The sequence below is a fragment of the Biomphalaria glabrata genome, chromosome 1 (assembly GCF_947242115.1).
Source record: "Biomphalaria glabrata chromosome 1, xgBioGlab47.1, whole genome shotgun sequence".
NCBI classification, from domain to species: domain Eukaryota; kingdom Metazoa; phylum Mollusca; class Gastropoda; family Planorbidae; genus Biomphalaria; species Biomphalaria glabrata.
In genome coordinates, this window is record NC_074711.1 from 85279889 (window position 1) to 85344223 (window position 64335).

Here is a 64335-nt window from a genome sequence, read left to right on the forward strand (position 1 = left end):
ACTGATCGACCTCCACCTGAACTGTCAAACCTCAGCTGCACTGTTTCTTTTCGGGACGAAAAGTGCTAAGACGGGGGCAATGTTAAGACTTTGCCATGCGCACCGCCATCCAAGATAGTGCAGAACGAAGGTGCGCACTATCTGTGACTAAACAAGTCGGATGTTGACATTAGGACTAACGATTTCCGCCCAAGTCTAGAGCCAATATGGAGATGCTGTGCTCAAGGCAGATGTCCTTTGTGTTTGTCATGTCTCCGTGTAAATAAACGTCAATGTCCTCGTTGAGTTGCCGCCCATAAGTTATTACATTATTTTATATTAATCCAGCTGTGTGCGTGTGTAGGGGGGGGGAGGGCTGCTGTTTAATGTGTGTCTCTTGCTTCCTTCTTGCCAGTTCACAACCACTAATGGAGACAGGATTCTTCCTTGAAAGTTTTAGACCAGTTTTACTTTCAGTCTTTAAGTACAGTTTAGGAAATAAATAGAAAGTAGAAAAAAGATTATTAGGACAGTTTAAGATATAAGTAGGATAAAAGGTTATCTGGACAGTTTAGGATTTAAGTAGAATTAAAGGATTATCTGGACAGTTTAGGATTTAAGTAGAATTAAAGGATTATCTGGACAGTTTAGGATTTAAGTAGAATTAAAGGATTATCTGGACAGTTTAGCTGTTTAGGATTTAATTTCAATAAGAAGATTATCTGGACATATAAATAAACAAATAGAAAATGTTATCAGAAGGCAAGCTGGTTAGACGGTCAGATGAAGTGGAAATGCCTGTCTTACATACATTAATACAGAAGAGTTCTAGGAGAATAAAGACTAGATAAACTGGGTGTCATGCATCATTGAAGCAACCCAGCATTACAAGTCTTGATGTATCCATTTTCAGAATCATGAAATTTTTTATTTATGTACTGTCTTGGTATCAGCTCTTCAACTAGCGCAAATTTTATCTTACATGATTCTGAAAAGGTTGTGTTTATCAAGAGGCCTACACAACTAAGCATCTCAAAAATTTTCAATAACCCCAATAATGCATTTATAATAATTCCCATTTTCTAAGTCAGGATGAAAAGGTTGATTTGTTGATTTGAGGCACATCGGCACAATTTAGGCCATGTCGTGAGGATGAAAAGGTGCATCAAAGTTAGTTTTCTTCCAGATTCCACCACATTTATGACACTAGAAAGAGTATTTGATAAGGGTTCTTGATAAGGGTATTTGATAAGGTACTTGATAAGGGTATTTGATAAGGAAATTGTCAGCTAACATTTATTTTTTTATTTGAATGGATATAGGTGGATCCTGATATGAATCAACATTGAGAAAGCAAACAAGACAATATCACCAGCATGGCTGCCTGGCCACGCCATGGGTTTCAATAGTCCTGGGTTTGAGCTCATCCCCTGTCATTCTGCAGGATGTTTAGGCTAGAAATATAATAATCTTCATTTCTGAAAAAAAGTACAAAACTTACAAAACATGACTAAGGCTTCAATGTTAACAAAGTCAAAACTTTAATACATCTTTTTAGACAGGCTATGTTCATCTGCAAATATCAATTGTAAATATTAGATTAAAAATCATCATCATCAAACAATTGATTTATGACTGCATAATAATATACGAGATAAAAATACATACAAGTCAAACAACTAAAAATATATGCATATTAAATAATTTAGTTTAAAAAATATGAAAAAGAAATAAAATGGTTAAATTTTTTTATATTTCACTAATGTTTTAAAGTTTTATAGAAATAGCTTGAATATTTTATGTACACAGTCATAATTTGACCTATACATTTTTTTTCTTCGAAAGACTGATTTGTTTTTCATACATAAATGTACACAACATTCAACAGTTATCCAGTATTTTTTCCCACAGTGCATAAAAGCCTAACAAATTCTTACTGCCAGGGGTAAATTCTAATAAATTTGTAACATAAAATATGGTTTAACTTTCACTAAAGGTATCTCTGACTGTGTATAGTGACAGAGCCAGACCTCTTGACAAAGAGTACAGAACATTAACCAAATATTTCCAAAGTCTCATATTTAATAAAAAAAAGGATATTAAAATATTATCTTTATTTATTGCTAAAATACAAGAATCTCAGTATGTATGTATTTAGTGTAGCTGCCACTTTCTTTACTAATATTTCATAATAAGCAACATATTAAGTGTAAGTAAAACTTTTTGTCTATTTTAAAATGCCTTTATGATAAATGTATTTTAAAAATGAGATTTGAGAAAATGAGATTCCCCTAACCCTGTACAGAAGCACTGGCTATTGAACTTCTAAATTTCTCTACTAGTTAAAAAAAAAGCACTTATAAAAGTACTAAAAGCAATCTACTGTCTCTACTCTTACTTTTATTCATCACTGTGGGCATTATCTCCCCTCTTGAGCTGGTTTAAAAATAAAAAAGATGTTACACAGAGGCAAAGATCTGTACCTATAATTTATTGCAACAAATTTACTTCCAGAAAACAAATGCACACACACACACTGAAACATTTAAAATACCAGTCATCAAAGTAATCACTGACAAGTATGTTGCCACAAGCTATAAAAATATCAAGAAATCCAGCCTACTTTCACATTCTCAAAACTGAACAGAATTATAGAAAAAAAAAATTAAATTTGAAGATATAATACATATTTATAAAACATATCATCAATATTTATCAACATCAGGAAAAAAGAAAGTTCATATTCAGTTTAGACCATTTTGAAAGCCCGTAGAAAAATCTGGGAAAACATTTTGTCAAAGACATGATTATTGCTAACACAAATTAGTTTCCACTAAGTGTGGATGTAAAGCACAATTGTAAAGCAAAATTGTATATTATATGTTGATAGCATTTTGCTTTTAGTTATGTCGTACGAGTAAAAGACATGAAGATTAAAAGACATGAAGATTTGGCCAATCAGAAATTAAGTAGATTCATCTATAAACATTTTTGTAAAAAATAATTAAAAAAAAGCTTTACATTAGTCAATTTGTCCTTTGATTTATTTACACAAGGACCACATTTTGAACTAGGAGCATGAAATCTAGACAACAAATAGCTTTAAGATCAGCAATAGGTATTGTGGAACATTGACATGAGAATCACAAATCATATATTGTAAACTCATGAATGTTTTCACACCTAAAATGTTCTTAAAAATGTGCATAAAGAAATGTTTAAATATTTTTCAAGCATAGGACTCAGTATGGCTGAATGACTACTTGCCTATCTAGCAATGAGGGGGTTAAGTTCAAATTAGGGATCAATTTGAGCTGTATTTGCCGAGTACCGAAAGGCAGCAAGGAAACCTTCTTCAACATACTTTAACATAAGATCAGCCCTGAGCACACTGAGCATGAAATTAAGAAAAGTGCCCTACACAAGAATATTTTTTTTTTAATTTGCAGAGAATTTGCAGAGAAAATGTAGTCCCAAAAACTATGTAGTATGTACTACTTACAATGTATTCCTCAACAGTACTGCACTATTGAAATATTTTGGCATTCTGTAAATTACAAATGCTGATAAACTACAGCCACTGAACTATTTAAGTGTGGTTGAGTCGGACGTTTTAGTCCAGTAAAACATAAATTAAGGCAGTGTTTCTCAAACTGTGGTCTAAGGGTCCACAAGGGGGTCCAAAGAAAGTTTGTATACAGCTTTAATAGCTTCTTTGCTAAAAGCCAGTTTATACAATCGATAATATGAATAATAATCTCTACTGTTTAATATCTATTACATACTATTCTATATAAATAAAGGTACCCTTTCAGATCTTGTGATCTATAGGGCTGATGATGTAAAGGTCATCTGTTTCTGTGGCACACGGTTAATGAGGATGTCGTGGCCAGAACAACAAAACCAACCACCTTTACTTTTCCCCAATTTATGTCAGCTACCCATTAGAGCTGGGTGAACTCAGAGACACCCAAACATCACCAAATTATAAATATGTCTTCACCAGGATTCTAACCCAAGAACACTGGTTCAAAAGCCAAGTGCTTTACCACTCAGCCACAGCACCTCCACATACTATTCTATGACGATCTTAATTAAAGATTTGAACAAATTCTTCAATTGGATATTCCCAACTGGATATTGAACCCTTTTGCCAGCGGACAAACTCAGATCCCATTCACGGATGCAGCTTATTTATTTATTTACAAATGAGGGAATACACCAATGTTTGAACAAGGAGACCACAAATTCTGATTGCAAAAACATATTCCAATTTTACATCCTGCATTATGGGTCATTGTAAAGAAATTGTTAACTGCTTTCCTGTCTTCTCATTTGGTACAACATGGATTCATGGCTGTAATTAATCTCATCACAAATAAAAGAAACCATTATACATGTAAAAGGCATTGTGTATATTTAAGGGTCCGTGGGTAAGTTTTGACTATATGTCAAATAAGTTTGAGAACCTCAGGATTAGAGAACTGCCACTTAAGGTAAAAAAGGAAACTCAAACATAAACGAATGAAGATATTCAGGAGAAATTAAGAAATGTGTTCCTCAAGTCAGTCTTAAGAAAATAATCTGTTTAAAAAGTCTTTGATTTGAATAGCTCTCTCTAAATGTCATCCAAACGAAAACGAGAGAAATGAAAGAGACTGAGAGGTTTAAAAAAACTTTATGGAATTCTAAGTAAAACTTTTTATATTTTTACAATAAATTCAGCTATGCATAGAGTGCAGCCTAATATGAGTGCTTGCTTTTACTGGTCAGATGTCTTGAAAAGAGTAAAGAAGAAAATCGTCATTGTGGTAACATAAAATCCTTTTACACAGAAATATTTAATCATAACAACTTTTGCTCGAAAAGTCTTAAAGGAAACAGAGAAAAATAAAAAATAATATCACAATAAAATCAGATTTAGTACATTGCCTTTTCAGTTGTTGAGCATTATATATGTACAACAAAATATATTCATTATGCAATCATTAACAATGCTAAGAACCTTTCTAGAAACAGTATTATTCATATTCCTGCATTATGGGTCATTGTAAAGAAGTTGTTGACTGCTTTCCCATCTTCTTATTTGGTACAATGTGTATTCTATGCTGTAATGAATCTCATCACAAATAAAAGAAATCGTTACTTATGTAATATGCGTTTGTATATATTTTTGACTTAGGGGTCCGTGGGCAGGTTTCAACTACATAAAGGTATCTCAAGGTAGAAAAAATAAACAAAATACAAGCAATATTCAATCCTTACCAATTCTAAGAACATTTCTAGAAACAGTATTGCTCTGTCAATGGTGGACTATACCTATCCCATCATACATTGCTAACATTGGTGACACTGTAAATATTGTCAGTACCTGAGGAGAAATGTTTAGGACTGGCACTGTTTGAGTAAGACACAAGGTTTTCATAGATGTCGTCCTCTGTTCCAATGATATCTCCCAGACCTCTGGTCATATCCCCAATCGATGGTCTGTATTCATTCTCCAGTGACCAGCAGCGGCACATCAGCTCATACCTGTAACAAGGTCAACTTTTATTAAAAATTAGCCTGATTGTTAGCTGCTAGTAATAATCAAGTTCAATCATCAATCCCAATTGCATTGGACTTAAATATCAGTTTAGTACTACGACATTAAAGTAATGGATTACTGCTTTTGAAGATCTTTTGGTAAAAGTGAAAGTACTAAGTGATGACTGAACACTGAAAATCAGTGGATAGAGTAAATCTTAGAAGACCTTAAGAATAGGACATGGATAATTTTTGTTCGTAGGCCTATAATAATAATAACATGCCAATAATGCCTGAATTAATAAAAAAAAAAAAGTCATTATGGTCTCATTGTGCTCAACATTATGAGTTGATTCATTCTTTACATAAATAAAAAAAATGAGTTGTTGCAACTGTTCCTCTAACAAAGTTTTATGCCAGTACATTGTAAAAACTAAAGCTATATAATAAATTAGTCAAAGTAGGAGAACAGTATTGCAGTAGTTTATCTCCCTGGATGATGTAATTGTCATAGAATATTGTTAGCTTTGAAAACTTAAGAACAAAATCCATTCAAAGATTGCTTTGAGATGTAAATTATTTCCTTCTGAAAAATTAAGTAAAGCAACCTTTCAATCCTAACAATCTAAAGTTCATATGTTTCTATGGTCAATTCTTAACAAGGGTGTCATGTGGCCAACACAGTGACCAATCACCTTTTCTTCCCCTAACTAATGTAAGGTATTCTCAGAATTGGGTGGACTAGGGCATCCTGAAAATCCCCAAAATTCAAAATCCCAGTCTTCAAGAGATTTGAACCCCAGACTACTTTGTCAAAGCAAAATGTTTTACCCCTCAGCCACTTTGTCCCCACCTTAAAATTAATCTCAATTTATGTTTTGTACATAACAGATTTTAATGAAGATACAAATATGTTACCATGGAGACGATATCTTAATCTGGTAAGATAACAAGCTATTAATGTAAAATTTCTATGTTAAGCTTACATCGGATCAGACAATGTGTCAGGCTTGCCCAGAACATATCCAGATGTAATGTACTGCTTGACATTCTCATTGGACACTTCATGAAAAGGTAAACAGCCTCTTGTCATCAGCTCCCAGATCAGAGTAGCAAAGGACCACTGTGGAAAAAAAGTATCCTTTTTAGGTTGCATTTCAAACATTTTTTGGGGAGGTTAATACTGTATAAACCCAATTCTAAATGCAGTTTAATTCTCTTTCAGTGGCTTTACAAGAAATATTTAGGGCCATGAGCAATGTGTTGTTTACACTTGCTCTATAAGATTTGTCAAAAAAGTTATTAAGAATCCCAGTACAATTGTCTAGAATCTGATCAAAAAATGTCAATTGTAATACAGAGATTTAAATAAGTTTAGTTCTCACCACATCAGTCCTCATATCATAATAGCCATCAGACAAACTTTCAGGGGCCATCCACCTGAGTGGCAGGTATCTCTCTCGCTGTTTGTCATACACATACTCGTCAGGGTAAAAGTCCCATGAGAAGGAAGCATCACTCAGTTTCACCAGGCCGTTTTCGTCTACCCTGAAATTTATTTAAAAAAACAACACAGAAAAAAAATACATATGATTTGTGAATTTTGTGAGTAAGTTAACAAAAGGAGTCAGAAAAATGTGGAGCTATGTTTTTCAATAAGTATAACAGAGGAAGAAACACAATACATAAACAGAAGTCTTTAGTTTTGATTCACAAAGCTCACAACCCCCTCTTTTGCACAGGTATAGCCACTGGGTCTTTATCTTATGTATTACAGATACTACTTCAAAAAAGAAGATGCTAAGCACTTCATGTGTCAATCTAGTCATGTATGTTAATTAATGACTTAAATTCTGGTAAGCTATTCGTTTTCCAGGCTGATTTAGGAAACCCATTTCATTCTCTAATGGCACTAGGGTAGAAGAAGCACTTGTATGAATTTGTTCTGAAATACAAAATGTGCCTCGATCGTTGTGTCTTTCTGAGTATTTCTTTAGGTTTTGTTTTTCTATTTGCAAATTATGGTTTAATGTTTAATGTATTATATCTACATTACTTTTTATTCACAGGTATGTTGTCATTCCACAGTAATAGATGCTTGTCAGGTTCTACTACTCTGCTGGAATGAGTGTGAGGACTAAGTATGTATGCAGTACTTTACAACAGAAAACAGACCCAGGTGCAACCTGTTTATTTCACCACAAAGCCGTTGTCCACTGAGGGTCTATTCAAGTTCTCTTTTTTGCTGTCTTCTGCAAGGCCTTTCCTTTGAATCTCTATTGTGTGTTTTACTAAAATTTTGTCTTATTTAACATTCATAGGCCCAATGAACTAAAGAAAATAGCAAGTTAAAGGTTTGTGTATGCAGAAAGAATAGTACACAAAGCTACAATTAATTGTGACTTTTAAAAAAAAATTCTACATTGAGAAACTAATGAATATTTCTCATTAAAATAGAATGATAGGAAAACTATGACAGTGTACTTACATACAATTCCTAGCTGCAACATCTTTATGTGTTATCTCTTTAGAGGTCAGAAAACACAAACCTTCAGCCACTTGTTGGGCAAAACTTAGAAGTTGCCTTGCACTGAATTTCTAGATAATGTATTGAATCAAATAATGAATGTTTATAATGAGTTTTATATATATTTTATTATCATAAAAAATATTTTAGGAGAGAAATTTTGGAATCTTTCATAAAACAATTAGCTTATTGTTTGATCACTTCTCTTAATACTTACAAAACATATATACATTAGAAATCAAGAGACTTAGCAATATTAGCATAAAGAGAGCCAAAGTAGAATGGATAACCCAGAATGACTACTAGCAGACTATATTAGCTGGGAGGATTACATAAGACAGAGATTTGGAGAAAATACCTAACTGGCCTGATGTAATGGCAGCAGATAATGAAAAAACAAATATTCTTTTTTTTTCATATGTTTATGTATTGTGACAGGCCTTGCCCTTGTAGCTGTTGATGGCTGTCGTTTGACTTTGACAGATTAATCTGGAGATGTCTGGGTTTCTTGTATGAATGTATTAGATGCACTTAACTACAACAGAACAATGCCTACACATGTAACAAGTAGAAAGACTAAGTCCAAACCATTATACATGCTTAACTGAAGTTTAATACTATAAAGGCCACAGTCAAGTCTCTGTCCATAATATGAAGGTATCCCTTTGAGGTCCTAGCACCAACTGACTATATTGACATAAATAATCTAGAACCCAACTAAGCCATGACATCACTAAATGTCACGTTCTAAGTTCATCAACTATGGTGTGTCTTTATACTAACTAAATGTCTAACAATACAAGACTTTTTTTTTTTCATAGTCAATAGAAAAAAAACATGTTCCTCACCTTATCTAGGTCAGCCACAATGGCCTTCAGAAAGTTTTGTGACATACAAGGATACAAAATGTGAAATCTCTCTCTGTCCACTCCTATGCCTAGAATACTCAGCACATGCATGTGCTTATGCCTTTTCAAACGGAGACATTCAGTCAGGGCCAAATTAGCCCACATTGGTAGTGTTGATTCAGCTGTCAACATTTTTAATTATTTAGAAGTAAAAAGAATCCTTTGGGTGTACATATTTGTTATTTTAACAATTAAAGAGTAACACTTATTTTTATTGTTATAATTTTGGTATGGGTGTAACTCCATTAAATTAAAGAATGCTCAGTGGATGATGGTCAATTTCTTTAGCTCTTGAAGGTGGTAGCAGAGATTAGGATTCCACGATCAGCTGATATAACTTAACTCTAATTAAAATGTTTAATATTCCTAGTCTCCCTCAGAGATTTTATGTCACATATATTGTTAATTTATCTACAGATATGTCACTACTGGTTAAAGAAATAAATTGCACTAATTTCTCAATAATTTAATACATATTGTGCTCTAGTTTCTCTGTCATCTGTAGGAATTATTATTAGCTAATTAGGTATCAGTAAAAAGCAATGTTACAGAAAATATAATCATAATTTTTCTAATTTGACAATAATTTTAAAAATAATTTTTCAAAAGTTACCTGTTATTGGATTGATTAAAGTTTTAATTGTCAGCTTCTGTCCAGAGCTTTTGTTCTGTAGTGATCCATCAGTCAACATTGCCTGTTGTCCTACAGTACCAAATGAACAAATGAATTGATTACATGTGCAACCCTACAGACATAACATCTTCAACGTTTTGGAATAATACATACATATCTTCATAGGTTTGGGAATGATACACACATAACATCTTCATATGTTTGAGAATAATAGAGAAATATTATCTTCAAATGTTTGGAAATAATACAGGAATATTATTTTCAAATGTTTGGGAATAATGCAGACATAACAACTTTGCTATAAATCAGCTTTTGTAGCTCATGCTTTAATCGCTTTTTTTTTTTTTTTTTAAAAAGGTGATGACTAATTAAAAGCATTATTATTATCCAGGTTGTGGAGACCTACCTTTCACTATAACGTTTCTGCCCACAGCAAAATGACCTCCACCAATGAAACATTGTCTAACCTCTTCCCTCAAACCTGCTTCTAGTTTTGGCAGAAACTCATCCATAAAGAAACTGTCATCTGCTTGACTGTTGACAAATGCAAGCTTAGGCTCTTTAATTACTGTCTCCATCCTGACCAGTTCTCCATTTTGTTTGGGCTGTGTCACCACCATTGTTACAGCTAGAACATTGACAGAACAGAAATTAAACATTTGTTTTAGCAGATTTTTATGTTCTAACTTTGTTTTATAATTGATATATTAACTAAGAAAATAATGGTAATTTAAATTTGGTCTTTTTGTGTATTTATTTCTTTAAGATAATCTTTTGTTTCATGGTGTTGACTTTATGAATTTATTCTTAATAAGGTCAATATATGAATTGACAAAGGTAATTTTTAAAATTTATTATTGCCAAAAGAAAGCATCATTTTTGCAACAAGTGTTAATATAATAATTTTTATTTATTTATAAAGCACTGTATGTTAACAAAAAAAATGCAGGCTCAAGGCGCTGTAATAACATTACAAATGCAAACACGACAGCTAAAATGATAATTAATGTAAAAAAGTTTTTAACAGATAGGTTTTAATGTTCTTCTAAAAAGTGGTGTAGCATGTTGTCTGTCTGAAATCAATTGGGAGTGAGTTCCAAACCTATGGTCCATGCACTGAAAAAGCCTGCAGACCATAGCTTTTGAAGGAGAAATGGGACACCACTAAAAGCTTTGAGTCCATTGAGCGCAGAGCTAAGGTATTGTTTTATATACACTGATGACAAAGTTTATTAATAAGTAGAAAATTTTGAAACACTTCTCCTTAATAGGACAGCATATGATCTAACAATACAAACCAAAAATAATAGATTTCTTCCCCTATTGACAGTTGCTACTGCTTCTAATTACTTACAAATACATTGAACCCAAGTTCCATCTTTTTAAGATGTATAGTTAACTTATTTTAAAGTTAGAATTTAAACATTTGTTTTTTGAACTAATTAACTTTATGAAGACTAAGTAAAACATAGTCATAGTAGCCTACAAAAAGTGTTGATTTAAACATCATTATTTATTACTGTAGGAATATCATCAAAATGGATCATCAAAATGGATTGGAAGTTTCTTTATAAATTAGGATTTTTTAAAATGTATTTCATGATATTCCATAAACAAAGAAAATTATTGAATTTTGGTCCATTTCTGATGCATTGAATGATTTCCAATTCTAAGCTTCATACACCTAAACTCAACATCAGTACTGCAATGTAGGCCTACTTTCTTATTACCTTCTGTATATTCAGGTGGAGAAGCTGTTTCATCAGAAACTTTTTTACTGTCCAGATTTTCAAATGTGCTGCTGGCTTTTTTGTTACATCTGCGTCTTCGGCAGAAAATGATTAATAACACCGCCAAAATTATTAACAAGATTCCACCTGATATACAACATATGATAATGATAAAATTGGTTGTTTCATGCAGTTTCAGGTATTCCAAGGTTCCAACTCTTCTCCTTATATTTCCAATTTGAATCTAAAAAACAAAAAAAATAAGGTAAAATATATTTACTACCAAAAAAAAAATACATAAATTAAAAAATTCAAGTTTATATATATATATATATATATATATATATATATATATATATATATATATATATATATATATATATAAACACTGTAAAGATCAACTCGGGCACCATTTTGCCCTCAATGGCAAAGAGAAAAGTAGCTGATAGCAAATACATATATACTATATAAGGCTCCTTTTGTCTCAAAAGGCAATGGATGTGCCTAGATGGGTCACTGGTTTTGGTTTAGTCTTGAGACGGGGCAGAACCTGGTGTAATCAAGCCACTTCTAGAGTGGCAGACTTTGCCACAATTCGTACATGTGTATGCATCTTTTTCAGGGCTAGCGGATTGGGCAGCTTTCTTTTTTTCCCTCTTGATTAAGGCCTCTTCATTTCTTTTGCTCTCAGCGAGGATCGTCCCAGCATGCACAGTCTGTCTCCATGTACTCCGAATATATATATATATGTGTGTGTGTGTGTTATATGTATATATTACACATTTTTTAAAATTAACTTAAATTAAATTACATTAGAAACTGGCATAAAAAAAAAAGTTCCCCTTTCAGATGATGTAAAAGTCATTTGTTTCTGTGGCCTACAGTTAACAATGGTGTTATGTGGCCAGCGTAACAACCTTTACTTTTCACCAACTAATGTCAGGTAATTATTAGAGCTAGGTGGACTCAAAGGCGCCCAAAGATCCTGAAATTAAAAATGCCAGTCTTCACCAGGATTTAAACCCTGGACCCACGGTTCTGAAACAGGATTTAAACCCTGGACCCACGGTTCTGAAGCCAAGCACTTAAATAATAAATTAAGTATCACCTAAAAAAACAAGAATCCATCTTCACCTCAATAATTTGTTTTGTTTCTCCACTTAGAGGTGTTATGGCCGGCTTACAGACAATGCTTGTGTCAGAAACAGACTGAATAGCACAATGCACAACACTAATTAGCACAGAGTAATCCTTCACATTGCCAGCTGAGTTCAAGCCTTGACCCTGGTTTCCAAAATAAAATATATACATTACTCATATTGACAAAAAGCACAATGTGTACTTCCCTATATGTTGAAGCTCAAGTGGTGTTGACCTTTATAATAATTTAAAATGTTTATGTCAAATCGTGATTGAACTAAGTTATTCTAAAAATAGATGACATGGTCAAATATGCTCATATTGAGTTTCTGAGAAAGTCTAGTAAAATATTATGCTAATTCTAGAAAAAAAAAAAAGACGAGGCTATTAATAAAAAGCTTAACTCTTTATCTCTGTAATTTTTTTCCCACATTCTGACGACATTCTTAATTTTGCTCATTACCATTTCACTACCCTGTTATGATTACGCTTCAATAGCTTTGTTGTTTGTTATCAGAAAATGTTTTATTTTGTATAGAGTTAAAGGAGGATGCATGCTCTTCTTATATAACAAAGTATAGTTTATAAAATTAAACATTATTTTAATTTAATGAGGTCAAATCAACGATGGTATCGTCGATTAGGAGACAAAGAGTTAACAAGGTACCTCTTCATTTAAGCATACAATTCTATAAATACAGTTGTACTACTTTCAATCATTGTATTTGGAGCAACTAACATTTTGTCTTGATTTGTACATTGTGTTCAAAATATGTAAAATTCAGGAATTCAAGTTACTATTTTATTACTTTAGTTATGAGCCTGCTTTCAAAACTGCATCACATTTGGATGTTAAACAATAAGAGTTCTTTGTGTTATTTTCCATGTCCACATTTAAAAACATGTGCAAAAAAAATCTCACAGTAGAAAAAAATTATTTCTAGACATTGAAAAAAATTAGTTTAACTCTTTCAAAGAAGCCTATTGGAAGTTAGTCAATCCTTACTTCTATATGCATTGCATAAAAAAACTATCAAAAGTAATAAACCATCTTTCACCATTTTCTTGAAAAAGTAAGACTTATCTTCTTATCTTATATAATACAGACATTACTAAAAAAAAAAGATGATTACATCCTACATGTCATGCATTTAATCATGCATATAAACCAATGACTTAAATTCTGCCAAGTCACTGGTTTTCCTGGCTGGTTCAGGCAACCCATTCCATGCTCTAATAGCACTAGGGAAGAAGGAGCATTTTTACAAATTTGTCCTAGCATATGGAACGGGGAATGTACCTTTATCTTTGTGAGTATTTTATTAAATTTTGTTTTTGTATTTGAAGATTATGGTTCAGTGTTTTAAGTATAATTGCTACTTTACTTTTTAGTCTTCTATCCTGAAGGCTTTCTAAATTTAGTGATTTTACTTAAGGTAGTTACTCTTGTCAAATATGAATAATAATGACTTACAACTATATATGTAATGTTTAGATTGCGGACAAAGGAATACATGATCTTACAGTGAGTGTTATGGTATCTTCAAATGGATACTGAAACCTAATGGTTCCCATATCATCAAACACTGGGTCAGGCTTGACAGTCATGTTTAAATAGTTCCGCACGACCACACCATCAAAGACTAGGTTCACTTGAAGCATGTCCTGTGGTGATTTGAACAACTCCTTGACATTTGGAATCTCACAGATGACATTAGATGGGTTGTGTTTGCAAGTCTGAGATAAGAGATAGTAAACATTTAATTTTCAAATGAGCATGTACATTTACAATATAAAACACAAATCTATTTAAATTTGACACGAGTTTAACTTTAATAATAAATACACAAAAAAAAGTACTATCAACTAACATTGCCCTATTGTCACAGTTAAAAAAATAGCATTATGTATAATTTGCGAAGTTTTTTTTTTAATTCACTATTTTTTACTTAGAATCATTTTTTTTAAATTTCATTCAGGTTTGTTTATCTACATGTTTTTTTTATGGTACTTCAGAGTTGAAGATTATTATATTCTAGCCCAAACTTCCCATAGGACAGATGTAGATGGTGGTGGTGGTGGTGGTGGTGGGGGGGGGGGGGGGTAAGCAACTGGTACCATCAAGACCACACAGGAAAAGTTTCATAAATTTTTACCTTATCACATTATAAATTATTTTTTAAGGCTTACCCCGACTGCCTCTTTGTTTGGATTTGACACATCCACAACTTTCAATAATGGAAACATAACACTCTGTAAGTTGTCACCATAGACAAAGACAGGAATACCAGCACTGAGAGTAGGTGAATGAAATAGCAATGAAAGCTTAAACAAAAATTGTAATTAAATAGTAATTATCTACTTATCTTATAAATTACAGGCATTCTTTGAAAAGAAAAGATAATAATGTCCTATACTTATTCATGTGTTTAACTAGTCCTCCATTTAAATAAGAGACTAAAACTCTAATAAGTCACTGGTTTTCCTGGCTGATTCAGGCAACCCATTCCATTCTCGAATGAAAGAAATGAAAGAGTACTTTTACAAATTAGTTCTAGAATGTGGAATCAGAAATATGCCTTTATCTTTGTGTATTTTATATATTTTTTTAGGTAGTGTTTCTTTTATGGTTCAGTGCTATCTATACTTGTCACAGTCCAGTTTTAGAACCTCTGTAACATGAAGTGACACTCAGTCAACTATTTTAATATTCCGTGCTGAGAACACGAGAATAAGTTTAAGGGACTCTAAAATAAGGGTCAATGTTAATCAGTTAGTGAAGAACTCCAGCAGAGAGTGGCTGTAATATAATTTTCTCTGCCTGTAATAAGTACGGTGACAAGTTTGAGCAAGTGTTAACTTAAGAGATTTCTTTGGACTTATATTTTCATTGATGTGATTACTTTGTCTACATGGCATAAGCAGCCAGTATTTATTGGTTTACATTTTGTGAAGGCTGAAGTTGCCAATATCTTTTGTGAACTATATTTTATATGTAATAAAATTCTTGTCTGCTACAAGAGCGTTTATTAATAATTCGGAATGTTTGTGCTTGGAGAGTTCAGTACGTTAGTGTTCTCACGCACCTGCAAATCTAGTGCGTATGAGAAAGTATTTAATTAAAGAACATTACAGCAATTCCAGAAGAGGTATCTACAACACCCGGACACATTCGCGTCATCACGCCTACAACCTGAATTAGGCAGTGACAATACTATATCTATTTTACTTTTTAGTCTTCTGTTTTGAAGTGTTTCTAAATTTAGTGATTTTACAACGGTGTTACTCAAGTGACGGGAATATTCTTTTATTATAAATCTCAAAGCCCTGTTTTGCATCTGTTGTAGTTTGTTTATGTTTTATAAATGGATGGTTCCCAAACAGAAAAGGCATATTCTTATATTGGTTTAATAAAAATTAAATAGCAATTAAGTTATATGTTGATGTTTATTTGTAAAAATGTTTTTTACTTAACACTAATGCTATTGTTTTTTTTTATTAAATAAGCAGTATGAATATGTAGCAACTATTGCAGCAACAGAAAATCTTGAAAATTTAATTTACATGCATCAATGTCATATCAACAGACACTCACCTCACAAAAGATTGAATGGCAGATATATTGCTTGGATAAATGACAGGGTTTTGTTTAAACAGGAATTTAATGTCAGAGTTGATCACACCACTGTCTTGCAGCCAACTAACTTTTACCATTGATGTTGTGATTGCTGTTTCATTGTTTTTAGATGTATTGAAAACTAGACGGTTGTCATTACTGGAAAAAAAAAATCATAAAAATGTTTTTAACAAAAAATAAGATGATACATCCCATTGGTATAAAAATCTAAAAACAATAAATGCTTAAAAGGTCTGTGAGTGTAGGTGTGTACCAGCAAGAGACTACACTTTTACTTACAAATAGACTTACAGAGAGTATAGTTTTATTTACACTGAGACTAAAGTTTTACTTAACAAAGACTACTAATTTACTTACACAGAGACTACTGTTTGAGGAATGTCGTCAATGGATACAAAGATGTTGCTGGTTTCATTGCCAAGAAGAAGTCCTTGAACAGTTACCAGAGTTCCACCAATGTCTGGTCCATAGGTGGGATTTAAAGAGAGTATCTTTGGTTTCTGGTGATGAAAAAAAAATTAAAATGAAAAAGTAGACAGGCCATTCTCATAAGCAGCAGATATATCGTCTCAATCTTCAGTAAACCATGGAGTTGCTGAGGGAGATTCTGGTTTTTCAAAATAAACCTTTTAATTTTTAATTAATCATTATGAGGCAACAGTATCAAACTTTAAAAACATATTTATGTTTATGTGTATGCTATTTACAATTTAGACAATAGATGTATCCAGTGCTTTTTTTATAACAAAATAGGTGTCGGTATTCGGTGATGGATTGAATAAGTTTTAACTACTAATAAATTAATAATAAATGTTAAAATACCAGAAAAGTAATAATTTTTTCCCCACATTGAAAAAGGTGCCGGCACGCCGTGCGTACAGTCACAAAAAAAGCTCTGGCTGTATCAATAAGTAAAAGGAACTAAATTTTCTGACAAATCTTTACAGCTACTTACACATTGCAAGTCAGTGATGACTCCACCTCTACAAGGACACTGTCCAGTCAGTCTGTTACAAACAGTGGAGTCACTTCCTACTGGGTTACAATTACACGGAGAACATCCTCTGGGATTAACAGCCTCAAGCCTGTAGTAATTAGCCTTGCAAGTATTACACTGTCGACCTAATTTACAAACAGGAGAAAAATATTTGACCACATTTAATTTGAAACAAAATGTTTTCATTTTATTAGCATAACATTTAATTGTGAAATGTCTCTTATGATTAAATGTTTCAATTAAAGTAAACTGTATAGAAAGATTAAATAAAGGAATCAGAAAAACAAAAATGTATGCTTATGAGTATGTTCCCCTTTCAGACCTTGCAATCTATAGGGCTGATGATGTAAAGCTCATTTACGCCTTTACTTTTCCCCAACCAAGGTCAGATACCCACTAGAGCTGGGTGAACTCAGAGACATCTTAAAGATCCAAAAATTAAGAATCCCAGTCTTCACCAAAATTCAAACCCAAGAACCCTGGTTCAGAAGCCAAGCATTTTACCACTCAGCCACAAGTGAGGACATAAGAGGTTTGGATCCTGACTTTAAAATGCACTGGATCAAAAAAGATCAAACTGCCATTGCATGTTTCCTACAAGTCTAGAGCAAGTGGCTTCCACAAGCTGCTAAATCAGGTCCAGTGCAAGGCTTCGTTGATCTACTAAACCATGTACAGAGCATGAGTTACTTAATCAAATCTTAGTAATTTGCAGATAAGCAGACCATGGGTGTAGATTGTGAGACAAATAAAATTTCAAAATGTGTATAGTTGCTGCCCTCCAGGAATTAATTGAATTCTAATAGAAGCCAGTGAATTATTCAAATATTTTAGTCAACAGCTTATAACATCACAATGTCTTACCCTCTACAAACATTTTACATTGGCACTGTCCTGATGTTTGATTACATGACAAGCTTTGATTAAGAGTTCCCAAGCTGCTACAGTTACAAGCCTTACATCCTGTTGGCTCAGCGATGCCATAATAATTTTCTAGGCACTGGCTACATGTTGCATTATTAGTGTTAGCTTTACAGCTGCATGCTCCAGTGATGTTACTGGGGAAAATATGGGAGAGTCAAGCATTCATTAGAAGAAAGGCATCATTTTTAGAAACAAAAAATCATCTATAGTTTGTAAAAACAATATTTCTATATCATTCTCTATTTTTAATAAGGGCATTTTATAGCATGAGTGTTAAATTATATTCCCTGATAAAAATTAAAAAAATGAGCCATTATCTTAGAGTTCCACTTTCAGACTTTGTTGTCTATGGGGCAGATGGTGTATAGATCATGTTTTTATGGGAGCAGATGGTGTAAAGATCATGTTTCTATTGTTGATGGTGTAAAGATCATGTTTCTATGGCTGATGGTGTAAAGATCATGTTTCTATGGTTTGATGGTGTAAAGATCATGTTTCTATGGCTGATGGTGTAAAGATCATGTTTCTATCTCTGAAGGTGTAAAGATCATGTTTCTATGGTTGATGGTGTAAAGATCATGTTTCTATGGTTGATGGTGTAAAGATCATGTTTCTATGGCTGATGGTGTAAAGATCATGTTTCTATGGTTGATGGTGTAAAGATCATGTTTTTATGGCTGATGAAGAATGAGTAATGTAACTATCACAAAAACAAATGACTTTGATTTAGAATTAGAATTGGATATACTCAGAAACACCCTAGGGATCTTTTAATGCACATTGGACTTTCTTTTGGCTGTCTCACTAGTCACAGGTACATACTCAGCCCACTGCCATTCCCCATCATCCTGCGGCAGGTTTGAACCATGAGGTAGATTATCTTCAGCTATAAGATGACATGATTAGATTTACTTTGCTATCATGTCAGTCACACAAGATGGATACTTAAAACTTACCTACATGAAGTAGAACCAATTTCACTACAAGCACATTTAGTGCAACCCAGAGCATTGGTACTAGTAAAGTTGTAAGTAAATGGTTTGCATGAGTCACACATAGAGCCTTCCACGTTAGCTTTGCAAAAGCATTGACCGTTTGACTGTAAAAGTAAAAAATAAGATATTAATTTGTATAACATTACATATTTGGTATTAATGTCAATATTTTAATATTTTCTAAACATTAGAAATAAAAATAGATAACCATAAAAGTTGGAATTTACTCATGCAGTAACTATATAATCTGCTATAAAGTTATTTGCTATTTTAAGAGCTAACTATCTAAATATTAAATGCTAAAATTTTATTTACAATTATGAAGATGTAATATATTAAATATATATACATGAGATATACATATTAGAAATGCATATTCTCAATTCTCATCATTCACACTGGCTATGCATTTTAAAAGAATAATATTTTCTTTAACCTAAAATATACAGAATAGTCTTAGGCCTCAATGTCATGGCTTAACTGTAATGGGATGGTAAGATGTTTCTCATCAACCCAAGTATTATATTAATCCAGAGCCAACGAGAAGATAAAGAAAAGTAGTCACAGTTGACTATAGACTTTGGCAATGGAAAAAAAAAGTGCTTTAAAATACTAATGGAAAGGCATAGGCATTTTACCATAGTATTAATTTTTTAATTTGGTTTTTATTAGGAGTATAGGTGTGTGTTTTTCTTAAAGATAATCTTGAGTTTTTGTATTTTTGACTTTGCATTCAATTATGATTTTATTCTTAATAAATTCAGACTAAATGATATCAGAATTGTTATCTTATATTATAAGGGGCATTTTTAAAGGAGCTCATTCATCAGTGATCTATCTTGCTTCATAGTCTATGTTTCATACTAGGTACAGGGTTGGCCTTTGATGATTGGAGGCCCAAGGCAAAGTGAATTAAGTGGCCTTAAATGAAATAGAAAATTTAAAAACAAACAGCAAAAATACAATAATGCAATTTATTCAAACTTAATGTACTTCAACAATAACATTGAGGACAAGTTTCTCAATTTTTTCTCTAAAAAATTTTTTTACAAGTCCTGTGAGAGGCCTCCACCAATCCAGAAAGCTGCCTAGTTTGCCTATGCCTACAAGGCCAGCCGTGGTAGATTATTACCAAAACATTAAAAACTATAATTATTAATTAAGAAGATTACTTCTTTGTTACCTGGTCACAAGGATTAGAAGAGTTGACCACACCATCAGAGTTACACTGGCACTTGCCAACACAACTAAACTGACCAGGACTGCGGAAGTATGAAGATACACAGGACTTGCAGTCATTGCCTTGTGTATTGGACTCTGACTTGCAGTTACAGACAAATTTGCCATTAACTTCAGAACATGAATCAGCATTACCATGACAATCACATCTGAAAAATAGCATTACTGATTATTGTATTAAATGAATGTGTTTCAAAATTAGAATGCAGCCTATTAGAATATAATCCTATCAATGTTTTTAATTCTCATACATCTGTTTCTGATCTTATCTTTCTCCCTCAGAAGCTACAGTCCCCAGACTTTTTCTGTGCATGGACAAAAGGTTTGGAACTTATTCCCCATTGATCTCAGACAGACAACATGCTACACTACATTCAAGAAGAACATTAAGACCTATCTGTTTAAAACTTTTTTAGATTAGTTTGTCATTTTAGCTCTCGTGTTTATGTTTGTAATGTTTCTAATATGTTTGTAGCACCTTGAGCCTACATTTTGTTTGTTAACAGTGCTTTATAAATAAAATTATTATTATTATTATTATTATTATATAAAACAGATGGTACTTCAAAAAGAAGATAATTATGTTCTATGCATTTCATGTGTCAATCTAGTCATTGATTTTCCTTGCTGATTTAGGCAACAAATTCCATTCTCTAATACTAATAGTACTAGGGGAAAAGGAGCACTTGTATGAATCTGTCCAAGCATGTGGAATAAGAAATGTGTTCCTGCCTTTGTGTCTTTCTTAGTATTTTATTATGTTTTATTTTTCTATTTGTAAATTATGGTTGAGTGTTTTAAGCACTATTGCAGCTTTACTTTTTATTCTTCTGTCCTGAAGTGTCTCTAAATTTAGTGATTTTACTAATGGTGCTCTTATTAAATGTGTTTGGTGACCGTTTCACAAATGAAAAAATTGGAAACAGGATAACAATAGTGATTGGGCCCCACATTGACATTCTGACCATTGTTAAAAGCACAAGATTACTATGTAGGGGCACTTCATAACAAGGAGAGGCAGATTAAAGAAAGCAATGGGAAGAGAAAATATAGGAGGAATGGATGTGCCTTTTGAAGAAAGACTCTATATTGGGCAAAAGACAGAAAGGAATAGACAGAGAGTTGAAAGATCATGTGTCATGCCTCAATGGTCCAACAGACTAAGGGACTCATGACAGAAAGTTTGTTAAGATTTTTTTAATGTGCCAAGAGTTATGTAATGCAGTGTTTTAAACAAAGTTTTTAAAAATATATACAGTATATCGTTCAACCTTAAATAAATCTAGGTGTAATAGGTCTGCACTATTCTATTAGTTTTGAAAATAAATTCTAAGCATATTTTATTGAAAAAACATATTTTAAACATCTTATTTAAATGTTTTAAATAATAAAACTATAGCATCATTCTTTTGAAAAGAAAAGAATTAACTAAGTAAGAGCAACTAAATTGTGCCATAAATTAAACCTACGTAAGCCAAAAGAAATAAAAAAGTAACAACAGCTGAAAGAAACACTCACCTTCCTGAAATCGTTAAATTAGTCAATATAAAGCTGCTGTTACTAGACAATGATCCACTCCATAGATCTATCTTTATTTCATCAGCTATCCTTAAGTTGTAATCATTGAAGGAAGAGTTACTTGCTAAATTAGATCTAAAAAAAAAATGAATATATAAAAGTATCTGAATTATGTTTAAAAATCTTTTTACACAATTTTTTGTTGATTTTCTACAGGATAAAACCTTAAAAAAAAAATGATTTTATCACAGTAATGGGTTTGGATGCAAAAAGAAAAAGAAGGATAGAGGAGAGGGAGAGAAGTGAGAGAGAAGTGAGAAAGACAAAAGAGAGAAAGAAAAGAGAGAGAAGAGAGGAATAGAAGAGAAGAGAGCAAGAAGAGAGGAGACTTTAAAAAGGGAATAAGATTTAAAAAATTTTATAACAGGTTTTAATACACATCAAAATTATAGTCTGTTTAAGAGACCAAATTAGTCAGTTAAGAGGGCCTGTATTTCTAAAAGCAAAATATCTTTTTGTGATTAATATATATAATAAACTGACAAATGGTCTTAAGTTCTAACTCAGCCCAAAATCATCCCTGTTGTTGACCTACTGGAAGTTTAGGCTGGGGATATAATAATCTTCATTTCTGAAGGAGTGTTTATAATAATAGAAACGAAAAACACATGTTAAAATGAGAATCCATACAACATTAGCAAACCCTTTCTAAAAAAATATAATGTGTTTAAAAATGTTACCACATGCTATGTTAAGTCATAATCATAAAATATAACTTTAAAAAATTTTTTTCATGTTTCGGATGTTCCTTCAGAAATGAAGGTAATCTACTTCCTCGTCCAAACTTCTCATAGGAGTACAGGGTAGGGTGGTAGCTGGCAGAATATGAACCCAGGCAACTATGCTTAATTGTGATGAACAGTAACGATTCAAAATACAAGATGAATGTAGGCAACTGTTTTAAGTCAACAAAGTAAATATTTACATATCTCTTCACACTGTGTAACTTACAGGACAAGATTGCAAACATTACTCAAACAGGTCATGACTTTGGGTTTGCCAGCAGTGGAATTGACACTAAATGTGACTTGTACAGTATGTGGAATGTCTTTAGAAAATGTTAAAGTCACGCCATCTATCTGTAAAACACACACAAATATTTTGAGTTTATTTTGGTCAAACTTATCATTAGTTTAAGACATAGAATACTCTATTATTAAAGTTCAGACAAATTAGTCCAAAAATTGATGCACAGTGCTGATGACAAAATGCCTCTTAGATATTGATGAACAAAACAAGTCTGTAGGTTCCATCTTTGGCTTCCCATTCTCTGACTAGTAGTCTACTGTCTGATGTGTTAACCCTTAAAGTGCTGAGCTGTTTTACAACGAGTGCATAAACAATGGAGGCTAAACTACCACACGCACATTAAGGGTTAATCATACTTCAAGCTCAAAAGGTGTGACAAATTTAATAATCAGACGGCCTAGTATACAAACAATTAGAATGACTTTTTAGGTTCAAGTAGGCCTACTCTACAGAGAAAGTCATTATTAAGTTAATAATACAAGAAAGTATTAAACGTTACAAACAAAATGCTGAAATTTCCTATTTTCAAAAGTTACCAGAAACTTTCCTGTCTTATCTTAGAGTCAATTATATGAATAATAATAATACCTTTTAAACCTTGTTATCTATTGGGCAGATGCTGTAAGGATCATCTGTTTCTGAGGCCCATGGTCAACAATGTGGTCAACACAATGACTGACTGTCTTTACTTTTTCCCAAGTAATGTCAAGTACCCATTAGAGTAGGGTGGACTCATAATTCAGAAATTCAAAATCCCAAACTTCATGTGGATTTGAACCCCAGACCCTTTAGCTTGGAAGCCAAGTATTTTATCACTCAGCCACCATTTCACATTTTTAATTTACATAATTTGCACATTTTTTTAAAAAGAAAAAGTCATTACCTGAAAGGTTGAATTGAATGCCAAGATCAAAGAATTGTTTGAATACCCAGAAGATGCCCATCTTCTGTCAGTGCGTGAATCTAAAATCAATTTGGCTGAATTGAACATAATAGTTCTGTTGAACCTTGGGTACGTACTATTTCCATTCACACACATATTTGGATCTGTGTCAGATTCATCCGTAAAATTTGGTGGGCACTGACATAGAAAGAACTCTACCATCACATCAGTGAGACCAGACCACAAGAAGAGTAGTTCACTAAAATAAAAGTTTAGAGCCCAATTTTCACATTGGAATCACCAAAAAGCTCAATTTAATTTGTAAATGTTTTAGTTTACAAAAATATTACTTTTAGAATTAATTTTTAAATGTTGAGAAAGCTCAGTTTTGAAATGTAGGCTTAGTATATACATTATGAAAATAATTTTTAAAAAGTAATGTAGGCAACTTACTTTTTGGTAAGTACATCTGAATAGTACTGAACATAGAATAGTTCAAAACTATTGTTTGGTTGAAGTACTGAAACAGAATGTGTTAAATATATTTGTTTATTTTTCTTTGGTTTTGGCTTCTTCATCAATAAATAGACCATCTACATTTTTCATCACAATATTGATTATGTGTTTCTAGATTTCTAAGGTTAAGCAAATAGATGCGAACAAGACAAAAAACAATACAACTCTGAGATATTGTAAATCAGGCTGAATCAGGCCCAAACTATTTTTAAGTGTAAAGTAATTTGCTTTTCAAAACCCATTCAAGGATGTCTGCATTGTCATGCAGTGTGCATGCTAGACTATTGCTCGGTTGTCTCAGTCTGAAGTTCATACCGTACCCTCTGATGTCCCACTGTGGTATGTATGGACAAGGAAAAAGATTATCTTATACTCTAAAGGAACATTTAAAACATGTAAAACATTTTATATCTTTGAAGATATAGAAGAGATTAGAAGTTTCAAGTACAATTGACTTTAGAGAAGTCAGGACAACTCAGGTTGCATGCATGTTATGGCATGTGCAAGTCAAGGGTTTATTGTGATGACAAAGATTTAAATATCAGACTGCTGTTGATAGGTTAGAATATTACTTTGTAAAAAAAGTTTAGTGAAATAAATTTATTGCTGATAATGTTAACATACCAAATGATTTTTTAAACTCAAAAACTATTTTATGGTTGAATTAACTAAACATCACAAAAAAATTTAAAAGCATAATAGCAATAGAAAAAACAAAATTTACCATCTTGTACATGCTCAATCTAATTCACTTTGCAATCAAATCTATAAAAACTGTAAACATTTACCATCTCTGCTTCCAACAAAGACATCTTCAAATTGAAAACTTCCATTAGAGTTGACCTTGATTTCTGTACTATTTGTAAAAATCCTAATTTTGTTATAAATCATCTGTTCAGAAAATGTTAATAAAAATAATTAGGCCATGTCTTCAAATCCTTAGATTAAGGAAGATTGCAGTATTTAATATCACTACAAGGACCTAGATGTGCATGAGATAAGATATTCTGTAGATCAAGGAAGATTGCAGTATTTCATGTCATTACGAAGACCTAGATGTGCATAAGATAAGATATTCTGTAGATCAAGGAAGATTGCAGTATTTCATGTCATTATGAAGACCTAGATGTGCATGAGATAAGATATTCTGTAGATCAAGGAAGATTGCAGTATTTCATGTCATTACAAAGACCTAGATGTGCATAAGATAAGATATTCTGTAGATCTAGGAAGATTGCAGTATTTCATGTCACTAAGAAGACCTAGACAAGCATTGCCTATTTTATCACATCTTATGCAGATAAAGTCATTGTGTGCCAAGGGGGGGATTTCAGTTCTAACACTTTTTGACAGACTTTGTCTTATCATATTGCAATAAGGATTTTTGAAATAGTGATTACACTTGCATATTTCAGAGGTTTCTTCAGAAATGAAGATTATTACATTACAGCCTAAACCTCCTGCAGGATGTCAGGGTTAGAAACTGGGACCATTACGATGACAATCAAATCACAATAACGGGGTGCCATATATTTAAATATTATTTTTTGTTTTTAAAAACATACAAATTTCAATATCATTTCTTTTAAAAAAAATATATTATATTTCTATTTATTAACATGTTAATTGTAGAAAAAATGTTTAAATATTAATTTTTCATCATTGTATACCAAACCCAAATGAAAATATGTAACCTACATAGATCTATGTTTAGCACAAGTCAACACCTCTGCAGTTTTTGTTTGTTCTGTGTTACAACACAGGACTGTGCCCTGCAATTCAGGTAATGCAAACCATAGCCTGAAGTGAGATAAGTCTAGTATGGAGTGACAACAGAATAAATTACCTGAAGTGACACCATGACCAAACTTCCTCCATAAGCTGTAAAACTTTGACATGTCTGGCCCAAGCAGAGTAAAGTTGTATTGACCACTCGCACATGAATAGGCTGACCATTAGTAGAAGTCATTTCAATTATGGAACTGAAATGAAATGTGAATAATAGGCCTACAGGACAACTTATTAGTCTAAGTTTTAAAAAAATGGGTTAATCTCAAGTAGATCTATATGAGAAAGCGTTACGACCACAGCTAATGCCCAGGCACTCATCTCATTTCCAAGAGATGATCCATAGTCGCTTCCTCGCGACTGAAGGAGGCCATCATTTGGGGATCTGGGGGGGGGGGAGGGCTTGACCTCTTTAAGGAGGCCCTGCATTTTGACATTCGACATCACGGCATATAAAAATGGCGTAGTATTTAATATATAATGTAAAAGAAAAATTTCGAACACTCATTTAGGAGACTCCCCCCCCCCCAACCATAGCTACGCCACTGCTGCAGGCTAATAAAGATTGGGACAATATGAAAAACAGGGCAAAAGTTTGTTTACTGCTGATTAAAAAGTATCATAGCCAAAACTTAATTGATGTCGCTCGGTCGTCTCGTTGGTCCTGAGAAGTTTGGACTAGGAAATAAATCTTCAACGCTGGAGGTACATCCGAAACATGAAAAACATTTTACAACGAACAAAATACACAATTATATCAGGCTAAAAGGTGGTCGGCGTAACAGAGGTGCTCCACTGAAACGCTTTAAAGACCAGCTTAGACGCCAAATAACTGACATAGATGAGAGCACCTAGTTGCAGGCGGCCTTGGAACGGGATAGCTGAAGATCACTTAAGAAGGTCGCGAAATACACATTTGAGACCAAAAAAAAAAAAATCCACTACTGAGGTCAGACGTAGACGGTGAATTCAGAATCCATAATTTGCATAGTTTCTTCCCCGAAGACAGGTTATTTCTCCCACACCCATTCTCAAATCAAGTTTTAACTTTCAAGAATTATTTATTGTACATAAAAAAAATAAAACACGAATCAATAAAAAAAATAAGAATATCGACTAAGGGAAATACATTTTCCACTATATATTGATCTATGTGCGAATTTATTTTCTTTAGATAAAATTTGTTTTTTTTTAAAGGATCTTATATTTTGCTTGTTTATGGATTTGAATCAATTTTATGAAAATCATCGATTGAGAAAACGAAACAATGTTCCAAATGAACATTAAATTGTACTTACCAATTTCGACAGTCTGCTACAAGCCAGAAAACCAAAGTGAAAACAGGGTCCACAGTTTTGTTTCTCTGAAAGTAACATGGCCGAGGGTCCACTACACTGCCATTGCCAACAAGGGCCAGTTCCCTTTTAGAATTCGTAAAAATTGTGGGGAGAGATCGGCTCTCGTTCTTCATAGTACACGCAGCAGATGTGTTGACCAGTGTCCAGTCATTCAGTGGAAATTCAACAGGTGGTAAAGAAGTTCGACCATTGCAGATCAGAGATTCGTAGCAGACGTTCTCGCTCAAGCATGACGTGCTATTGAAGCTGGGCCGACATCCAAAGTCGTTGCAGGAAGGCGATTCCCGTATTTGTCCACGGCTGGCTAACCTATCGATTTGACTTACTGGGAAAACGAAAGTTCCTTCGGAAAGAAAGCCATTGGACATTATGTGTAAGCAAATACAGGCCAACGAAGTGGTTAGCATCCAGGTCATGTTATCCATAAGTGATGTACAACAACACAGAATCAATTATCTTAGCCAGTCCTGTATTTCGCCACGCACTAAGTTTGCTTGAAGACAGTTGTAGGCGTGATCAGGTGATTTCATGCTGGACTATGGGATTAATATCAGCTCAGGTTTACTTCTGAAAGAGTAATTAACAAAATACGAATTAAGATAATAATATTTAGAACATAAAACATGCTAGATTATAACCAATTGGCGGGTGTAAGGATTAAATAGGCAAGAGATTTATCCTTATTCCGAATCCTTTAGGGAAAATCTCTTCTAAAGGTCTAAAGGAGTCTTGTCAATAAACTCATACCCAACAAAAATTTCATATTAGGTGTGGGATGTGTGGCCGAGAGGCTAAGTACGCTTGGCTTGGCTACCTATCAAAGGGGCTCATTTCTCAAGGTTCGACACCCGACTCTAGAGCAGAGTTATGTTTAGTGAAGGCAGCACGGAAAACCTTCGTCCACATACCCCCTCCCTTCAGTGGTCAGTAAACATGAGATTAGACCATAGCCTCTATAAAATCTATCTTTTAAGTAGATAATAATAATAATAACTTAATTATCCGTGAGGAAATTTTGTTTAACAATTGTGCGTTACAAAAAAAAAAAAAAGCATACATAATTTGAGCAAACAATTTGAAGGATATCCCACAAAATAGACGTTTTTTACCCCAGATTCTCATTTACATTGCATGCGAAATGTACAAAAGTAAATTATGTTTTGTTCTACGATTGAATTGGCAAAAGGAACAAAAGAGTTTATTTATGTTATAGTAATATAACTCGAGTTATAACCCAGCGAGCATTCTTGCCAACTGTTTGTAAGGACAATAGTTGTTGAAGGCACTATAGAGCACGGGCTATAGCTCATTGAATTTCTTAGAAGCCAGAAAGACGGGCTATACAGAATCTATTTATATTTCAAACGACCTCTTCTCTCTAAACACATCCAGTCCGTAGATTTTTCAATACACAGACAAAGCGTATTCTTTTCTACATTCAATTCTCAATGTTTGTGACATAATTTTAAATTTAGCATCACCGGACTACCATAGAGGGACGTTATATCATACATGTATATTTATTTTTTTTAGGCAAATAATAAGAACAGCAGAAATTATTATTACTCAAAGTGGAATTGTTGTGTATTGTTTAGACATTTGAGAGAAAGTTCCATGGTCATAATTAGTCTACAAGATTCACAAGTAAAAAAAAAAGTGGCCCAAAGTTGAATGAATGAATTGAATGAACCGTTTCTTGTCATGAAACTCAGTGGCGTAGCTAAGGATTTGGGAGTCGAGGGGGGCTGACCTGTTTAGTTTGACATTCGACATGACATGAGATTTATTAATATTTAATTAATGGAAAAACAAATTTCGGACACTCATTAGGGCCCCCCCCCCTCAAGTGGTGGCCCGAGGGAATTTTAAAATTTGGACACACACACACACACATACACCCTAGCTACGCCACTGATGAAACTACTGCAGATTTCCTTCGACCAACAGGATTGGAGAGCCTCTGTTGCGTGCAGCAACACGGGTTTAAACACAATGACAATAAAGTAAAAATTAAATTGCAAGAGCAAAGCAGTTTGTACTTTATTTGTGTGTTTTTGTTTTCCCCTTGGCTTTAAAAAGTTCGGCCCAGTTGAGAAGTAAATACTTCCGGTTCAAATGTATGTTACAATGACCCACGCTGTGTCGCTTGTTTCCACTAGTAAAAACGCGGAGTATACTAATGACAAAGGGAACGGGGGATAAGTGGATCAGAGGGATGTACGGGGTCAGGGTGGCTGCTCTGTAGGTGAGGAGTAGGTATTGAAGCAGCAGAGGGACAAAACTCCGCCACTGCTTGCAGGGCCGACCTTACGAATTGCGAGGCCTCCTCTTCTAATTTGTTTTTTGTTACAATAACAACTATTGCTATTAATTAAATCATTGTATCATCATTTATTATACAAAATGCGTGGGAAGCAGCTCAAACGCAATAGGAGTCAGTGGGTAAATAAAAAGTTGCGTCATTCGTATCATACACTAAATATGTTAACCCTTTAAGTCCTATATCTTTAAAGACCTTTGATAAGAGCCATGACGTATTGTGATATACTAATAGTAAATTGCGGGGCCCTGCCAAGCACGGGGCCCAATTTGCAACAATATGTCAAATCGGCCTAAGTCCAGCTCTGACTGCTTACCATACCCGAGGCGAGGTGGCTGAGCGGAAAAGCGCTTGGCTTCCCGGGTTCGAATCCTGGGGAAGACTGGGATTTTTAATTTCGGGATATTTGGGCTCCTCTGAGTCCACCCAGCTCTAATGGGCACCTGACGTTAGTTGGGAAAAGTAAAGCCGATTGGATGTTGTGCTGGCCACATGGCACCATCGTAAACCGTGGGCCACAGAAACAGATGACTTTTACATCATCTGCCCTATAGACCACAAGGTCTGAAAGGGGAACTTTATTGAACAAACGGTTCACCGCACAGCAGAGTTAAGTAACAACATGTTTTTCAAGCACATAATCCTGGGAGGGGCGTGGGGGAAGAGACATACTTAGCTTTCGTGGCTCTAACATTTTAGAAAAAAAAATAATACTAAAAATGTAGCGAAGAATTTTAATAATTAATTTATAAATCATTAATAAATCTTTTTATAACTTGTTGCACCTCTCAGCACTGTAGAATGAAGACAACATAAACCACACATATTAAAAAGCATGAACGATATATTTCAGGAAAAATTAAACACATTATAGGAGACATGAATGACATATTTACGAACTATATCAGTACTACGTAAAAACGGGAAGTTTTACTTTACTGTTTGGAGGAATCTCTTGGGAATTTTCAAACAGATAAGCAGAACAGCTTTACAAACTAGAATTCAAACGAAGCGAGTCACACATTCTAATGCATGTAAGGGTCCCATAGGTCAAGTTTAGAAATCTAAACGTCTGTAGGAATTCAAACTTATTTTGTGTGTGTGTGTGTGTAAGCGCGGTTGGTGAGTGATAAAGCTGACCCCGGGAGTCACGAGTTTGAATGCTGGTGAAGACTAGTATTTTTTAATTAAAGTATTTTTAGGGCGCCTCTGAGTCCACCCAGCTTTAATGGGTACAGATAAAGGGAGAATGAATATTAGTTCATTTATTTTATATCGGGTTCGAATCCTGGTGAAGACTGGGGGTTTTTATATCGGGATCTTTGGGCACATCTGATTCCACCCAGCTCTAATGGGTACCTGACATTAGATGGGGAAACGTAAAGGCGGTTGATCATTGTGCTGGCCACATGACATCATCGTTAACCGTGGACCATATAAAAAAAAGATAACCTTTACATTATCTGCCCTGTAGATAACGAGGTCTGAATAGGAAGTGGGAGAAAAAAACGTGTAAAAGATTTTAACCAGACAGACAGACGGACAGACGGAGTGAGTTTAATATAAGCTTTATAAATAGAATGAAAGAAGCCAAAACACTGTTTTAACTCAGGAGTGACGTTATTTGTTATAACATGGACATTTTATGCATTAAATGTTTTTTTTTAAAAGTTAATATATTCAAGCAACGCAGGTTGTCAAAGTATGTCTGTCTTGAGAAAGTTGTTTACAAAGAGAATACAGACTTTTTTTTCTTAGCGTTAAATATTATAATAAAGCTTGTCTACGAGTCCGAAGATTAATGAGAAAAGCAGTATTTCACATGGCTACGCAGCCCCAGCTGTGACCTACATATTGCATTACGCGTAGGGCGTAATCATCTTCTTTTTTGAAGTAACGTCTGTATCATATAAGATAAGATATTTTGCCACATCCAGCGTTGTCCGCCTGTGGTCGATTGAGGTTCTCTATTCGTGTACGTCTGTCTTCGGCAGCCCTCTGGTCTTTTGGTCTCGAATGTGTATCCTGTGGTCTTTGTAGAACTCTCAAGCTGTCTCGTTCTGAAGCCGCCTGCTGCCAGGTGTTCTTTTTTTATGTTAGTTAAAGCAACTTAGCGCCTAAAGTTGGTCAAGGGGGGGGGACACCTCTGATACGCCGACCACTATCAGATCCCCAAAAATATTACAAAGAAGAATAATACCTGAAAAGAGAATGCTGATTGGGATCTTATATAGTGTGGTTCCGCGAAGTTGCCATTGCCGGAAGTGGTAATGGATAAAAACACTCCGATACCAATTAAATGCTTCTTAATATCATGCGTTTCAAAAAGCCCCTGACAACCAGGCCTTCACGTGTGGCTCAGATATTGAGTCCGGCAGGATTGTTTTCAGTAACAGAAGCGTCGAAGTCGAGAAACGGGAGCTTAAACCAGTAAGCTTCGGGCTGGAGGGGCTAGTTAGCCATGGTTGGCTACCCACCTAGGAGATGGGAAACTCTTAATTCAAACCTCTGCTGCCTTGCAGCTGTACCCAATCATGGAAAAGGCTTCGGGAGTTAACCAGGAGCCGGCGACATTCAGGTAGTTTGCGGCACTCTGTGCTACACCCTGGTAGAGCCTGCGAACCTGCTGATCCCAAACTGTATTGGCACTATCCTTTTTTTTTTTTTTTGGGGGGGGGGGGGGATACGCCTTGCTGACCCCTAGCGTAAGCCTGTAATGAAACCGCAGGCTCTGAGATGCAGCCCGCGTATCAAAACTAAAATAGTCCTCTAAATGGTTATGTCTATCATATAAAGCGAACGTCTGATAAAATTTACCTATGTATTAAAATTACCATTTACCAGAATCGGAATGTTTTTTCAAAGACAAGGCTTTAAAAAAGTAAGAAATGTGTGTACAGTTAATATCATTTATTTATTTATCATCATCATCATCATTTATTTATTTATAGATAGATAGATCATTACACAGACAGATAAATAGAGAGATAGACAGAGATAGATAGATAGACAGATAGATAGATAAATAGATAGAGTCGAGATAGACAGAGATAGATAGATAGATAGATAGACAGACAGACAGACAGACAGACAGACAGATAGATAGATAGATAGATAGACAGACAGACAGATAGATAGATAGATAGATAGATAGATAGATAGATAGATAGATAGATAGATAGATAGATAGATAGATTTCAATCAAATTATTTATCAGATTAAATTGGTCCAATAGAAAGTAAAAAACAAAAAAACAAAACAAAAAACTACTAACAAGTGGACACTGACTCATTGGCTTGATAAAAACAATACGTTCTTCTTGTACTATGCTATTGAACATTGACACTCTTCAATCTCATAAACATAACGCTAACAACAAAGACTGTTATTGTCTGGCCATTGGATCAAATTAAAAACGTCAAGTCTCATTCAATAGTATTCCTACACTAAACGATTCACCACATTTTGAAAATTGTTTTTCATGTAAATAAAAATTAAGTATATTATTATAGTGAATGAAAAAGTTGTTCACAAATAACACAGCGACAGTGTCGATATAAGTGTTCTCAAACTGGTAGGGTTTAAAGTTAGACAAGAAAAGGATACAATAAAACTATAGATGATGTAAATGTTTTTAAAAAAGCCTACTCACCCATTTATCTGTTAATGATTTTAAAGAATACTTCAATAGTATAAAATCCACCCCCCCCTTTTTTTTCTTCTAAATAGCAGTTTACATCGTTTAGTGTTTGTATTTGTTTGAAGATTATGTTGGAGAACCCTTCTAAAGATTTCAACCAGGTATAATGATATAGATATTACATAAGTATTGTTAAATGGAAACATTTTTACAACTCAATAGGAAAATAATCATTCTATAAACATTTTAATTAACTTATAAAACAAAATATTGACATATTCCATGGTGATTTCAATATATCTGTAGAAAAGTTTTCTTGAACAATCTTGGGTTGTGTATTTCCCATAAGGTTGGGTTGGGGGATTTAAGGAAAAGGATACCTTTCGGTGCTTAATATACTTTAACTAATGAATTTCTTTAAAGAATACTCACACTCACATGATAAAAATGTCTCTAAAATTAGCTATAAAACTAGTCAAATAAGTTTACGTAGGCCTAAAGTAACTAAACATTATGTTTGCCAGATCAATGTATTTTCTATGAAGACTGCATCTCCCCACCTCTTTCGAAAGTTGAACCTTAATTGTTTAACTCTCTAAGCCAGATAAGCCAATTTTTTTGTTCAGCAGGCATAAAGTAACTAAACATTATGTTTGCCAGATCAATGTATTTTCTATGAAGACTGCATCTCCCCACCTCTTTCGAAAGTTGAACCTTAATTGTTTAACTCTCTAAGCCAGATAAGCCAATTTTTTTGTTCAGCAGGGCCGGCCTTACATATTTGGAGGCCCTAGGCAAATTGAATTTGGTTCCACAAATGAAGTAGAAAAAAATTAAATAAACAGCGAAAAAATAAAACTACTAAATTTATTTAAAACGTAACGAAATATAAAACAATATTCAAGTTTCACTTTCTTTTCTATAAAAATTGTTTTGAGCCCTGTGCCAGATGCCCTACGAGGTTGCCTAGTTGGCTTATGCCCAAGGCAATGGCCCCAGGTAATACAATTAAAAATATTTTATTTATGGCTGCATTTAAAACGCATCGTCAAATTCTTTAGTATTTAAGATGATCGTGATATAGATCTATGCTTTTAAGTCAACTGTTCCAAACTGCGTAAAAGAGAGATATTTGTTTAACTTGAAAAGAAATATGCGCAGATAACTGAGAAATGAATTTCTTCTAATGAGATGTCAGATACAAATGAAATACAGGATATGCAAAGACATCAACACAAGCAGATACAGAGAAGACCTGACAGCGTGAGCCACGTAAAGATACTTTGATATATGGAAATGAATAGACAAAGGGAATAACTCCACATTTACAACTATATCTTTTAATAATATAGAATATATATCCTTTTTTCGATATAGAAAAATAATTTCCCAATAATTAATTGACTACTTGTTTGCTTGTTTTTTAAATCAATGTATGTTTGTTATGTACAATCAATAGTAGTGTAAAATTACAGCTTGACCCAACAATGGGTGTGGGAGAAATAACGTGCTCAAAAGATGAACCAGACAGAGTAGATTTATGCTTAGTAAAAAGACTTAAACTCAGCCATATCTGTGAATACTAAAAGATTATTTTCCCTTGCTGGTATAATACTAAATAATTAAAACCAGTTATTAATTGACTAATTGGTTACTTTTATTTATTGATTGTCAATGCTACGGAATAATTGTGCGAAATTTCAACTTTATCCGAGAATGGGTGTAAGAGAAATAACGTGTACACACTTTTTACCAGACAGACAGACAGAGTGAGTTGATATAAGCTTTGTAAAATGACAAAGAAAAAGAGATCATAAATTAATGTACAACGATCCACAGCAAAAAAAAAAAAAAAGTTACACTTAAGAGAATGGTTGGCATAAGGAATGAAGCAATTGTTTACATTATTACTTACTACTTAGACGGTAGCCCAACGTTGACCTATATACTTCGTGAAACGTCAACAGTGAATCTTCAGCAGGTATATTTATCTTCCAAACTCGGGAGCTGACTTAAGTCCGAACAATCTGAGCCAGCTATGGGGGAATTCTGAAAGTTTGTAAATATAACGAGAAGTTGATTCTGGTCCACTGAAAGCCCCAGGGTACACATCGTCTTCAGCTACTGGCGAGGAGTCTTGTTTCTTGTGCAGGTCGTCCCCCGTTTACTGAACACGAGGTGAATCGATCGAATCCAGGTGAGTTGAATATCGATCTCTGTTTGCTCAATGCCTTGCTCATCCCTTCTTCTACCCCTCCGCCCCTTTCCCTACGCTAAACTCACAGGTACACACAGGTGAGAAATACAAAATGTTCCACCCTTAAGTGTACACATGCATAATGGTTTCTTGTGTGACACGGGAGTGGTGTATTGTGTCGTAACACAGAATGGTGTCTTGTCATAACACTGAATAGTGTCTTGTATGCCACGACACAGAATTGTGTCGTGTGTGTCCTGATACAAAGAGGTGACTTGTGTCTCACAACACGTGTCTTGTGTCACGTGCATAAGAACACTGGCGAACACCAGGATTCGATCCGGTACCCCTAGGTAGTTAAGCCAAGCGTTATCACTCGTCCTCCACACCTCTATCTATTTTTTGTGATGCTTCATTATTGAAAAAGTCTTTCCAGTGATCTTTGAACAATCATTTTTTTTTCTGTCTTCGATTGTCGAGAATTACCCTTTGGCACTGACCATAAATTTTGATCACTCGCTTTTTTCCCCCAAGTAGTTTGAGATTACCAAAAATATATCTCAGAACGTTACCGATGATGGCGTCATTGAGATTTATACATCCGGGTTAAATTCAGCCTATTCAAGTATAGAGGCAGTATTGTATACACTCAATAAATCGACACACTTCACAGAGACGGATTGACAAATAATTTTTTGGGTCTGACGAAATTTTCCTAGAATATTCCTTGATTTTAGAAGTAAAATTTAGAAAAAAAACAAACAAACAAAGAGGAAACAAGTTTTTTTTTTTAATCCAGGAGAATCATTGCATTGAGAAAATTCTAGTTAAAATGCTAATGTAGTCTCGAGCTACTCGGAGATAGTGAGTTCTTTAAAAATAAAACAAGATTACAAAGAGAGTTTGTGTTATCACACAAACTCAGAGGCGGCCCCCATCAAATTAACCAATGAACGAGAAATATATTCAAGCCATAGTCTTGTTTTCATCGTTTAAAGAATTTTATTTTAAATTTGGTGTTATTTTTCACATAAAAGCAAACAATGCAACTCGTCGTCTTTGACAAGACTTTTCTACCTCTTCTGGAATAAGTACAGTAGCGTTAAGTGATCACCCAAGATCAGCATGGAAAGCTTCCGATACAGTGTGAGCTGATTACCTACTTTTATTGATTTTTACTCAAATGTAAAATCCCACTGTTAATTACATTTATTCAATTGTTATTGCACATTTTACAAAAATACTTAATTAAAATTATAAACAGAATTAACATTATATGATCAGGTTTCTTTTGTTATACTTTAGAAGGCTCAAAAGTAAAGTAGCAATTATACATGAAACACTGAACCATAATCTTCAAATACAAAAACAAAATTTAATAAAATACTATGAAAGACACAAAGATAAAGGCACATTCCTTGTCCCATATGCTAGGACAAATTTGTACAAATACTCCTTCTTCCCTAGTGCTATTAGAGCATGGAATGGGTTGCCTGAGCTAGCCAGGAAAACCAGTGACTTGGCAGAATTTAAGTCATTGGTTAATATGCATGACTAAATGCATGACGCGTAGGACGTAATCATCTTCTTTTTTGAAGTAACGTCTGTATTATATAAGATAAGAAATGTTATAACGTTGTGCTGTATCATTTACACTTAAACTACCATCTAGATGTGTCTGGGCATATATCTTGAGATTTTATTATCTTTCTTTGTGTCTGCTTTTACACACCTTAAAAACACTATTCGACAATGTCGATCCTGGAAAGGTACCGGGCTTTGTCCGGGGAGGTGGGGCTGTCTACGAAGATCTGATTTTTGAATTGTGAACATATACTATTTACATAAGATTTTTACCAAATTATTACATTTTTACTACCTTTACTATTTTAACTGTGAATAGACCTTGATTTTAATGATTTAACTGTATAGAATTTAGCCCTTGTTATGTAAAGGGAGAGTGATCTTTAAGAGATTACGGGTACGACATGGCCTGAAAACATGCCTAGTAGAGTTTGCGATATCTCCCTGTGTCGTTTGAGTTGTTATGTTGCTTCAGGTTGTGATTATATAAGAAGGGGATAGGATAAAAAGTACAGTATTGTTAAAAAAAACAACAACAAACAAGCAGAACATAGAAAATACTTTAAAAAACACAAAGCTTAAATAAGAAAAGAACCACAAATCACTGGAATATATCTAAATACTGCGAGATTCACTTCTCCTGTATATATATACATAAGAAATATATATAAGAAAATTAATTAATTACCTAATCGTTTTTTTAAATTGATTTATCTTTTGTCTTAGGACTTAGACAATGAATGATTGTGCAAATGATTGTGCAAAATTTCAGCTTTATCCGGACATCGGAAAACGTGTAAAGGAATCCCCTTAGATCAGGGGTTCTTAACCTGTGGGTCGCGACCCCTTTGGAGGTCGATTGACCATTTGCCAGGAGTCGCCCTAAGACCATCGAAAATATGGATTGTTATTGCCTACTCTACTATTGCTGTATGTATGTGTGTCTCTGGGTGGGGGATTGTTAAAAGGGGTCGCCGAACTTAAAAGGTTGAGAACCGCTGCCTCAGATGGACACAGGTTGGTTTTACAGTTACTAAAAGGAAGGTAAAAACGTGTATTTAACACATGGAGATTGTTCAGGGCTTGTGGTACGTTTAGTCCAGTGGCGCCCTGGCGTGGCCTTAACACGTCCCAACACTACATGGGTCTTCAAAGTAAACACAAATGGTGTGAGCCCTATTGAAGCAAGATTTCTTCTTCTTTACAACCGGAGGAATTCCAGCTCCCGTCGCCTCTTCGTGGCCCTCCGGAGGAAACGTCCTCAAGGGAGTCGGATAGGCCAAGTACGGTAGCACACATAGCTCTCAGTGGGCTACCACAGACACGGTTGAGAGATTGTATATTGCACGTGGTAGGGATGTCACAGAGGCCCGCTAGTCAGTCCAACCCCCCACCGATTCGTTCCCTAACGGGGGCCATACGCGCTGTGATGGACCCTCGCACGGGTTCGGTGGGACATTATAGGCATACGAAGGGCCCCCACGCGCTCGGCCTCCGGCCTCGCACGGGAGAAGGAACTCGTGCTTGGCTCAAGGAGGCCGTGACTAGCGACACACCGAGTGTGGTGTGAATACATGATCACTTCGGATAAGGTGGGACTCCGGACAGAGGGATTGGTGAAGAGCCGATGCCTGATCCTGGCCATGGATAAAAGCCATTCCTTGGTCAAGAAGTTCATAATAGGGAACCGGACGTTCTCGGACCTTCAGGACATCTGAATCTTCTTTAAATTGCACTGTGGACAATAGTTTTAAAAAAGGGGGGGGGGTGAGGTAGCATATCGACATGCTCGGGATAGGACCCGATGGTCGTTGGTTCAGCATCACCAGTTTAGTCTATTAAAATGTTTTGTTGTTTGTTTGTTTTACATGTTTCGGATGTTCCTTCAGAGTTGAAGATAGTTTACTTCCTAGTCCAAACCTCCCGCAGGACGACGGGGGATGGGAGCGGGCAGGATTTGAACCCTCGACCATCGATAAATCCGAACGACAGTCCAGCGCGCAAACCGCACGACCAGGCAGCCATTCGGTTCTTGTAGTCATTCATAATACCAAATGGTCCGTCTAACAAAGTGTTTTGTGGTCTGTTCAGACCTAGGCAAGGTGCTCTATGTCTGCTAGAATAGCTCTAAAGTTTTTACCCTTACTCAATGTTTATTAACGAAAGCTTACATTTACTTGTTAGACCAGCAATAGTAGAAGACCTTTAGGTAAAAATGACGATACTTTATTTCGAGTCTGGTGAATCAAAGGGCAAACAAAAAAGAAGATGGCTTTAGAAGAAGTGGTCAACGAATCGGTTAATGAATAAGATCCCGGATGATGCAGATTCAAGTGATCACTAGGAGAGTCAGCATATCGGCTTCCATTTGGAAGCTCTAGTTATATCTTCAATTAGCAATAAGGATTCACTTCGCCTAGGGCCTCCAATTACCTAAGGCAGGCCCTGGTTAGTATACCATTTATGTTTAATGCTTTCTACATTTACAAAATATATGAGTTCAAAACTGAAGAGCTTAGAAAATATAATTCTTCAGCTCTATAAAGTTGGGGAAAAATCCATTTAGGCCTGCCCTTTAAAACACATCGCTAGTCAACTATTTTTTTCTCGTCGTGTACTAAAAGCTTTAGTCTTGAGAGTGTGTATTCTGTAGTTGGCTTACATTGATGCACTGGAATATGCATAAGCCTAATAAGGCTTGTATTCGGGTCCGAAGATTAATGCATAATTTCTGTCAGAAATGTCAGTTCAAAATTGTGATAGGTTGTTATTCATCTTTTTGACCCCCCCCCCCCAAACCAAACCCAATTCTAATTTTAAACTGGTTGGACTGGAACCAGGGTCATCATCGCGAATCGGATTCCAAACCAGAATTGAGCAGAGGTTTTGGTGTTATCTTATCGTTTTAGTAACTTAAGTTATTGAATGACTGCATCAGCTGTGCGTATGCAATCAGTACATAGATGTCTCTATATTCCAATAGGCCCTTACTTCAAGTGTGTTTGCATAGACAGAAACCGAAAGTAGACCAAAGTAATGTAAGTTGGGGTGAACAGTAAAATGTACATATATATACAAATTTTGAGCCGCAATCGATTAAAAAACCAATAATCAATACCGGGTTGGGAAGCATTGATTGTCCACAGTATTCCTGTAAATTTAAGTATTGTGAAGTATTAAGGAAGTATTTTCTGTGTGTGGTCTACACAAATGTATTGTTATGTGTAACTCACAATTGTATAAACAAATTTTATTAAGGATAATAAAGATTATTATTATTATTATTTAATTATTTAAAAAAATGTAAAGTTCCCCATTCAGACCTCGTTATCTACAGGTCAGATAATGTAAAGGTCATCTTTTTATATGGTCCATGGTAAACGATGATGTCATGTGGCCAGCACAATGATCAACCACCTTTACGTTTTTCACATCTAATGTCAGGTACCCATTAGAGCTGTGTGGACTCAGAGGCGCCCAAAGATCCCAACGTTAAAATCCCAGTCCTCACCAGGATTCGAAGCCGATGTAAAATAAATGAGATGATATTCATTGTCTGGCGCTGCCAGGGTGGATCTTCATTACAGAGAAACCCAGTTCATTGTGGTCTCTATAAAAATGGTCATTGGGGATAAGTATATATATTGCTTCTGAAGGCCAATGTGACATAAAAAGAAAATTGAGGGTCATTGACGTAAATTTGTTTATCTTGCTATAGATATATAATATAATGGAGAAATAGCTTCCTGTACTTATCTTATAGAAAGTATACGTATCAACCTTTATGATATATATATATATATATATATATATATATATATATATATATATATATATATATATATATATCAATTTATAGAGTATAATGATTAGTCCTGATGTCTTAAGCATGTAGTTTATTATTCTTTAGGCATCAGCTCTTTCGACACAAAGATGTAATGTAGAGAACAAAATGTGTTTTTTTAAAGTGCCACAAACTGTTTTATAGAATAAACAAAATTTAGTACAGTACTTAGAAGATAAAATCCACCCTCCATCCTGTGACTCAAGAAGGGAGACGCCAGAGCGCGGGGTACATCAGAATGGTTATGGAAACGTTACATGAAATATATTTCTGTCGCTACAGATTATTACAACTTTATTATGGTGGCTGTTCTTATGAATAATGTACACTTTTAAAAAAAAAGGGGGGGGGGAGGGCGCCTACATCTAACACCATAGCACGCCACTGACAGCATACATACACACTAAAAATAAAAGATTATTCTCTAGGGCAGACGAAAGGTCGCCCACAAAGGCTATTCAATAAAATCAAAACAAATTTAATTGTCTTAACGAGGAAATAATAAAACGATGTCACTCACCTTCAGTCGACGGAAGACGTCATGTGTGGATATCCCTTAGTGTTATCTTCCGTCCACGCGAAGTCGTGCCTATACGATTGTGGAAACACGATGAGCGGTACCCAAATATGTGTAGATCTATTAAAACTCACACTGCGATAACAAACAACTTCCTGACTACACATGAAAGTGAATATAGAGCTAAACTTTGTCAAATCAACTTCTTCACAGCTTGGACTGGCGTTTATCTATTTACATAACAAGCTTATGACTAGGCCACCATTTAGACCCAAAAGTAATAGGCCTTCACTACAGTTAGATCTAGATTAGATCTGAATATCTAGATTTTGTTTCCTCCATACGTGGATCCATGTTTTGGTTTAATTATATCTAGATTTAGATTTTCTTACTATAGACCTACTGCTTAGACTAGTTCTAAACCGATATACACGTATCCCTGTGTGTTGATCAATGGGCAAGCCTGATTCTTATCAATTAGATTGTGTGTTAGTCTGGTGTGCTGCGCTCATTCACTAGCAAAACACGTTTAGAAAAAAAAAAAAAACACAAGAGAAAAGTCTGTCCCCCCCCCCCCCACTTCCCCATACACAACTTTTAGTCGACCCTTTTTTCCCCCGTTCGTGAAAAAATGTCAGGGGGGGGGGGGAGAGAGGTAAAGCCTTACGACTGCTTGTTAGGCTAATATCTGCCCGCCACTCTACAGGCCTTCGTGGTTGGATACAAAAAGAAACAAGTCGTCTGCTACGAGCGAGTGACACTTAGGCAGCATACATTTATGACGTCTTCAAGAAAAGCTAGAGAAAGAAGAGTGGTATGAGTCAAACAGTGACTACTTAGAAAACATATTTTTTTTAAAATTAAATAAAGACTTTCACTAGTATAGTGGCTCACGGCATTACATAAAATTTCAACTCTACTTATGTACAGTACAGTGACTCGTTTCATTTAGAGTAAAAGCGCGGGAAGAGCTTATAAAATGTTGTTTGTTTGACATGTTTCGGATGTTCCTTCAGAGTTGAAGATAGCTTACTTCATAGTCTAAACCTCCTGCAGGACGGCGGGGGACGGGAGCGGGCAGGATTTGAACCCTCGACCATCGATAAATCCGAACGACAGTCCAGAGCGCAAACCGCACAACCAGGCAGCCATCCATAAAGCCTTATTAGTATAGCTTATATTCCATACATATTGAAATAAGTAGCCTATACCTTTTCTTTGTTTTGCATTTCTCAGATGGTCCCTTAGATTTAAAGATAATTTTCATCCTAGCCCAAACCTGCTGCAGGACGACGGGGGATGACTGCAGATATGAACCCGGGACCATCAGGACCATTCGAAGACAGACCAGTGAACGTATCACCAGACCAGGGAGCCATCCTACTTCTAACTTGTTTCTACCAATCGTATTTCGCTTAATTAACGCGGGTGGTTCTGGTATGCGTCTTTCGCGATGATCGGGGAATCACTGCTTTTGAACAGAACAATTTTTTAAAAGTGAACAAACTGGATTAGAAAATGAAATTAAGCTTGCTTGCAACGTTTTTAAGGACTTCATAAATGGATGCTCCCAACGTTTGCATGCACTCTTTATCTTGAACAGCGTGACGTCACAAATGACGTTAGAAGAGCCTTAATGGCGTCACGCATGATTAAAGCAGGGGCAAAGTAAAGTTTAAAAAAACAATTAAAGTATCCCTTGCGATCTACGATGCAGACGATGTAAAGGTCATCTGTTTCTATGGGCCGAAGGTTAACGAGGGTGTCATGTCATCAGCACAACGACCAAACCGCCTTTACTTTCCCCAAGGAATATCAGGATCGTAAGGCCTACTAAAAACCCCGATATTCAAAAATCTTATAAGCCAGGAAAACCAATGACTTTAAAGCGGGGTTTCAATATTTAATTGGATATGGCTGCCTGGTCGTGCGGTCTGGACTGTCGATCGGGTCGTCTTGATGGTCAAGGGTTCATGACCTTCCTGCTGTCACCCCCACCCGACCGAAGGAGGAGCGTGTAGATATTACTAAGACTCTTCTACGCACGTTGTTCCGGATTTCAAAGACCAGCCGAAGTATTTTCTAAAGATCTAGCCCCCCCCCCCACCACATGAAGCGCCGGCACTGTGCAAATGAATGGCTTATTGTTGAGTTTCTATTAACCGCATAAGTTTGGGACTATGGCAAAAAGGACAACAAGGATATCACGCTGGGCTGTCAATCACAACAAGCAGAAGGATATTGCGTGGACTTGCCACTTGTATTGCCCAATATGTCGGCACTAGCTTTTCATTTTAATTACAGGACTGAGTTTGTTATATAAAAAAAAAAGGGGTGTGTATTTCAGGGATGACGGTTGCACATCTGACCTACATTTTTAACTGTCACAAAAACGTACTGACATTGTCATACTTGCTTGTCTTGTCCTGAAAATCAAAGGGAAATTAACTAATGTAGGCTTACGATGAGGTGTGGCTATTCTCCCCTTTTTTTCTCAACATCGAACACAAGAGCAGGGTCTGTGGGCCACATCCGGTTCACTGCTAGTAGATTTGCATGTCCAAGTGTGGCATATCCCGACTTCAGCTTTTGTTAACTCGTTCTCTCCGGATCAACGATGTCATCGTTGATTTGACCCCATTAGTTAACTTCTTTTTGGGGGTTTGTCAACTTTAATTCGTTTTATATAAAAAGGGGCATGCAATCATCTATTCCAATTATAACATTTTCAGATTAAAAGAGAACCATTATTGAAGTTTAACCCTAACATGCTAGTGAAATACAAATAAGAAAAATGAATACTTCCTTCTGAACATGGAACATAATTACGGAGAGATAGAGTTAAAACACGTAAGAAGTGGATAGATTTAATTTTTTTTTTAATAATTTTTTTTTCACTGATAGATGGAGGGAGTGGGGGTGGGCCGGTATGTCCACCAGTACTATTGTCTCTAAGTGAAATGATTGTTTGATATTTATACGGTAAAGAGAGCAATACAACACTGAAAAAAAAGTCTCTATATAACGATAAAGGTTGGAGTCTTTATATCGGGCGCATCCTTTCATTTTTAAAATAATTAATGAGGTGCAGTTGCGTCTGACAGACTGAAGGGGCTATTTATAGAACAAGTTGTTTTTTTTGTTGTTATTTTATTACATGTTGTGTCCCTGTGAAATAACAGCACGTCACGTCTGCAAAATGTTAGAAATGAAAATTAAAAAGATTTTTTTTTTAAGCTCAAACCTCTTTGCATCACACTTATCACACTCCACTTGATTGAGGGGGGGGGGGTTTGATACAGGGCCGGCTTTAGGAATAGGCAAACTAGGCAGCCTCCTAGGTTCTCCTATTGGTTGGGGTCTCTTACAAGATTAGAAAGGCATTTTTAGAGAAATAAAATCGCGAAACGTGCATCTAATCTCAGACATAACAAGTTCTATGGCTCTATGTCTACTAGCCAAGATCCATGTATCCAAAGTTTATCTCTATGTACATAGACCTACGTTAGACTACCCTTGTTAGAAGGCAAGACAAAAATGATTTTTAAAACAGGTGTATGACATTTGCATGAATATGTTTAAGAAGCACATGGAACGCCAGTTAAACGCTATGAGAATTTCAGTTATTTGTTTATTTAGGTATAGATTAGGCAGGTTTTTAATAAAGTGCGTAATTTATTTTTTTTTTTGGTGTTAATTTTCGTTTTTATTTGGGGCCCCCATGATCGCTTCACCTAAGGCCTTCAATTACACGAGGCCGGTCATGCTTGAGAGGTTCAAATCCGCCCTGTTTCTAAGCGAAGTGCATGTATGTCGCGATACGTTTCGAGAGCTTGTGGTTCTCCAGAGCTGTCAAGACAACAGCAGCAAGTCTGGGGCAGTCAAAAAGAATAGGAGACACTTTGTTCCTATTCCAGCCGTCAGTGGGGGGCAGTTCAAGTTTGGGGTCAGCGTGAGTCCAAGTTTGGGGGCAGCGTGAGTCCAAGTTTGGGAGAAGCGTGAGTCCAAGTTTGGAGGCAGCGTGAGTCCAATTTTGGGGCCAGCATGAGTCCAAGTTTTGGGGCCAGCGTGAGTCCAAGTTTGGGGGCAGCGTGAGTCCAAGTTTGGGGGCAGCGTGAGTCCAAGTTTTGCTTGAGACGAGTCAAATATGCGCCAATGTGTCAGTGGCTCATCCTGCACTGTTCTATAAAAGATTGCTCAGCCCAGGGAAGGCGCGCCTTCTGAAGGTTTAAAGATTTTGTTATTTAAATGTTTGGATGAGGTACGCAGAGCCGGCCTTAGGCCACTGCAACCCATGCGACCACAGTGGGCCCCGCACATTTATAGGCGCAAATTATAGGTGTAATTTATTAAATTAAACTTTATAACCTATAACAGATCTCCCGCTGCCTTCTGATTTACCAAGAGCTCCTGGAAATCTGAAATTATACAAATCTTTTAAAAACTCATATAAAACTTCTGAAATATAGAACAATTATTATTCTGGGTGTCATTCAATATGGAAAACGCCAATCCTAATCGCACTAAAAAAAAAAAAAACGGCATTATACCCGTAACTATGACATCTGATGAAAGAGACTTCTCGCGCATCAAATTAATGAAAATTTACTTGAGGGCAACAATTTTCAAATATAGTTGAAACATTTGGTAATTCTTGCTATTGAGCGTGGTCTACGTAGGAAACAATTATTATGATATACTGTATGACTTCGCTAAACGCTTGGTTTGTAAAGTTAGTTTGATCATGATTTTGTACTTAGTAAAGAATGAATAAAATGCAAAGGCGAATTTATTTTCTATTACAGAATCTTAATTTTCACTTATTATCATTGTCCCTACCCAGACAGTGCCCCCGTGCAGTCCGTTCGCATAGGACCCCTCAATGATTAAGGCCGGCCCTGGATGTACGACTGTCCTAGTCATCTACTACAAGAGTGAGTGGAGTTTTTAGGGATCAGAGCGAGTGGAGTTTTTGGGATCAGAGCGAGTGGAGTTTTTAGGGATCAGAGCGAGTGGAGTTTTTAGGGATCAGAGTGAGAGGAGTTTTTAGGGATCAGAGTGAGTGGAGTTTTTAGGGATCAGAGTGAGTGGAGTTTTTAGGGATCAGAGTGAGAGGAGTTTTTAGGGATCAGAGCGAGTGGAGTTTTTAGGGATCAGAGTGAGTGGAGTTTTTAGGGATCAGAGTGAGAGGAGTTTTTAGGGATCAGAGTGAGTGGAGTTTTTAGGGATCAGAGTGAGAGGAGTTTTTAGGGATCAGAGCGAGTGGAGTTTTTAGGGATCAGAGCGAGTGGAGTTTTTAGGGATCAGAGCGAGTGGAGTTTTTAGGGATCAGAGTGAGTGGAGTTTTTAGGGATCAGAGTGAGTGGAGTTTTTAGGGATCAGAGTGAGAGGAGTTTTTAGGGATCAGAGTGAGTGGAGTTTTTAGGGATCAGAGTGAGAGGAGTTTTTAGGGATCAGAGCGAGTGGAGTTTTTAGGGATCAGAGCGAGTGGAGTTTTTAGGGATCAGAGCGAGTGGAGTTTTTAGGGATCAGAGTGAGTGGAGTTTTTAGGGATCAGAGTGAGTGGAGTTTTTAGGGATCAGAGTGAGTGGAGTTTTTAGGGATCAGAGTGAGTGGAGTTTTTAGGGATCAGAGTGAGAGGAGTTTTTAGGGATCAGAGTGAGTGGAGTTTTTAGGGATCAGAGTGAGTGGAGTTTTTAGGGATCAGAGCGAGAGGAGTTTTTAGGGATCAGAGTGAGTGGAGTTTTTAGGGATCAGAGCGAGAGGAGTTTTTAGGGATCAGAGTGAGTGGAGTTTTTAGGGATCAGAGTGAGTGGAGTTTTCGCCATCAGTATTAGTGGAATATCAGGGATGATTGTGATTGGGGGTATTAGCGACCTTCAATGCGCTTACAACCAGACTTTGATTGGGAGGACTTACTGCCTCATGACTCTCACAACCCTCGGAGGTACGCGCATCTCTTTTTTTTTTTTTTATTATTATTTAATTTTAAATCCCAGGCGCAAGCCTCACCTACTATCCAGAACGGGTTCTCTTGCCATTCTGAAATCTTCACTAACCTAGGGTGTATGCCCCACCAACCGCCGCCACTACTTTGGTATTCTCCTTGGGTTTCTATTTAAGGAAAACTTTTTCTTTCTTCCCATGAGAGAAATCATTTTGACAGTGATTTCTTCTTACTGTTACGCTCATTGGTAACTTATGCATTATTTTGAGGGCTTCAGCTTCAGGCTATTTAGTAAGTGTTTTTCGGCTTAAATGCTATTTAGTTTGTTCCGACCTCATGTCGTTTTGTTTTGTGAAACTCACCGTATAATTTATTTGGTTATCAGTAATGCTAGAAATCGGGTTGTAACTACACCACAAATTAGAAATGTGGAGCCTTATTTTATAGAGTGATAAATTAGTCGCAATACAAAATTTTATGCAATTATGTTATTAAAATATAATTTATTTGTTTGAAATAGGTGTAATTAAGTTTATTACTGTGTTTCAAAATATTTTATTACTTCCCTTTAACAATCAACTTACATATTTGGGCATAATCATTAAAATAAGAAGGTTGTACGTTTTTTTTATAATAATTACTAATCTAAAAGGGCTGTAATTTATGCTTTAGTAATGTGTATAAATATATTCTATTACTTCCCTTTAGCGATCTACACTTTGTAGTTCAGGCTAGGAGAACAAATAAAAGGAGAAACTGCAAATCAATTTGAGAACCTCTCTTCTAGAGACCTACATGACCATTACATTCCCAAATACAGAGTTTCTCAAAATTTGTTTTTTCAGCCACATATTTCCTATTCTTTATTGACGGTCTCAAAAAGTGAGTTACAGTTGATAGTGAATCTGGTGTCACTATTTTCAAAAAGACTTTAAAGTGTAGCATTTCGAACAGGTCAGACTGGATATCTGAAATGCTCGACGAGAGGTGGTAACTAGGGCATAGGGCAGGTAGGGCATATAAATATAGGGTTAGGCTGCACTTAATATTAGGGCCTTATAATAAATACTTTAAAAAAAAAACTTATAATATACCTCTCTTAAGTAACTTATTGCTTTCCATACTTCGGTTATTCCTTCAAATTGGAAGACCATGGTATCCTGCGGCCTAGCGGCGAAGCAGGGTAACAGTGGGCCCTACCCTACCATCCATCACACACACTGACTGTGTGACAAAAAAATCGAGTAGTCTGTATGTATGGCTATACTTACCAAATGGCATTCCAACGCAAGTGGTGTATTTCTTTTTATGTCATTTGGTTCTATTCAGTTCTTACTCGTGGAAGTAATATTTTCTATAAATGTAGGCTAATGTTTGTATAACTTCTACACAGTATTTGACAATAAAAGGGGTTTCAAATGAGCACAGATCGGGTCTCAAACAAGGAAATCCTATGCCGAACTGGGAGTCGAATACACTTAGTGAGGTTGTGACAGCAGAGCGTCGCATGAGGTTTGCGGGACATGTTCTACGGCTTTTGCAAGACAGGATTTGAGCCTATCAAGCCCTCGCTCAAATGGAGTTTGATGATGATGATGATGATGATGACGACAAAATGAATTACGCACACCAAGAGTCAAGAGTTGCGATGACATGGAAGCCAATACAAGGAAAGCGCAAACATGGACTTCCTCGTATAACTTGGCGCCACACCTTCATGGAGGACCTCAGAACAGTGGACACCAGATGGAAGGAGGCTTCAGACATTGCCAATGACAGATCTTTATGGGGACAGCTTGCCACCCAATGCGCCGAACGGCGCGGGAGAACCTAAGTCTAAGTAATTAATCTATACATTTAAAAAACATTTTTTTTATTTATTTTTAATTTTATTTTTGGAGTGGGGTCTTTTTTTTTTTTTTTATAATGCTGATCTTGAAGGGAGGGTGTCTTTTTTTTAAAATCCTAATTGTCAAAGATATACAAATATTTCATTGCTAATTTGGATACGTCAAAGTTTTGCTGGACGTCTGGTACTGTGAGAAGCGTGTTCCCTATGGACCTAATCGTCTCGTCTAACGACCGTTTCCACCAGAGTGCCAGGTTGAGGCTAAGAAGCCATGCTCGGATGACCGTTCTGACCTATGACAGTTGTTATAGTACGATGGCGTGAGTTTAAAAAAGAACGAAGTAGGAGTCGACATAAACAAGACGCTTTCTTAACAACGTAGCAATAAGAAGCATTTATAGACGGCTAGAAGTAGGTGACATTCGACAGTTCCCTTCATGATTATTAAACGTGTTTGATGTTCAACACCAGCTGAGTCGACTTCCTCTATTGATCATTCGGCATTTCGCCGGTGTTATCGGTTCCTGCATTACGTTCAGTGTTACCCCCATTTTGGGTTTGTTTGCATACGACACTGTGAAAGCGCCTTACAAAGTTCAGAAGAATAGTGTTAGCCTAGACTTTTTGAAATGTCTTTTAACTCTTTCTCTCCGTAATTATTAGTCCCCATTCTGACGGAATTTTTCATTTTGCCGCCCTACTATGATTAAGCTTCAATAACTTTATTGTTTGTAACCAGAAAATGTTTTATTTGGTATAGAATTAAAGGGGAACGCATGCTCTTTGTATATAACACAAAGTAAAGTTTATAAAATTAAACATTAATTTAATTTAATGAGGTCAAATCAACGATGGTATCGTCAATTAGGAGAGAAAGAGTTAAAAATATTTACCCGATATTGTTGCCGAAGCCTCTCGCGTAAATGGTAAACATGCTATAAGCATGAAAGTAGCGCTATATAAAAGCCATCATTTATTTAAGTCCTACTTACAAGATGCATGTTACTTAAAATTTTTGAAACTTAGTCTTTTGACTTGGTTCAAACACGGATTTAAAACTACAATACAAAAGCAACATGTAAGCAAACGCGACATGAACCTCTTCAAAATCGACACTGGCAACTGGGAAGAGGTGGCGCTGGACAGATCCACATGGAGAGAGAGCATAAAGGAAGGGTCACGGATTGCAGATGTCATACACAACAGAAGCAGAAAGAAGGGTGAAAATGCAACGGCGCCTGGTGATTATATATGCCCAACCTGCGATCGCAGCTGTGTATCAAGGATTGGCCTCTTTAGTCACACAAGAAGTTGCAAAGGGAAAAGATCGTCTCTGGAGGCGTAAAATGCCACAGACAAAAACAACATTTTTCTTTCGAAAAGTAAATTAACCGGCATTGCCATTGTCAGGTCGTCGAGCCCATCATTGATTTAGCGCCTTTTTTTGGGGGCGCGAGCCACAGTTTGAGAAACGATTCATTGGAAGGTGAAGGTCAAAGCGATTCAAACATTTTCAGTTTGTTTAAGTTCATCCCGCCATGAAGAAAAAACAAAAGAAGACACAGAGTAATGAACATACCTTTCTGTCTTGACGTCTGTTTCTCAAACATCTGCTGACACATTCTGACAAGGGCAAAATTCAAGGTTTACATGAGTTTGTTTAGACAATGTGTGTGCGTGTGAGTGTGTATGTGTGTTTGTTTGTGTGTGAGACTGTACACATAGCTACGTTTGTTTGTGAACCTGCCTATTCCGAAACAATTTTGATTGTCAGATCGGACTCATTGTTGTTTTTTTTTAGATGTTTAGTTGTTTTAAGGCAAAAAGTTTTCTCCTTGTCCGGCCTATCCACAGCCTATCAATTATAAATGTGGGGCGCGGTAGCCGAGTGGATAAGCACTTGGCTTTCGAACCGTGGGGGTCCCTGGTTTGAATCCTGATAAAGACTGGGATTTTTTATTTTTGGGGATCTCTTAGGCACGTCTGAGTCCACCCAGGTCGAATGGGTACCTGACATTATTCTGGCAAAGTAAATGCGGTTGGTCGTTGTGCTGGCCACATGACACTCTCGTTGACCGTGGACCACAGAAACGGATCACTTTTACCTCTATAGACCCTATGGATTGTAAGGTCTGGTAGGGGAACTTTACCAACAACAAATACATAATCGCTAAGCTAAGTACACATACACTATGCCTTACTGCTTCTGAACAGTTCCTCTAATTTTACTTTTAGAAATCTTGTTACCAATGAAGTTTCCTACATCCAAAAACAAAACAGAATAAGTGCCTTCCAAACTTAGTAGCCTACATTCTTTTTTACAATACCTCTTTTCAAGTCACTCCTTCATGGAGGGTGGGCGGACAGCTGATCTCAAAAATGGCTCTAACGATTTTCTTAGAAATTTAACAGTTGATGTATATCGCTGAGAAAAGAATTACTGGCTTATTGGCCACATGGGGAAAATTCTAATTTGTCTGTTATAATTTTTTTTAAAGTAAAAATAAATATATTTAAATTTGGCTACAGACTAAATTTAGGTCTAGATCCTAAATCGGTTTTAAAAGGACTATCGCGTTCGGGAATTTCCGGATGTATGTCTTAATTGATTCAAGAGTTTAGTAAATTAATGATCATGAAAATTGTGCGCATTGTCTTATAAGTCTGGATCTAAATGCTTATCATTGGAATATTAAGAGATGTACTAGATGTATATATTTCTCAGGTAGAAGGGTGGGGTATAAAAAATGTTTTAAATCTAACATTAATTAACATTAATTAACTTTTTAAGAGAACAAAAAATGGCTCAATAAGTTGCATACTGGAGGTATTGTGATTTTACCACCACAAAAGAGATACAAGACACTGATAGACAAAGACAAACAGACACAAACACTTCTTTGTTCCTTGACATGCAATCATTAAATAGAAACAATCTGATATAAACTTTTCACATGTAAATTATGATCGCGTCAGGTGTGAATGTACATTTTGTTTTTTATAGTTATGTTTTGTTTGGTGTAATGCATAAATTGTAAGACAAATTTCCTTGCGGACAATAAAGATTATTATTATTATAATTATTATTATTGTCTTTAAAAAAAGTATTATTAATGTTTCTCTTGTATAATGAATTCATTTGTGTAACCAGAAATTATATCTGAGACATCTTCGTCTAAAAAAAAAACAATAATAAATATACAACAAACAATAAACAATCCATTGGAAGTAATTAGAACCAACAGACACGGGGTAGCTCTGGACAATAAAATTATTTAATAATTTTTGTGCTTTAGAATCATGTGAAATGCCAATGAGTAAATATTTATAGAATATGTCAATCTGAAACAAATAAACATCTAAATAAATTTCATGTCTTTATGTTAAAGTCAAACAAGTTTCGTAACAAAATTATTGCAATACAAACATATACAAAAAAAGAAACATTTATCTGAATGCTTTTTATGATGTTACAATTCATTCAAGAGAAAAAAAAAAGATAAATTAGCATTTCTAAAATTGTAAAAACAAATAAGACTTCATAGTCTAGAAAAAACAACTTTAAACTCCCTTACAAAATTGTGTAGATAATACTCTAGCAACAACTGCCGGTTTGTGGGTATTCATTGTTTCAATCAAAACTTTTGATGAAATACAAGTGAAGACACTTTAGAATGGCACCAAGGCGTACAAAAAAAAACAGTTACAAAGTTATGTGTCAGTTTAGTCCTTCATTCCACCACCCATTCCACCGTATCCACCACCTCCTCCTCCCATTCCACCACCACCTCCACTTCTACTCATTCCTCCTCCCATTCCGCTGCCTCCACCAAATCTACTCATCCCGCCTCCATAGCCGCCGCTGCTTTTCCCACTACCTCCTCCTCCTCCTCTGCTCATACCTCCTCCCCCACGGCTCATTCCACCGCTTCCACCACTCATTCCACCGCCACCTCCTCCTCCTCCTCCTTGTCTGCTCATACCTCCTCCCCCACGGCTCATTCCACCGCTTCCACCACTCATTCCACCACCTCCTCCTCCTACTCCTCTGCTCATACCTCCTCCGGTTCCACCACCTCCATTACCAGTACCTTGTCCGCCTTCACCGTATTGTATTATTATCTTAGCGATTTTTTCACTTCCACCGCCCGTTGAACCACCTCCGTTACTCATTCCGCTACCCCCGCCACCTCTGCTAGACCCTCCTCCCCCATGGCTCATTCCTCCGCCTCCCCCTCCTCTGCTTATTCCTCCTCCCATTCCTCCGCCTCCACCTCCTCTGCTTTTTCCTCCTCCCATTCCACCACCTCCACCGCCTCTACTAATCCCGCCTCCATAGCCGCCGCTGCTTTTTCCACTTCCTCCGCTTTTCATTATCATCTTAGCACTCCTCCCTCCCATTATTCCACCACCACTACTCATTCCACCACCTCCTCCTCCTCTGCTCATGCTTCCTCCTCCATAACTCTTTCCACCACCTCCTCCTCCTCCTCCTCTGCTCATTCCACCGCTTCCACCACTGCTTCCACCTCCTCCTCCACCTCTGCTCATACCTCCTCCTCCACCTCGACTCATTCCACCGCTTCCACCGCTCGATCCACCTCCTCCGCCTCCTCTGCTCATGCTTCCTCCACCATAACTCTTTCCACCACCTCCCGATCCACCTCCATTGCCTTGGCTGCCTCCGCCATATTTAATTATTATCGTTGCACTTTTTCCACTTCCTCCACTGCTCGTTCCACTGCCTCCACCGCTGCTCATACTTCCTCCTCCATGGCTCCTTCCACCACCTCCTCCACCACTCATTCCACCACCTCCTCCACCTCTACTCATGCCACCTATAGATCCACCCCCATAACCGCCGCTACTTTTCATGATCAGTTTTCCACTGCTTCCACCGCCTCCCCCTCTTCTGCTTTTCCCTCCTGCCATCCCTCCTCCTCCTCCTCCTCCTCCATGGCCTCCGTAGCTTTTACTTCCTCCACTACTCATTCCACCGCCTCCTCCTCCTCCTCTGCTCATACCACCTCCTGAGCCACCTCCATGGCTTTTGCTGCTTCCGCCTCCACCGCTTCCTTTGCTCTTGCTGCCTCCGCTTTTTCCTTTCCCGCCATAATCCATGCTTCTTCTGTACCGACCACTCCCACCCTTGCTGTCTTCGCCTTCCCCATCGTCGCCAGGCAATGATTTATGGAATGCCTGGCCGCCGGAACTGCTAAGACGCTGACTTCCTTTCCCCTGACTAGAGCCGCCATTGGAACTCTGTGAACTTCTGCCCTGGGAATTTCCGTTGTTACCACTATTACCACTGTTACCACTATTGCCACTGTTACCACCGCTTCCGTATCCTTGACCTTTTGATGACCCGCTTTGACTGTTTCTTCCCTTTTGTTGGTTATTTCCACTTCTGTTATTGTCACCATCTTCCTCGCTGCTGCCGCCGTCGTTTCCTTTTTGTTGATTATTTCCCTTGCCGCCGTAACCACCTCGGTTGTTTCCCTTGCCATTGGCTCTTATGTTGCTGCTCCTGCTGGAAGAATCATCTTCAGAGTCTTGATCGTCACCCTTTACATTACCTCCGAACTGGAAGTTGTTTCCCTTACTGGAGCTGTAGCCACTGCCGCTTCTTGAATTTCCTTTTGACTGAAAGCCATTACCTTTACTGCCTCTCGAACCTGTATCACTGTTGGTATCACTCTTGGTGTTTCCGTTGGATTGGGAGTTTCTTCCCTTGCTAGAAGAGAAACCATCACCCCCTTTAGAGTTGCCTTGGGACTGATAGTTATTTCCCTTGCCGGCTCTGCTATTCCCGTTGCCTGAATTTCCGTTGGCTTTAAAGTTATTGCCCTTGCTAGCGGAGAAGTCGCTGTTGTCTTCGTCGCTACTCTGCTGGTCGTCGTCACCGAAGTCGCCAAAGTCTTGGCCTACGCGGCCTTGACCTTTTCCTCCGGATTTCTGACCGTTGTCGTTACCAGTCCCGCCACCCTTAGAGAAAGAAGTCCCTTTGCCATAGCCACCGTCACCTTTGAAACCGCCGCCACTTTTGGACTTTGAATCACCGTAGGAAAGTGCGTCACGCTTGGACCTCTGTATAAGCTGACCGCTGGTAATGACCAGACCTGGAGACAGAAGCAAAATATCTCTTAAAATCTAAAATCATATTAAAGAAATCGTTTTTTTTTTTTTGGTTAATCATATTAGAAGTCGTAAAAAGTTATAACTTTACCCGGGAAGCTTTTCACGTGCTACTTTTGTGATGTCCCTAGTACTAGCATAAGTCATGCTAGGATATACATATACAATAAGACATTAACTTTTTGAATCTGTATATAACCCATATAAATAGGTTGTTATAGATTGGTAATAAATATAAAGGCAAAATATAATAGTTCATTTGCTGTTCATGTTACTGTATTATGGTGGTAGCTACAAGAATTCAAAATGTTAGTTTTGACTATTTTCAAGTATTTTTAATTCGGAAGATAAATGTTTGACTTGATAAAACAAATTTGAAATGAAAAGGCGTCTACTCTAATGTGTCTTCTGCGTATCTATCTTTTTTTGTGTGTCATTTACAGTTTCTCCTCTTGTGTGACGTCCAGGAGTCTTCTCCTGTGTCTTATAAGTGTCTAGACCTACGTGTACTCTTGTATATGTCGTCTAATATGTGTGGTCCACCCTACACGTCTTATATAGTTCATCTTTTTCTTCTTCGTTCTTATTATTATGTTGTAAGTTCAGATGAGTAAACTAATATATGAGATGAACTGTACAGTGGTTTCCGAATCAGGCAGCTCTCATTATAGTTTTCTTTCTCTTGGAAGGTTTTAGGGCAAGTGACTTGTTCGGACCTCTTGATAAAGAACGCAGTTTTGTGTTTCATCTGATATGGTTTATTCCCTAAATGTCTTTTGATATGTGTCTTATCCTATATGTCTATGTTTTCTATATTTCGTCTGATATGTGTTTTCTCAAAATGCCTTCTATGTTTCGTCTGAGAGGTGTCTTCCTTAAATGTCTTCCCTTTCGTCTGAAAGTTCCCCCTTTCAGACCTTGCGATCTATGGGACTGATGATGTTAAGGTCATCTGTTTCTTTGGCAAACGGTTAACGAGCAGGGTGTCATGTTGCCAGCTAAACGACCAACCGCCTTTACTTTCCCCAACGAAAGTCAGGTACCCATTGCTGCTGGGTGGACTCAGGGGTGCCTGAGAAATCCCAAAATAAAAAAATCCCAGACTTCACTGAGATTCAAATTCCATGTTCGGAAGCCAAGACCCTAACAACTCAGCCACCGTGCCCCCTTTTGTCTGATATGTCTTTCCATAAATGTCTTCATTTTTGTCTGATACCCAATATGTCTTTTATGTTTCGTATGATATGTGTACTACCCAATAAGTCTTTTATATTTCGTCTGATATGTGTCTTCCCTAAATGTCTGATATCTGTCTTTCCCTGTATGTCTTCTTTGGGTTCACTTTATCACGTCATCTAATTCTCTTCTTCAGTGAATAATGTACCCTTCACAGATGTCGACAATTACATGTTAAAATTTTCTGATATAATTAATCTTGGTGCAGTCTCATTTGCGATGGACAGGACATCTTTAAAGTATCTACAGTGCAACAGGCAAACTAAAACATGATATTATTATTGTTGAGACTGTTTCATTTTTTTGAAATATTTTCAATTGGTCAAAAACGACGGGCATTAAATAAACAAAGGCTTATAACAGAATGGTGAAGGGAAGACTGAATTGTGAAGCGCTTGGTGAAGACTGGGATTTTTAATTTTGGGACATAAAGAGCGCTCCTAAGTCCACCCAACTCTATTGGCATAAGTTTGGGAAAAGCAAAACGATTGGTCGTTGTGCTGGCCACACGACACCCATGTAAACTGTCGGCCATAGAAACGAATAACCTATACATCACCTGCCCTTTAGAGCGCAAGGTCTGAAAGGGGTAATTTACTTTTTATTACAGACGCCCACTTGTGATAAAAGTATGGCCTTATAACTTATTGAAAAGTCTAAACTACTTTTGTTCTTTAATTAAATAGAATTAATTTTGGACAGTTTTCTTTAGACTAATTGTGTCTTTTGTCACATTATCATTAATAAAGAATAGCGATTAATCATAATTATCATAATAAACTAAAAATAAACATTTAATTCTTCAGTGGACTCTGTCTTTGAGACTACAATGAATTTTGTTTCCTTTTAACGAAGGTCGACCTCGGAATTGCCAGATAATGAATACTCGTTCGTTTCTAACATAATAATAAAATAAGAATAACTAGACCTGTACCAGAGAATGAAAACTAATTCATTTCTGCATTAATAATAATTTATAATAATAATAAAGGTACCCATTTCAGAGCTTGCTATCTATAAAGGCAGCTCTTCTGTATTTATGGTTAACCGGTAACGAGGGTGACATCTGATCAGCACAAAGATCAACCGCTTTTACTTCAAAAGCGTACCCATTAGAATTGGGAGCCCTAAAAAGACCCGAATGTCAAAATCTCAGTTTGACCTCGAGATCCTTCGATTCAAAAGCTTAACTTTTTACCACGCCTCGATAATAATAATAATAAAATAAATAATAATTATATTTAATATTATTATTAATAATAATTGATCAACACCCGTAATGCTGTCTCAATGCGCTTTGTGGTATTAGAAAGTGCGTAAAACCAATATCCAAAATTTCATAAAAGAATTAAAAACTGGCGTTGCATGCTATTACCAGAGTATATCTAAATGACCAAGTGGCCTGGTACTTACAGGTCAGTAAAAGAATAAACACTTTCATGGCTTCTTGGCCACGAGGAAAGCCCTGACACTTTCACGGCTTGACCTCTGACAAAGCTGACAGCTTCATGTGAAACAAGTCCGTGGTTTTATATAGCAAGCCCGCGGGTTTATTCCGGTCCGTTATTTTTTTAAACATCGTGTACCGAAATCTTATCTGTACTGAAACAACATATGACGTAATTACGGACTTTTTTTTACTCTCTTCCAAAGATGTCTTTTTTTTTTTTAGTTGCGACTTTGAGATGGTACAGGAAAAAAAAGAACCTTAGAAGGGTAAGTGGGGGAGGGTGGAGTACCACTCTGTGGGAAATGGTTTCAATGAATGAAGAGGAAGGAATGTCAAACAAGCCCTAGAACTAACAAAGGTTATAGTAGGTCTAGGTCAAGGAGACCTTCATATTACGTCTGTAATAAAGGAAAAAAAAATTGGCATATGTTTCAACAATGTATATTGAGTTCAGGAGACAACGAATTAATGTATAATAACATTGACACATAATTATTATGCATATATATATTTTAGCAGAATGCAGCTATTAATATGAGCTAAAATAGTGGAGATTTTCGGATAACTATTAATAGCTAGCATTTTTTGTTTATCTGGAATATAGAACATAGAAAGTGTTTAATAACACTGTATTTTTAAAGGTATATATATCTATTTATATATATATATATATATATATATATATATATATTTGGTGTGTGTGCATTTTTAGAGCACTGTAGAATCAAATTTATAAATGATTTCATTTGTGGCAGTAAATAAAATCAGTACGTAGAGGTTATTAGAGGCGCAACTAAACAACATTCGAAACCACACCACCAGGCAGCCGTCCGTGGTAAAATATGAAGGTCAGAGTTAGATCTACCTAGCCACGTGACATAATGCACTCTTCCTCTATCTCCGAACTCGAAGCAAAGCGTCATTCAACTTTTCGATTAAACGCCCAAAAGGAAAAAAATAATCTGTTTTCATCTGCGATCATCTTTCATCATTTACACTTTCTTATGACTCTAAAAAAAAAAAAATTCGTTAAGTTGTCTAAAATACAATAAAAAGGCCTGGTCTTGTGGTATACGCTCTGGACTGTCATCTCTATGGTTACATGTCCCCCCCCCCCTTTTCCAACTGTCCTGCGCGAGGTTTGGGTTCAAATGCAGTAATCTTCAATTCCGAAGGAACATTTGAAATACGTTGACCAAAAGACCAAAAACAAAACAGGTAACAAACACAATCTTTAATGAGCAAACATAAAATGACAAGACATAACTACAATATGTGTGTTATCTTTTAACAATTACTATAACAAATCGGTATACTTTTTGGGGTTTAGGTCCTCTACAGTTATAAAAATTAGTTATACTTTTGGGCTCTACTTCTTTTTTTTCCTGTAATAACACCATTTATTAAATATTACGAGAAAATTAAAATGAATATTTTTTTTAACTGTCGATCTAAATCTACATTTTGTTCTGGGCCTGCCTTAGATATGGGGGAGGCCCTAGGCGAAGTGAATTTGGTGGCCCCAAATGAAATAGAAAAATTTAAAACAGACAGCGAAAAAAAATTCACTATTGATTTAAATTCTAGTGAGATCCAGCTATAATCGAGTATAACCTTGGGTATAAGTTTTGCTATTCATTCTAATATTCTTTTGAGTCCTGTGCGAGGCCCCCACTCATCCGAGGCCCTTCCCGGCTGCCTAGTTTTGTCTATGCCTAAGGACGGCCCTGTTTGGTTTCAGGCAGAGTTATTTTTCCTATATCTACATTTAGTACCCAAAGCTAAAAAACAGCAGTTACCAGTATAAATGTTTTATGGTATTTTACGGTAATTAGAATCTTCTTTAAACAAGTCGGCGGTATGTCAATCAAGCAGGCGCCACCCCTTTTACTCATTGCTTTACTCATTGGGGGTCACGAGCGGACAATGATAGGGGTTGACTTTGCTTTCAACCAGAATTCCCCGCAATTTACATTTATTGCCAACTCGGAATGTATGACAAAAATGTTAGTAAAAAAAAAAAAAAAAAAGCGATGGAGATGCTAAAAGATTGCTAGGGTCCGATATAGAAATCAGGTTTGAAGTAGTGAGTGTTGCAGAAGCGAAGAAAACGGGTGAAAATGGTCCAGGGGAGGCAAAAAATAAAAAAAGAAATTATAGTTGTAGTCTTCTGATACAAATAAACAGTAGTGCTCTCCCCTAACCAAATCTAAAGGGAGTCAACATGATCGTTAGACTGTGTCATACAATAACGATATGATATCACATTTTTCGTTTGATTCATAGGTGGCGCTTTAAGCAAAAGAGCACCACCTTGAAAATGATTGTCGTTTTACTTTTGCACCTCAAACTGCCATTTCAAGTTAGCAAGGGCGCTCTTATATAAGATTTTTTTTTTTTACATTACGGAGCGTAGCACTTCAAATACTATAGTAGAGTTATCTGGTCTTACAGGAGTCAAACATATGATGTCAAGACACATTCATTTCATAGATAAACCTTTCCAACTAGATCTAAATGTGCCAACTTTGATGACCGGTTTATGGGCCTCAGACTGTCGTCCCAATGGTCTCAAGTTAAAATCCTCTTCATAACTTCATCGTTATTCCCTAACGTCCTATTCTAGGCTAATAAATATAAGCGTCATCCCAAACACACTCACTTAGTACCTGAGAATTCTATATCAATTTTCTCTACACCCATCTCTTCGCACCACTCTTCGCCCTCTTTAAAAAAAAACTTGAATTTTTAGTTTGTGTAACATCTAATTACCATGGCACGTTTTTATAACGTCAACCTTCCCAATCTTGTTGTTTTTTTTCGATTACCAGTATGGTTTATTCACACAACCCCACAACACATCCTTACGCCTTAGAAAATAATCATACATATAATCTCTAAGTATTCTTGACTTTTTACCTTTTAATCAAATTATTTGAAAGTCTCTCGGATGTTTTCAAACTGATTAAGTAGAAAATATTTATCTGTACTTGTCAATGTCTCTATAATCTCTAAAACGTTTTGAAAATGTCGATAGTTTTTTTGGATTATAGTGTTACTAACTCCAAGAAATTGCTTCGATTCTGCCCATCTAATTCTTCTTCAACTCGTTTGAAATGCCAACGAAATGATACATTTTGATTTTTAGAGAAAACGAATGATGTCCAAGATTCTCTTCTAGAGACTCTCCACTTTTTCTCTTGTGTTGAATTAAATCTTGATCCTTGCTGTCAGCACTGTTTCCTACTCGCAGATAAGCTTCAAACTCCCCCCAAGTGATGACAGAATGTGAGCTCTGCAGTCTTCTGCTTTTCAGTTTTCGGCAATAGCCTCCAGCACTCGTTGAATCCATCGTGGTATTGACATGCTGATGTAGGACTTGATCTTGTGGAGAAGAATAAGAAGTTGAAGGAAGTAATGGATTTTGTTGTTGATGAAGAAATGCAAAACACTTTCTCAGAACTTTCTCAACTTTTGACGTTCGCAGTAAGAATCAAACCTTTGTCGTTCTTACTGTTCATTCTTGATGTTTATTGATTTATTTGAATGGACTATCCATCTGCTGAACCGTTACAGATCGTTGGGTGACAAATTGAATTCAAACGTCATCTGTAATGTCTTCAGTGACGTTCAGTCTGGAGTATTTTATCACCAAATCTCAAAGAAGTAAGAACTTCATACATACTGGGGAAATTTTGATACCCCAAGCGGCCGGCACCACCTGCACGTGGCTAGCTACGCCTCCGGTAAAGAGTAATAACGGACTGTATAAGCTAATTAGAATTGCCCTGCGTAAGTTAATTATCTTTTATAAATAGCGCAGTCTGAAGGTTGTGCAATATTCTGTAAAACTATCTTATCAAAACCTAGTATTGTTTACCCTCATGAGATACTGCGGTCCTCCTTAATTTTAGGACAAGCCTTATTATTACTAAGTGAAAAACGAACTAATATTCATTCTCTGGAACTGCCAGGGTCGAGCTTTGTTAAAGAGAAACAAATTTCATTGTAGTCTCCCTTTAACAATGTTCAGTGAGAAACTTTCTGGTGATGTGGCAGGTCTGCAGCAGTAGCGCCCTCTGATAGGCAACGAGAATCTTCTTAGGGATTTTTAAGTACCTTAAATGTATATGTGAGGTCAGTTTTCACGATATAACAATAGGGTATATTATTATTATTATTATTAATATTTTATTATTATTGTTTCGAATTCTCTTGCACTGCCAGAATAGATATTCATTAAAATTAAACACACCTCATTGTTTTTTTTTAAATTATTAATACGTACCTATAGTAGGTTTTAATGCATATCAATATCATGCACCAATGAGTGACCAAAGGTTATCTAAAGGAAAGAGTTTCAAAGAATAACTTATCTTTGCGTTATTTAAAAGTGACTATAGCTAAAAAAAAAATAACAATAAATAAACAGCTAAATCTCAATATGATAGACCAGATGTAGATCTAACTGCTTTGAGCAAACATTCTCAGACACCTAACAATGTAATCCGACAAGCCTAAATGTCACTCGTGACACAATTACTCTAATGCACTGAATGACAGCTCTGGGGAGGTAGTCTTTGGCAAATACAGACTTGCAGCTTAGTGTAACATGTCTACATTGTACAAGATAGAAGTTGATCATTCTCAAACTGAGACTGCGTCATAGGAAAAACACGGGCTTCTCAAACAAAGCAATGGAATAGTACAAGGCTGAGTTTTAATCGGTGCACTAAGTATTTAAACCCAGGTTCTTGTTAACTTTACAATGTGTGTGCTGCTGGCTATGAGGCCCAGAGATCTGCAGAAAATTACTGAAAGCTACGATTGTTTCACATAGATTATTGAAGCATTGCATAGTAATTATTGGGACGAGGTGACCGATTGGTCTAGAGCTTGGCCTCCAAAACGGAGGTTCATGGGTTCAAATACCGTTGAAGGTTAGGTTTTGAACCTCGCAACCTTTAGGAGGTCATTAAGCGTATTCTGCTTTAATGAATTCCAGGCAATAGTTGGTGAACGTTGTTGTGCTGGCCACATTACCATTTACTGTGGAAGTAGCTGAGCGTTACATCTCTGCTCCATGGACTGCCTGGTCTGAACGGGGGACTTCATTTTATTGGTATTATAATTGATGCATAGATAGTTATCTATTGGGCCCCATGATAACCTGCCTACCAATGTCAAATAAACGCAAAGCATTAATGAGGGCATGCAAAGACCTTTCTTCGTGGAACAGTACCAGGAAAAAAAGAAGAAGAGGCAGACTGAGAAAAGCGATGGGAGGACAACATTAAAAATGGACGGGCCTGCCGTTGAAAGAGGTTCTATTCAAGGCAAAAGACAGAGGGGAATGGAGAAAGACGGTCGATGGATGATGTGTGGTGTCCCAACGGTTCAACAGGCTTATGGTCAGGGGAAGATAAAGGAAGATAGTTATGTTAATATGATTAAAATCATATTTTCACAATACCTCTATTCTAGTCAGATCATTATGGAATCAGCAGAAACCTGGATCCAGCAACCTGGACAGCTGATCTCAAAAATGACTCTGATGATTTTCCTAGAAATTTAACAGTTGATGTATGCCACTTAGAAAAGAATTACTAGTTCGTTGGCCACATGGGGAAAACTAGTTTGACCGTTATCATTTTTCAAATTAAAAAAATAAACAAATGTAAATTAGGCTGGAGACTGTGTCTTGGTCTAGAGCCAATGTGGCGTAGTAATGGGGTATTACCGTGATTATGCGATAACAGAAAATTTACAGTTGCTTCAATTTTGTTGAATGTTATAAGCGTTGCTTAAATTTTGACGTCAATCTAATATTCTAGATCTAGAATTAGAGTTCTCAATCAGAGCTTTAGGTCCAGTGTTAGACCTAGATGTCCATATAATGAATATACCAAAAAAATAACCGTTCTTGTTGGCCAATTTAAAAAAATGCGTAAGTACAAGCATCTGTACTAGTATTATGGGCTCGATACCCGAATTGAACCAAACATTTTTTTTAAAATTATTTTATAGTATATGAAGGTTTAATATTGGAGATATTGTCTTTAAAAATATTTTTAAAAAGTTTTTCTTGCTACAATATATAGAAAGTTGAAATATAGTATTCACCGTAAAAGTTTGGTAAGAAAATAAATAAATTGAACATTGTAGAACAACGAATAGATTAGCCATTTATAGAGAACCAAAGAATAGAAGAAATATTAAATGCGGAAA

The 64335-nt window shown here is 36.1% G+C and overlaps 2 protein-coding genes across 8 annotated transcripts; both read right to left on the reverse strand.

Annotated features, from left to right (window-relative positions):
* Positions 1-1376: 1376 nt before the first annotated feature.
* LOC106052215 (uncharacterized) lies at positions 1377-42016 on the reverse strand. Of its 6 annotated transcripts, none has more exons than XM_056018285.1 (27): positions 41494-42016; positions 27329-27955; positions 26089-26224; positions 25031-25133; positions 24180-24246; positions 23727-23985; positions 22766-22893; positions 21755-21889; positions 20181-20385; positions 18959-19101; positions 17943-18136; positions 17037-17203; positions 16439-16581; positions 16040-16219; positions 14635-14737; positions 13969-14181; positions 12439-12588; positions 11305-11548; positions 9981-10202; positions 9554-9643; positions 8881-9062; positions 7994-8103; positions 6891-7053; positions 6492-6628; positions 5351-5511; positions 2378-2415; positions 1377-1457 (listed from the first exon to the last, which is right to left on the reverse strand). In XM_056018285.1, exons 2-26 carry the CDS (start codon positions 27811-27813, stop codon positions 2399-2401), a joined length of 4137 nt encoding a protein of 1378 aa, XP_055874260.1. In that variant the 5' UTR covers positions 27814-27955; positions 41494-42016; the 3' UTR covers positions 1377-1457; positions 2378-2398. The 6 variants fall into 6 exon arrangements, with proteins under 6 accessions (XP_055874260.1, XP_055874259.1, XP_055874257.1 ...); XM_056018284.1 differs by lacking the exon at positions 1377-1457 and adding an exon at positions 1502-1552; XM_056018282.1 differs by lacking the exons at positions 1377-1457; positions 2378-2415 and adding an exon at positions 1502-1552.
* Positions 42017-52543: 10527 nt separating this feature from the next.
* Positions 52544-58227, reverse strand: LOC106075231 (loricrin-like). 2 transcript variants are annotated; one of them, XM_056018287.1, is made up of 3 exons: positions 58071-58227; positions 53816-55405; positions 52544-53764 (listed from the first exon to the last, which is right to left on the reverse strand). In XM_056018287.1, exons 1-3 carry the CDS (start codon positions 58096-58098, stop codon positions 53010-53012), a joined length of 2373 nt encoding a protein of 790 aa, XP_055874262.1. In that variant the 5' UTR covers positions 58099-58227; the 3' UTR covers positions 52544-53009. The 2 variants fall into 2 exon arrangements, with proteins under 2 accessions (XP_055874262.1, XP_055874261.1); XM_056018286.1 differs by having other exon boundaries at positions 52544-55405.
* Between the last annotated feature and the right edge of the window lie 6108 nt (positions 58228-64335).

Bases quoted from the DNA above. Each gene is read 5' to 3' on its own strand.
- LOC106052215 (XM_056018280.1), bottom strand. From the start codon at position 27,813: ATGGATAACATGACCTGGATGCTAACCACTTCGTTGGCCTGTATTTGC. The intron at 22,894-23,726 runs GTAATGACTTTT...TGTGTTTTACAG, and splicing joins CATTCAATTCAACCTTTCAG to ATAGATGGCGTGACTTTAAC. The intron at 9,644-9,980 runs GTAGGTCTCCAC...TTGGTACTGTAG, and splicing joins CAGAAACGTTATAGTGAAAG to GACAACAGGCAATGTTGACT.
- LOC106075231 (XM_056018286.1), bottom strand. From the start codon at position 58,098: ATGAAAGTGTTTATTCTTTTACTGACCT. The intron at 55,406-58,070 runs GTAAGTACCAGG...TTCTGTCTCCAG, and splicing joins GTTTATTCTTTTACTGACCT to GTCTGGTCATTACCAGCGGT.